This window comes from Symphalangus syndactylus, chromosome 11 (genome assembly GCF_028878055.3).
Source record: "Symphalangus syndactylus isolate Jambi chromosome 11, NHGRI_mSymSyn1-v2.1_pri, whole genome shotgun sequence".
Classification (NCBI taxonomy): domain Eukaryota; kingdom Metazoa; phylum Chordata; class Mammalia; order Primates; family Hylobatidae; genus Symphalangus; species Symphalangus syndactylus.
Window position 1 is genome coordinate 48,991,659 of NC_072433.2, and position 72,089 is coordinate 49,063,747.

The window sequence follows — 72,089 nt, forward strand, 5'->3', positions numbered from 1 at the left end:
TAGAGGCATCCTTTGGGTTGATAGGTCAGGCCTTTGATGATTCTCCAATCCAGCAGCTGCACTGAAACACCTGCTGTTCATGTTCGTGAAGGCCCCTATCACTCTCCCTGTCTCCCATCTGCTTGACTGTTGCCAGTAATAAACACACATCTACGCAGTTTTCGTCCCCTGGAATACAAAACCTCTATTATAAAACCAGATTCTGTTGCTATCTGAAGTATTTTCTTTCAGGCCAATTCGCTAGCCCTTTACTTTTCAGCACAGTTAAATTAATTTTTATGTTAAATAATTAAATAATCGATCAGGGAGTACATGCCTTCTAAAAGTGAATGTCCATATTATGGATGGAAATCCTGTTTTTGTCCCAGCCCTGAGTATAAGAGAGGCAAGATTGGACTCAGAATAAAGGACAAGAAAAATAGTTTTTCAGGCTTTATTTTAAATGACAGCAGGTTTGAAGTCAAGAGGACAATAGATAATGGGCACTTTGCTACAGTTAAAGAAAAAAAGGAAGATGAAAGGCATTTTATTCTAAATGATTATTTACAAACACATTAAGAAACTAAAATTATTTTCCGTAATGTCAGTGGAGTTTTCTTTTTCTTTCTTTCTTTCTTTTTTCTGGGGGGCGGGGGTGGGTGGGGAATGGAGTCTGACTTTGTTGCCCAGGCTGGAGTGCAGTGGCACAATCTCAACTCACTGCAACGTCTGCTGTCCAGGTTCAAGAGATTCTCGTGTCTCAGCCTCCAGAGTAGCTGGGACTATAGGCACCCACTGCCACATCCAGATAATTTTTGTATTTTTAGTAGAGACGGAGTTTCACCATGTTGGCAAGGCTGGTCTCCACCTCCTAACTTCAAATGATCTGCCCACCTTGGCCTCCCAAAGTGCTGGGATTACAGGCATGAGCCACTGTGCCCAGCCCAGTGGAGTTCTCTAGAAATACTTCTGCCAGACATAATGAGAAACTTGATCAGCAACAGAGTTGTGTCTAAGGCTGAGCAATGGGCTGCCGACGGGGGCCTGGTCCTAGGAAGACGGGCAACTGGGTATCTTCTGGCTTGGCCAGCGCTCAGCTCTGCCTGTCGCACCACAGAGCCTGGCCAGTGGTTTTTAAACCGCCCATTTCTCTTTCCAGATTTTCTGCTCACCCAATTAATTTTGGGATCAGAGAATGATGAAGAGAGACTGAAGATATCAATTTCTCCAATTAATAAGGACTCTGGGTGATCAAACACATGACAGAATTCATGGAGAAACGTTAGAACTGGAATAAAAATGTCCCAAATTGTTTCTTCAGTCATTGCTAGAGATTCAGAGAGACAATGCCAGAGAGATGTAGGCTAGGAAACAATCGTGGAACGCTATCTGCAAACTCAGCAATGTCCAGTGAGAAATAGAGAAGCAGTACAAATACAGATGGTTTAAAACCTGGTGCTAAATGGCCACCAGGGCAAAAGAAGGGCCATGAAACCTGGAATCACAGATGCAGGAAATTAGTCCCTCCCAGTCTCCTCGTTAATTCACGAATTCAAATAAATATTATAGATATTACAGATTTGATTCAGATCCTCTCATTTTCATAAGGCAGAATAAGTGAGAGATACACTCTATTAGTTTCTCTGCAAAGAAAGAGAAAACTGAAACACATATCAAACACCCCAACCTCTCCACTGTACTCTAAAGGTCTGGCTTCTCTCCCACTCTCTCAAGGCAATAGCATGACTTGACACTTTCTAATTTTGTTGGAGTCACTAAGAATAAAGACAGGAGTTTGGACTGGCACAAAGGTTTAGAAGCCCACACAATTTCATTTATAATAGCACTCAAAAATAAAATTCTTAGAAATAAATTTATGATTGCCATTCAAACTGCTGTGAGATGATATCTCACTGTGGTTTTGATTTGCATTTCTCTAATGACCAGTGATGATGAGCTTTTTTTCATATGTTTGTTGGACCCATAAATGTCTTCTTTTGAGAAGTGTCTGTTTATATCATTTGCCCACTTTTTGATAGGGCTTGTTTTTTTCTTGTAAATTTGTTTTAAGTTCCTTGTAGATTCTAGATATTAGATCTTTGTTAGATGGATAGATTGCAAAAATTTTCTTTCATTCTGTAGGTTGCCTGTTCACTCTGATGATAATTTATTTTGCTGTGCAGAAGCTCTTTAATCATTCTACTATAAAGACGCATACATATGTCTTTGCAGCACTATTTACAATAACAAAAACTTGGAATCTACCCAACTACTCATCAATGATTGACTAGATAAAGAAAATGTGGCACACATGTACCATGCTACTCTGCAGGCATAAAAAAGAGTGAGTCCATGTCCTTTGCAGGGACATGAATGAAGCTGGAAACCATCATTCTCAGCAAACTAACTCGAGAATAGAAAACCAAACACTGCATGTTCTCACTCATAAGTGGGAGCTGAACAATGAGAACACATGGAAACAGGGAGGGGCATATCACACACTGGCACCTGTCTGGGGGAGTGGATGGGGGAAAGGGGAAGGAGAACATTAGGACAAATACTAATGAAGGTGGGGCTTAAAATCTAGATGATGGGTTGATAGGTGCAGCAAACCACCATGGCAAGTGTATACCTATGTAACAGACCTTCACGTTCTGCAAGTGTATCCCGGAACCTAAAGTAAAATTTTAAAAAATGCAGATGTTAGTTGCTAAAAATAATAATAATAATAAAGAAATAAGAAACAGTTTAAAAAAATTGAACCGAAGTCTTCCTGAAAAGACAAGGTTCCATAGGGTTTGCCGCTCCCCTACCTACAACTAGAACCAGCCAGCCACCTCTCTTTCCTCCCTATGCCAAGAACCTCTCTTCAGGGCTCTTGGCAAACCCCTCTTCCCTGCTGCCTCCCCACCGCGCTACACTTGCCAAGAATGCCGGAGATCTGGTACCTGAGCATTTTGCACAGCAGGCGGGGGAGCAAGCAGGACAACGGCTGCAGTGAGTCCTGTACAAGGGGGAGCATTCACGGGCCCAGGCTGCAGACAAGATCGGCTGGCAGCAGATGGCAACTGTGTGCCCCCTGCCAGGCCACTCCGCCTCCTGGAGCAGCAGCTCCTGCTGCCGCCTCCCTTTCTTGAGCACAGAATGTATGAATGCCGGTTAGGGGACAAAGGGTGGGGACGATGGCGACCTCTGGTACCTCTGACCATCTGGTCTAGGCAGCAGCCAGCGCTGTCCGCGTCGCCGCCAGCGGCCCCATGAGCCTGGCGTTTCTGTTGCCCCTTCTCCCAGCAGCTCGCCTCCTTGTTTTCACAATCGGGCGCCCAGCTCCGCAGAGACGCGGGACCAGCTCAGATCTCGGGTCCTGCACCTGCCGGGGGAGCAAGGAAGGAGGCCGGGAGAAGTTGTCTGTCGCTCTAGAAGGAACAGGACCTCCGCACTCTAGGAAGGAGTCAGGCACCCAGTGGGGACTGCAGGCGCAGAGGACCGCAGCAAGGGCAGCAGCAGCAGCAGGAAGAGGAGGCACCCCAGAGTGGCGGTGTCCTGCCGGGCGCTCGAGGCCATGAGCGGTGTCTCTTGGGCGGGGGCGCCCTCGGAGACTCCCGAGCCGGCGCTTCAGCTGCTCCAACCCGCACTGCTCGGTGTGCTCCATATCGCAGCAGTGGCCTCTCTGGAGGTGGCACTGTCTGCCCCCTTGAGCGTTCCCCAACGCAGTCATGATTCAAAATCCCTGCTCACCACGGGTGCACAGTCACAGTTGAAAACTGTAGTTATCTAGGAGGATTCTTCCCTAATAGTACATCTATGTTTTATGTAGGAGTTTATTGGTTAATGTTTCTCTCATTCTTGTTTTGCAATTTAGTATTACTGTGTTTCTTTTTTAGGACAGATTCCTTGACACTCGTGTATTGTGTTTGGTTTTACCTACGTATTGTGATTTTGGATATAAATCTGCATCTCTATGTGCACACGTTAAGTCAATGCGGGGTTTAATTAAAATACGAATCAGCCATATCTATCACCAGTAAAAGCAGGTATGTTTGTTTGTCTCTATAAATATATTCCATTTCTTCACAACTTATCTTGCATATTTCTTTTCTGGCTGGTGTGGAAAGTTGTTTTATCTTGTTCAGGAGAGTAGTCATGTAAATACTCTTAATTCACCCATGTATTTATTGATGAATCCATATTATGTTTATGTGAGGAAAATACTTTTGTAATTTGAAGGTAATATTCTCAAAAGTTTATAAGTCTGTATCTCTTTTGTGTTTCACTTTACCATATTTTTAATTGTAATAAAAACACATAACACAATTTATGATTCTATACCTTTGTAATTGCATAATTTAGTAGTATTACATATATCCGCATTGTTATGCAACAGGCTTCCAGAGCTTTTCCACTGCAAAACTAAAACTTAATACCCATTAAACAACAACTGCCCATTTTGCCTTCTCCTAAGCCCCAGACAAACACCTTCTACTTTCTGTTTCTATGATTGGACTACTTAAGATATCTCGTAGGTGGAATCATACACTCACTGTCACTTTGTTTCCTGGCATATTTCACTTAACATCATGTCCTAAACATTTATTGTTATTGTAGCATGTGATAAGATTTCCTTTTTAAATAATTTTTCATTGTATACCATATGATAAAATATGTATTATATGATAAAATATGTATCATAAAATGCATATATCATATTTTCTTTACTTATTTGTCTATCAGGGGACATTTAAGTAGCTTCTACCTTTTGTATTTTGAGAGTAGTTCTGTTATACACATGGTTGTGCAAATGTTTCTTTCAGGTCCTGCTTTGCACATTTAGTTAGATATCCAGAAATTCTGAGAAACCTCTGTACTATTTTTTATAATGTCTGCATTATTACTATTTTTTTTTTACCATCAGTGCACAAGTGTCCCAATTTTTCTACATCCTTGAAAACATTTGTTATTTTTTCTGGTTTGACAGTGGCCATCCTAATGAGTGTGAGGTAATAGCTCATTAAGATTTTGCTTTTATTTCTCTAAAGATTCGTAATTTTGAGCATCTCTTCAAATTCTTCTTGGGAATTTGTATATGCGGTTTCTAGGAACATCTATTGAGAGTTTTGCCCATTTTTAAATTGGGTTATTCACTTTTTTGTTGAGTTTAAAAGCTGTTTATACATTCTGGATATTAACTTCTTTCAAATATATTATTTGCAATATTTTTTCTCATTTCTTAGGTGGCTTTTTTTTTCTTTTTTAAAGTTTAAAAGTCACTTGGAATTTCTTTTAATTAAAAGACCAAGGGACAGAAGCTCCTTTGTTAACAGTACATTACGTATGGCTCTTATATAGAATAAAATAGATATCAAAATCAAATGTTTCTACCAGCACCAAACTCTTACTTGTAGCAAGTGAATAGTGAAGCAAGATTTCTTTTACTGGCTTTGCAATTGTAATGCATCTTTTACATGTAATATGTTCTTCGGTAGACTTAATCATTCGGCGGAATTATAGGATTTGCAAAGATAAAAACGTAATGTAAAATTTGAGCATAGTACTTCTCACCATAAGCTATTTATACAAGCTTCAGAAAAAGTGTCAATCATAGTAAGATTTTTAAATACTTCTTACAAACTTGCCAATTAGCTTCTGTGTATTCAGAAAACACAAAACCAGTGAAATACACTGTAGTAAATAATTAGTTTTTAAAATATCTTCCATGATGTTTCTGGTAATTGGGCTAATCTGAAGGGCATGGAATTCTTTGAACCCCTGTATGGCTACTTCCTCCCCTTCATCTTCCCCCAAGCACATCCATAAGGCCTCTAATTTTGGATCAACTTGCTAATACCTGTTAAGTATGTAAATAATGACAGCAACAATTTTCAACTACTACTACACAATAATATCTTCAACACTTTGCCTTTTACTATATGAAGAATATGGAAGCTGAAAAGTGATCAAGGTAAATCAATTACTGCAAAAAAGAAAAACCTAGAATGGAGAAAGGGTATCAGATAATTTTGATCTGTCATGACTTCAAGGCCCAGTGGTTTGAAAACTGATGTTTCTCTGCACAGTGAGCACAGAGTGTATTTCTAAATGGTTTTATTTTAATATCACCTGATGCCAAAATTTGTAACAGCATTTGCCTTTTAATAGAAACTTATTCTCACTGTGGATCCAGGATTGAGGTATTTTAATATTCTTTGGATACTTAAAAGATTAGTGCCATAATCATGTAATTACATATGGAGTTATTTCACTTAAGCCACCTGCACTGCTACAGTTCTAAACTCATCCTAGAGAGATTTAAAATAAATAAAGTGAGTGAACTTTCTCTCATAGATGGGTTCTAGATTCGGAAGACTTTCTACTCATAGAGCTGCCAGTGTAATGAAGAGTGTGTAGCAATGATGCCCCTGATCTTACAATCCTTTATACCACAGTTTGGACAGGAGTGACACATTGTGCAGGAGAGTTGGCTGTCTCTGAGGATGAGATTGATCTGTTAAAATCACTCTCTGTAGTTCCTCTACTTTTTTCTGAAGCTCTGCTCGTTTAGCAAAAAGTTCTTTTTATCTGTCGTGAATAGGTTCCTGTGGTTTCGTCCGTGGATTCCGCCTTATGTAATATCCCACCCAGAGCTCTAGGTGGCAAATGCTGGCTATTGGATAAAGGTCATGATTGGAATAGCTCCCATAGAGAGGATTAGTGAAGTCTTCCAGTTGGCTATTTATGTAAGACCACAGCGACACAGTCCCTTTTGGAAGATTCTCTTTTCCTCTTTGTTGTTCACTGTTACAGAGGAATGTTCTGAATAAGCACCTGTGGAGGTGATCCAAAATGGTAATGAGAAAATACTCATTGAATTTAAATGTGGTGGGAAACTGTCTTGTCAACTGCCAGACAGAGTCAATAAATTGAAGAAAAACAGGTGATCTGTCTGCATCTGCATCGTTCTTATCTCCATGGCCAACTCTTACTTGAAATCCATGTCCAAAGCTTAGCCATTCTTTCTCCACAAGGACTTCTTTAAATCCTCGGATGGTTCGATAGTATCCACCCAACATGAGCATGGTAAGGGAAGTGAGCTGAGTTGTGCGATCCCAGCCATCACTGCAATGCACTACCACAGACATCTTCCCTGACTCTACCTTGTCAGCAATCCTAAGAGCCCCTGCAAGCATAAGCCTAATATGTTCTAGCCAATGAGTAGATTCCGTGTTAGACAACCAGTGAGTTTCCCCAATGTTGGCGTACACAATCGCCTTAAGTTTTTGTAATGATTCTCTCATAACACGAATATCGTGGATATCCAGAAAAACTAGTTCAGCATTTTGATAGGCATCTTCACTTTCATAACCTCCACCCTCTGCCTTATTGGCAACAGCGTTAACACTTGGCTGGGCATCAAATATAAAGACTTTATGAGATTGGGCATTGGAATCCATGATAGCTTGAAGGTATTTTTCATCTTTGTTTCGCTTTCCACTCACTCTAACCGTGGGCTGGCTACACCGAGTGACTGTGGCTTGACTTTCAGGATGACTCCGTGATAAAATTGGGATATGTCCTTTTGATCTGAAGAATGCCACTCTCTTTAATTCTTCATCAGGAATATTTGCTGGCACAACCAGGAGGGCAGGGTATGTATCACAAAGTTCATATCGTTCATTTATCTTTGTTATTCTCCACCTTTCATTTGGAATTCCCTGCCTTCTATACTCCAAAATAGTATATATATAGCTTCCACCCATTTTCAGGAATACGTCTTTGTATTCAAAAGCAAAAAGAGGCAGGTTATTAGAGACAGGAGATGCATATTTCATTAGATTCTCAAATATGGATATTCTTGTTTGCCCCTCAGGTTTATGAGCATATCATACATTCCTAATATCCTTACACACAGTTTCTAGTCCATAAAAATTTTCACCTCGACTAGAAGCACCACAAATTTTTTCTACTCTACTTATCACACCAAGAGAAGCATCTAAAAAAATTGGGGGATCCCGTCCCATGGTTTTGAAGTATAACCTATGATTTGTGTCAGTCAGAATTCCTCGTGCAACACCAGTGAATGGACATATACAAGTTACATCTTTGGCCATGTCTTTAATATTTTCTCCTTGAAGCAAGAGTGGTTCTACCATTTCTGCTAACTTGTTAGGCCCCCTCAGGACCCTAAAATCAGGAGAAAAGTTGTTGGCAGAAGTTGAAATGGAATCTGATGATACAACAGAAGCTGATTTTGTATGCACTGAATTCTCTGAATGAGAAGTGGAGGCAATTACAATTTTTGAGATGTTTTATCTTCCCTTCTGATGATCTTCAAATGTCAATGGCTCTTAACATAATGCTTTCTGGTCATCTGTATCCAGGTTATCTCCTTCCCTTGGGCATAATCCAAGCTTTACTGGTTCAGGTGATAGCCTCCTGGAATTACTTCTTCATAATACAGTTGACCCTGGACAAAGAGTCCATAGTGGGCGGCCAAGCCGCCACCTGCTGGGAGCCAAGACTCTGGCAGCTTGGGCTCTTCTCCATGGCACAGCAGGGGCAGCAGAGGTAAAGGCTGAAGCGGTCTTCGAGGCTGCAGGGTGGGAGAAGTGGAGGGCAGAGTGCTCCGGCAGAGGCCACAGCCCTTCTTTTTTTTTTTATTTTTTTATCTTTGAAACCAAGTTTTGCTCTTGTTGCCTAGGCTGGAGTGCAACGGCAACAGCTCAGCTCACTGCAATCTCTGCCTCCTGGGTTCAAGCGACTTTCCTGCCTCAGCCTCCCATGTAGCTGTGATTACAGGCATCCACCACCACGCTCAGCTACTTTTTGTATTTTTGGTAGAAACGGGGTTTCACCATGATGGCCAGACTGGTCTTGAACTCCTGACCTCAGATGATCCACCCACCTTGGCCTCCCAAAGTTCTGGGATTACAGACGTGAGCCACCACGTCAGGCCCTTAGGTGGCATTTGATGTAGTCTCATTTCTCTTTTTTTTTCTTGTTACTTCTGCTTTTAATGTCATATTAAAAAAAAATTACAAAGACAAATGTCATGACTGTTTACCCTATATTTTATTTTAAGAGTTGTATAGCTATCTTACATAAATTTAAGTGTTTGATTTGTTGAAGATATTTTTGTATATGGTGCAAGTGAAAAGTCCAATTTCATTTTCGTCCATTTTGATATTCAGTTTTATAACACTATCTGTTAGAGTCTGTTCTTTCCCCGTTGCTCAGTCATGGCAACTTGATTGAAGTATTTGATGATATTCATGAGGGTTTATGTCTGGGTTCTCTATTCTGTTCCATGAGCTATTTGTCTTTCTGTTTGTATCTCCATAGCTTTGTAATCTGTTTTGCAATCAGGAAGTGTGATACCTCTAACTTTGTTCTTCTCTAAAGTGATTTTGGCTCCTCATTGTCCTTTGAGATTCCATATGAAATTTAGGACTTAAAATAACATTTCTGCAAAAATGTAACACTTGGATTTTGAAAGAAAATACTTTGAATTTGTGCTTCACTGTGAGTAGTATTGACATCTTAATAATATTAAATTTTCTGACCCTTGAACATGAGGTCAAGAGTGTGATGTTTTAAGTTTCATTTATTTCTTGATTTGCCTGTTTGCTTCTGCTTATGAATTGCACATGAGGTCTTATTACGTTGCCCAGGCTGGTCTCCAACTTTTGGCCTCAAACTATTCTCCCTCCTCATCCTCCCAATGTGTTTGGGTTGCATGGATGAGCCACTGCACCTGGGCTCTTTATTGTTTGTCTGACATTTTTATGAGTTGATGGTAATTTTTGAAAAGATTTATAAATACATATCTCTTTAGAAAGTTTTTCTTTTTTTATATAGTGAAAAACACATAAGATTTATATACTTAAATACTTTAAGTACATAGTTAAATAATATTACATATATTCCCATGGTTATGCAACATATATCTAGAATGTTTTTCTGTTGCAAAACTAAAACTCAATACCCATGAAACGACAACTACCCCTTTATCTCCTCCCCTAAGGCTCTGACTAATACTATTCTACTTTCTGTTTCTAGGAGTTTAACTACTTTAGATGTCTTATTTAACAGGAATCACACAGTGTCTGTCCTTCTGTGACTGGCTTATTTTACTTACATAATGTCCTCAAGATTTATCCTTAGTGTAAAAATTATCAGATCATCTGCTTTTAAAAAACTGGATAGTATTTCATTATTTGTATATTCCAAATTGTCTTTATCCACTCACTCATTGAGGGAGGTATGGGTTGCTTCCACCTATCCACTTTTGTGAATAATTCTGCAATGCATATGGATATACAAATAACTCTTCACTTAGCCATATATTTGAGAGCTTTTTTTTGTGCTCTATTCTGTTCCATTGGTCTGTCTGTCTTGCCTTTATGCCGGTTCCAATCAGTTTGGCTACCATAGTTTTACCCTGTATTATCATAGTATTACCATAGTGATACATTATGAAGTCCAGGAGTGGGATGACTCCAGTATTATTTCTATTTTTGAAGGTTGTTTGGCCCTTTATAGTCCCTTTAGATTCCATATAAGTTTTAGAATTTTTTTTTTGCATTTCCACAAAATAAAATGACAGTTAAAATTTGATTTAGATCACTTTGGGTAATGTGGATGTCTTCACAATATTATCTTCCAAACCTTGAACAGGAGCATGCTCAAGAGTGTGTTGTTGGCTGGGCGCAGTGGCTCATGCCTGTAATCCCAGCACTTTGGGAGGCTGAGGTAGGCAGAACACCTGAGGTCAGGAGTTCAAGACCAGCCTCGCAAACATGGAGAAATCTTTTCTCTACTAAAAAATACAAAAATTAGCCGATTGTGGCCGGGTGCGGTGGCTCATGCCTGTAATCCCAGCACTTTGGGAGGCCGAGGTGGGCAGATCATGAGGTCAGGAGTTCAAGACCATCCTGGCTAACACAGTGAAACCCTGTCTCTACTAAAAATACAAAAAATTAGCCGGGCATGGTGGCAGGCACTTGTAATCCCAGCTACTTGGGAGGCTGAGGCAGCAGAATCTCATGTACCTGGGAGGCAGAGGTTACAGTGAGCCAAGATCACGCCACTGCACTCCAGCCTGGGCAACAGAGTGGGACTCCATTTCAAAAAAAAAAAAAATCAGCCAGTCATGGTGGCGGGCACCTCTAGTCCCAGCTACTTGGGAGGCTGAGGCAAGAGAATCACTTAAAAACAGGAGGCAGATGTTACAGTGAGCTGAGATTGCACCACTGCACTCCAGCCTGGGTAACACAGCAAGACTCTGTCTCAAAGAAAAAAAAAAAAAAAACCACAAGAGTGTGTTGTTTAATTTCTGAATATTTGTAGATTTTCCAGTATTTCTTCCACTATTAATTTCTAATTTTATTCCCTTTTAATAAAAATGATAGTTTGTAATATTTTAATCATTTTTTTTTGAGACAGAGTTTTGCTCTGTTGCTCAGGCTGGAGCACAGCAGCTCAATCATGGCTAACCACAGCCTGGATCTCCCAGGCTCAAGCAATCTTCCCACCTGAGCCTCCTGAGTAGCTGGAAGCACAAGTATGTGCCATCATGCCCAGCTAATTTTTTTTTTATTTTGTAGAGACACGGTCTCCTTATGCTGCCCAGGCAGGACTTGAACTCCTAAACTCACTCAATCCTCCCACCTCAGCCTCCTAAAATGCTGAAATTATAGGGATGAGCCACCATTCCAGCCCATATTTTAATATTTTAAACTTTAGTAAAATTGTTTTGTGTCCTAGTAGGTCATCTACCCAGGAGAAGGTTTCATGACCTATTGAAAAGATGGTGTATTCTGATGTTGTTGTGTGGAGTGTCTTTTTTTTTCTTTTTCTTTTTCACTTCTGTTCACTGTGAGTAGTGTTTTCTATGTCTTTTAGGTTTACACAGTTTGCAGTGTTATTCAAATCCTCTGTTCTCATGTTAATATTCTGTCTGATTTCATTATTCATTACTGATAGTAGGGTAATTGTGACTCTTAGTATTTTTGCATATCTATTTCTTTTTACATTTGTGTCAAGGCTAGCTTTATATGCTTGGGAACCCTGAGGTGAAGTGTGTATATATTATTAATACAATTTCCCCAGTAAATCGACACTTTTATCATTATATAATATCCTTCTTTGTCTCTTATTTCAGTTTTGGCTTAATGTGTACTTTGCATAATTCTGACCAGTCTTGCTGTCATTTGATTGCAATTTTCCTAGAAGGTATTTTTCATACTGCCACATTTTACTTCTATTACTTGTATTGCACATTGCTACAACGCAGGATTGCCTATTTTAAAAGTTTAGGCTGCGTCAAAAGTCAAGAGGCCAGAAAGATCGTAAAATCTAAAATTTAAAAATAATTCTCATTGGCCAAGCCCTTGCTGACTCATGCCTGTAATCCCAGGACTTTGGGAGGCCGAGGCGGGTGGATCACTTGAGCCCCAGAGTTTGAAACCAACCTGGCCAACATGGAGAATCTCCATCTCTACTACAAATACAAAAATTAGCCCGGCACGGTGGTGCATGCCTGTAATCTCAGCTACTTGGAAGCCTGAGGCAGAAGAATCGCTTGAACCTGGGAGGCAGAGGTTGCAGTGAGCCCAGGTTGCACCACTGTAATCCAGCCTGGGTGACAGAGTGAGACCCTCTCTCAAAAAATAAATATAAAATGGCCGGGTGCGGTGGCTCATGTCTGTAATCCCAGCACTTTGGGAGGCCGAGGTGGGCGGATCACGAGGTCAGGAGTTCCAGACCAGCCTGGTCCACATGGTAAAACCCCATCTCTACTAAAAATACAAAAAATTAGCTGGGTGTGGTGGAGCGCACCTGTAGTCCCAGCTACTCAGGAGGCTAAGGCAGAAGAATCACTTGAACCCGGGAGGCGAAGGTTACAGTCAGCCGAGATTATGCCACTGCACTCCAGCCTGGGTGACAGAGCTAGACTTCGTCTCAAAAAATAAAAAAATAAATAAAATAATTGTCATTATATTGTTTTCACTTTGAATAATACACACACACACACACACCCACACACACACCCCACACACACACACACAAAGTGAGGGAGACAGAGAAAGAGAAAGAGGATCTTGCTCTGTCACCCAAGCTGCAGTACAGTGGCCTAGCTGGGACCACAGACAAGTGTGATCACGCCTGGCTAATATTTTCTCTCTTTTTTTTTTGTAGAAAAGGCAGGGGCGGTGCGCCCACACTATCTTGTCCAGACTGGTCTCAAACTCCTGGTTTCAAGAGTTCCTCTCGCCTCAGCCTGTCAAAGTGCTGGGATTACAGGTGAGATCCACCATGCCTGGCCACATGTATGTAATTTCTAAATAAAAATAACCTTATATGCAAGGTTAAATGCAAACGTCCCACAGTGAGGGCCGGGCTTCAGCAGAAGGAGGAAGTCCTGCCTCACAGGTGCTGCAGCTTGGAACTTTCCACTCTGTCCTCACCTGGCCACGAGTTGGCGCACATCTTCTGTCACTCAGGACCTGAAGGGGCGGAGCCTGAAACCCTATTATCCAATCACTGGTGCTGGGGTGAAAACTGTCATCAGGTGATGAACTGCAGAGGTGGGGGCGGTCTTCCTCGCCTGGCTGGTCCTTTGTTTCCTGAGTTTGCGCTCCTGGCTCCGGGTCCCCTCTGGTCTCCATTGCTTTGTCTCCTTCGCGCCTAGATGCCCTAAATGGCTGTGCAGTAGCCTCTGTGGCTCAGTGACCTGCACGAACTGAGAAATTTATGAGGAGGACGCCAGGACATGGTGAGTGTGGGCAGCCTGGCTTTCCAAGGGGTTGGGCGGTTGGTTGGTCCCGGCTGGAACCGGCTGAGGCAGGACCGGGCCTCCTCCCTTGGGGTCAGCTCCAGGGTCTGGGACCCGAGTCCCCTCCAGCGCTGCTCGGGCCTCTGTCCCCTCTGGCTGCGGCGTGCGGCGGGGCCGGCATCCTGGCTCGTTCCTGCCCGGCGACTTTGGCCCCATCAGGACCCCTCTCTGGGCAACTCTGCCCCCGCAGCCCCGCCTCTGCCCGGGTTGTGCGGGGACCGCGGGAGGTTCATCGGGGGAATCCCCACTTGGGGTGCGGGGTTCCTGCATGGCGGGAGCTGTGGCCCGGAGGGTCCCCAGTCTCTCCCTTCTCCTGTTGAAAATTAAACTGAGGCACCATTCAAATATTAGTTTAATCGAGCAAACAGACAAATGAATTGGGAGGCCTCCAGCCCTGGTTTGCGGTTTGGGATTCCCCGGGAGGGGTTTGAGTAAGAGGCTTTTGTAAGGTTCTTGAGAAGTAAAACACATGCAGTAATTCATTGGGTGTAGTAATGTAGCTGCCTTATTTGGACCTACCCAGGTAGAAATTTTCTCGTTCTGTGATCAGAGCCATTTGTGGTTGATTAAGCCTGAATTTCCTTTCCTTTCTAAGTTAGTAATTTGCAATAAATATATTTAGCTACATTTTAATTTCCCTAGATAGGAAGTCGGAGCTATAGCCACCTCAGTCTAATTTTCTCCTATTTGATTATTTCAACACTCCACGGGGGAACTGGTTTTTCTCTGCATTTCCCAAATGTATGTCAAGCAGGGTCTCAAATCCACCAGTATTTTCCTCCAGTCTAACTATTCTAGGGCTTGCGGCAAAATACTACATCTCCAGTTAATTCCCCAACTTCCCAAATGTCAACTTTCTTTCTCCACCTCACATTACAAACTATTTGTCCTTTCTTGTACATTTCAAAGAGATGTAAGCATTTTAATTGTCTATTTTCACAGAGCTGTGGATGACTTTTTAAAATATTTATGTTTTTGAACACTTCACATGAAGAAAAACAGAATAATCCCAACACTTTGATGTAAGAGATCTTTGTGCCTCTCCTCCTTTTACCTTCCCTAGGCATTGACACCTTCTCAGGATATCTATGGGTTGTGGTTCCCCTTTGAAAACTCTTTAGGGTGATATGTCCTCAGCCACTCTCCTGTCTTTGCCTGTTTCTGGGCTTCAGAACTGTCTGGGGATGATCCCAGATTTCCACAGCAGGCATGTCTTTTGGAGTGTCTAGTGCATATCAGCTGTAGAGTCGTCTCATAGTGGACAGCCTGAGGTATAGGGGTGAAGCCTCTCAGGGAAGCAGCCAAATGCCTTGGTACCGAGAGAAATCTTTTGGTATACTCTTCATATAAAAAGCAAACCCCGGCTGGGTGCGGTGGCTCACGCCTGTAATCCCAGCCCTTTGGGAGGCCGAGGCGGGCGGATCACTAGGTCAGGAGATCGAGACCATCTTGGCTAACACGGTGAAACCCCGTCTCTACTAAAAACACAAAAAATTAGCCAGGCATGGTGGCGGGCGCCTGTAGCCCTAGCTACTCGGGAGGCTGAGGCAGGAGAATGGCGTGAACCCGGGAAGCGGAGCTTGCAGTGAGCTGAGATTGCGTCCCTGCACACCACAGCCTGGGCAACAGAGAGAGACTCCGTCTCAAAAAAAAAAAAAAAAAAAAAAAAGCAAACCCCTTGGGGTATGAAAATTTTCTTCCCTCAAGCCCAGTTTTCATTCCTTGGAAATAAAATTGGTGTGCAGTGAGTTGGATAGTGGTACTGAGGGGAAAGACAGACATAATTACTGCCTTCTGAATTTTCTTAGACTTTGAAGGCTGGTGGGGGGTGGGGGGTGGGGGGGGACGGGGTGGGTGACTATAATAAAGGACAAGGAAAACCTACCACAGTGAGGTGGTGGAAGAACGTGCTAAGCAAAATACATTGTGGTCACACAGCAGGCACAGTGCAGTGTCTCCTGGGAGGGTGGTCGTTGAGCACTTCAGTGAGCAGGAGGGGGATAGGAGGATGTGTCACATGATGAGATGAGCTGACTTGACCCTGGAGTCAGAAGTGTCTGTATTCCAGCCAGCACCACCCTCCCTGGGTTTGTCAACTTGAAAGGATTTGTTCTATTATTTGAGCCTCTATCTTTCATGAAATATAAAATGCATTTCATAAATGGAGTTTGAGAGATAAATGCAATATTTCCAAAGGAGCAAAAAATCAGTCAGTTTTCAAAAAATGGATTATTTTTCATTCGTTAAAAGTTCTTCACCTTTTTTCTTTCCCTGAGCATGTGTGATAGGTTTCTGACATCTGTTCTTTTCCTTTGGATGATTTTAAATGGAATTCTAGGGATTTTACTCAAGAATTCTAGCAGGGGAAGAAATTGTAGCTTCTATTATGGCTGTTGAAAATGAATACATTTCTGTTTGTTAAAAAGCATGATAAATTGATAAATTAAATAGATTTGCTCAAATATTAGGGTGGAGAGTTTCCTTATCTGAACATGGCATATGAATACTAAATTCTGTTGGACTACCTTGTCAAGTACTCAAATATGATTATGTGTTTACTAAATAACTTGTTATCATAGAATAATAATTAAATGGCATTTTTGTTGTCTGAAAGGGATAGATAGGTACATCTTTTTATAATGGTACTAATTCCCTTCGATAATCTATAACACTCCCTAAGAGTGTTTTGTACATCTTGGCTATTCTTAGACATTTTTGTGCTCTCTGAGTTTTTAGAAGTAGGTTTTCTTTAGTTCACCAACAAACAAAACAAACTTGTTTGTGAATTTCATGAAACTTCATAAAAGAGAACTATTTGGGAGAGTTTAGACCATGGTGACGTTTAGTCTTTTTTTTTAAATACTTATGTTGTCTTTCCATTTATTTTATTATACATTGATGTCTTTTAATGTCTAGTTTTTCTGTTATAATAGTTTTAAACTATTTGTTACACATATTTCAGGACTTCAGGAAAATTAGTTTTAATAGGCATCTTCTATAAATTGACTTTCAATAGCTTGTTGCTAGCAATTCAAAATTTGCTGAGATTTGTGTATTGAGCTTCTATTCTGGACACTTCCTACAAATATTACATATGCAGTAAATGTAAAAAACAATTGCAGTCAACTGTACCACTGTGAAGGGAATGCTTGTGTAATGACAACCAGTCAGACTTGGAAGAAGCCTTCACTGGACACACTCACTTGAAATGATTCTGAGAGGCTGAATCCATCCATTTCTCTCCAAATTACACCAGTATTGTGAATTATATGATAATTTTTCTCTTCATAGTTTTAGAACCTGTGTATGTATCCCTATGTTAGTACATTTTATTTTATGTTCTATGAAAATGTCATTATTCTGTATGTGATGTTTTCTCTTTTCATAATTATGAGTCTTCCATGGATTTCTAATTTATTTGCTTTTTTATTTGATAGACAATTTTTCAATGCAGTTTTAGGTTTACAGAAAAATTTAGTAGATGTCATAGTAAGTTCCCATGTACTCCTTCTCCGCAGCTCATAGTTTCCCCTGTTTTTAAGTTTTTGCATTTATGAAGTATATTTAATACAGTTGATGAGCCAGTGTATTATGTTTGGTGGTGAAGAGAACTGATAAAGAAAAACATTAATATTTACTAACATCTCTACTTTATGTTAGCATTCACTCTTTGTATTTTACAGTTGTGTGTCATGCATTCCCTATCACAATATTATACCGAAGAATTTCACTGTCCTGAAAATCCTGTGCTTCATCTGTGCATCAATCTTCCGCACCTCTTAATTTCTCTTTCTCTCCATTGATTCTTTTTACTTTCTTTATAGTTTTGCCTTTTCCAGGATGTTATTTACTTGGAATCATATGCTATGTGGCCATTTCTGCATAGCATTTTATTGTATGAATATCCTAGAGTCTACCCAACCACGTATTGAAAGGCACATTATGGTTGCTTCTAGTTTTTGGCAATTATGAATAAGGCTGCTACAAATGTTCTTGTGAAGACTTTTATGTAGATATCACTTTTGAACTCATCTGGGTAAATGTTCAGGAGTGTAATTGCTGAATGGTATGGTAAGACCTTGTTTAAATTTGTGAGAACATACCAGACTGTCTTCCAAATGGCTGAGATTTTTTCATTAAATATTTCTTATTACACAGTGAAGAAGAGTTCAGATTGCTTCATACTTTCACCAGCATTTAGCGGTATCAGGGTTTTATGTTTTACCTTAGTTATAGGGTGGAACTTCATTTTTGTCTTAATTTGGAATTCCCTAGAAACACATAATGTTGAATATTTTGTCATATGCTTATTTGCTGTGTATCTTTGGTGAGGCGTCTTTCCAATTTTTTGTTCATTTTTTTAATTGTTTTTTTCATAAAGAGTTTTTAAATGTGTTTTGAACTCTATTTCTTTATCAAATTTGTATTTTGTAAATATTCTGTTCTAGTCTGTCTTCTCATTCACTTAACAATATCTTTCATAAAACAGAATAAATTTCAATAAAATCCAATCTATCCATTTTCTCATTCACAGGTTATACATTTGGTATCGTATTTGAATTCTCATTGCCAAAGCCAATGATGTCTAGAATTTCTCCTGTGTTATATTCCAAAAATTCTAAATTTTGCATTTTACATTTAGGTTTATGATCCATTTTGAGTGAATTTTTTGAAAAGTTGCAGGGCCTATGCCTTATTTATTTCTTTTCAAATAAATATCCAGGTGTTCTGGAAACATGTATTAAGAAGACTACTTTTTTAACTGAACTTTGCTTATTTGTTAAAGATCACTTAACTGTGTGGATATTTATTTCTGAGTTTTCTTTTCCTTTTTGTTTTTTCACTGCTATACCATGATTGCTATTTCTGGTTTTTCCATTCTGTTCTCCTAATGTATTTGTTTACTCTTTTCCAAATATCACATTATCTTGATTACTGTAGCTTTATGGAAAGTCTTAATATGAGGTAGTGCCGATATTAATTCTTTTTTTGTGTTGACCATTCTGTCTTTTGGCTTTTCATATAACTCTTATAATTAATTTTCTGTTAGCAACACCATGACTTGTTAGAATTTTAGTTGGGCTTGTGCTGAATCTATAACTCAAATTGGGGAGAAATTACATCTTGACAATATTGAGGTTTTATGTTCATGGACATTAAATGTCTTTCTATTTATTAAGATCTTTTGTGATCTTTTGTGGTTCTTTCATTAGAAATTTGTAGTTTTCATTGCATATAGATCTATGTGTCACAAAGGTCTATATGACAAAACTGAGACAAAGACAAACTGACGGATTCTTCCAGCTTTCGTGGATGGCTCTAGGCTGGAGCATTCCTTTAACACATAGGCAGACTGTTGAAAACTCTGCTTCAGTCTTCACTTTCTGCTGAGCTGAGCCTGAAGTTCAGCCAGAGCTGAAAAAGAGGGTCTTCTTGGGTCTTTAAGAAAATGTGTTTTTCGTGGTTATGCACAGAGTGCTTTGTCAATTTGCCAGTATACCTGGGTGCTTTTCAATAGCCTAATTTGTAAAACAAAAAAAAACTCACGCTGGCTTTTTATTCTTGGCTTTATGTGACCTATTGTATGTGTCATCTGTAATCTATTCTCCAGGAGGCTTCTGGCTTTCAGTTTCCTTAAAATACTCCCAAGTGACTCCTGCCAATTTTTTAAACTGATTTTTTTCTGACTTAGAGGAAAAAGAGGGCCTTGTTTCAGACCTTTGGATAGCCCTAATACAGATTTTAATGTAACAACACAATACTTTGCAAGTAAGACCTCCTCTTTTCCCTCTGGAACCACTGAGCAGAGGCCCATACTGGCAACTCAGGATGTTGTTTTTAAGACTGGCATCAAGTAAGGGAAGGATTTGGGCAAGGACACGTAAAAAGTCCACAAGGCTTTTCTCCTGTTCTTCATTGTTTTTCTTGATTTTGTATTTACACGGTTGCTGTAAAACTCGATGGTTTTCAACAAGTTTTACAACATTGTTTCTGACAGTTCTGCTTGTTTTTCCCTGTTTCTGTGGAGGAGCAGGTGTTTGGAGCTGTACATTCTTGCCATTTTGCTGATTTTACTCTTTCTGGGCTCTCAGTTGTATTTCATTGATCTAAATGACTTTCCTTGTGTCGTTACTACACCATCTTGATTAATGTTGCTTTGAGGCAAATTTTGAAATTGTAATTTGTGAGTCCTCTTATTTGGCATGTTTTCAAAGATTTTTGAATATTCTTAGTCCCTTTTAATTTTATATGAATTTCAGCATCAATGCTTCAGTTTTTACATGGTAGTCACCTTGAATTCTAATTGTACTGAATCTAATTGTACTAGATGTAGACTGTTTGGGGAGTTATTGTCATCATAATATATTAAACCTACTGATTCATTAACATAGAATGGTTTCTCATTTATTTAGATCTTCAACCTCTTTCAGTAAGGTTTGTAGTTTTCAGATTGCAAGTTTCATTCACATTTTTAAAAATTAATTTCTACGTATTTATTATTTAATTGCCATTGTAAATGGATTTGTTTTTGCCTCAACTGCATTATTAGATATTTCATTGCAAGTGTATAGAAGTAGAATTGATTTTTGTATAATAATTTTGTACCTCTGACCTTAGTGAATACATGATCTTGGTTGCTTCCAAGTTGTGAAAACTACAATTAATACTGCTGTAAACTTTTTTGTGCAGGTTTTTGTGTGGACTTACATTTTCAATTCATTTGAGTAAGCTAACCTTTAGGAATTTGTTTGGAGTTCAGAAGACACCACCCTGCCACATAGGATCGAGTTAAGAAAAACTCATTTTGGCCGGGCGCGGTGGCTCACGCTTGTAATCTCAGCACTTTGGGAGGCCGAGGCGGGCGGATCATGAGGTCAGGAGATCGAGACCACGGGGAAACCCCGTCTCTACTAAAAAAACCAAAAATTAGCCGGGCGTGGTGGCGGGCGCCTGTAGTCCCAGCTACTAGGGGAGGCTGAAGCAGGAGAATGGCATGAACCCGGGAGGCGGAGCTTGCAGTGAGCCAAGATCGCGCCACTGCACTCCATCCTGGGTGACAGAGCGAGACTCCGTCTCAAAAGAAAAAAAAAAAAAAAAAAAAAGAAAAACTCATTTTGTGCAAATCAAGTTTATGTGGGCTTATGATGAGGTTCATGGAATAGCACTGTCTATAGTTGTGTGAATTTGAGCCCAGTGATTTATTATGTATTAATCTTGCCCTGTGTAGCAGATGTTCCAGGAGGTGCTGTAGTGACTAAAACAAAACAAATAATTCTGCCCACTTGAAGCTGATATTCTAGGAAAGAATAAATATATAATACAGGTAAAATAAACAATGTGTAAGATAGTGGTTACTGCTAATGTGGGAGGAGAGTATGGTAAAGAGAGCAGAGGTCTAAACTGGGTGTCTCTCTGAGCATTTATTTGTGTCTTTCAGCTGCCAACTCTGACAGTTAGCAAGCTTGTGTGTCTTTGTCTGCGTGTATCCACCTTTATGTGCAGTGAAAAGTCTGCTTTTGTATTTATGCCTGGGTGCTATGTGGGTATTTGCTTTAAAATACTAATACTTTTATGTTCTTGCCTAATTTCCTATAGAAGTCGTGAGAACAGACATCTTTGTCTTATTTCTGATCTTAGGGAGAAAGCATTTTCTCTTTTAAAATGTTAGCTGTGGGGTTTTTATAGATGTCTTACAATATCTTTTCTATTTCCAGTTTATTTAATGTTTTTATCATGAAGAGTGTTGAAGTTTTTCAAACCTTTTTTCTTCATATTTTCCCTATATTAATACCTTGCCAGATGTATTATTAGAGTATTGTTATGGAGTATGTTCTGTTATTCAGAGTTGTCCTGTTACCCTATTGATAGTGTCCTCTGAGAGACAAATTCACTATTGATGAAGTCATGTATCTATTTTGTTGTTGACTGAGCTTGCGTCCTATGCAAGAAATTATTCCCACATCTAATGGTATGAATATTTTGCCCTATCTTTTCTTTTAATAGTTGTTCAGGTTTAAGTTTTTCTTTTAGGTTTTCGATGCATTTCGATTTCATTTTGTATACAGTGTAAGGTATAAGTCCAATTGTGTACTTCATTATGTGAATATCTACTTTTCCAAGCAATTTTTTTTTTTTCTGAAGACTTTCTTTTCCCACTGAATAACCCTGGCAACTTGTTAAACTATTTTATCATATATGTTAGGATACCTTTCTGGGCTCTATTTTATTTCATTTGTTTGTAGTCTCTATCCCAGTACCACACTGTTTTGAGTAACATGACTGTGAGTAACTTTTGATGTTAGGAAATTTCTCATTATGAAATTAGAGCTTTGAATATTTTTACCTCTTTTTTTTGCGATTGTTTTGACTATTCTTGGTTCCTTGAGATTTCACATGAATTTTAGAATGTTAGTTTCTGTTTCCATTTAAAAAAAGTTATTGGGCTTTTGACTGGGATTGCATTGCATTTTAGATAATTTCAGGAGAAATTGCCACATTAGTACTTTTAAGAGAGTTTCCAAGATGGCTTACTGGATGCAGCCAGGAAGTGCTGCTCCCAAAGAGAAAGACCACAATTTTGACTACATCAACACAGTTTGAATAGATATTTTGAGAGAAAATGCATAGTGTGGATGGAGAAAAGATGCATTTTCTAAGACTGAAGAGCAAGGAAGCTGGGGTGCCCTTATGGGATGCCTGAACGCTATGACTGCTTTTTGGCCCTGAGTGGCAGCTGGGGAAGAAGTGAGTAAAGGGACTGGGAGACTGCTCGCTCTCGCTGCAGACCATTGGGATCCTGGCTGCAGGAAGCTCCACACCCCCATGGACATGTCAGTTGGCAAGGAGATCTCCCTGGAGAGTAGATGGAGATGGAGCTGTAGCAGGCACAGAGCCAGGACTTTTTAGCATAGTCTAAAAGTAGCAGGTCTGGTGGAGCTCAACCATAAAGTCCCACCTCCGGGGCTGCCCATCCCTCTCAGAGGCTTTGGCCCCAGCTAAACTGCAGGGAGAAAGCAAGGCCTGCTTACCCGCAGGACTGGGACCTGTCTGTCCTGTAGGCATGCCTGTCCACCAGCCTCTTACATGGCCCCTGCCTGGCTTCGTGGGAGAAGCATGTATACATTGTAGTTTCTGCTACCCCACCTGGATGCTTTGCTCCACCTGAATGCATTCTGGCAGCCCAGAAATCCCTCAGATCCCTCACCACACCTGGAACCTGGCCATAAGCATCAGGAAGAGGGAGTCATGAGCAAGTCCTAGCACTCCAGTGCTGTGGCCTGTGGTTCAGGAGTGCCAAGCTGGGATCTGTGCTTGGCAGTTGAAAGGGGGAGGAGCCCACACTCTTCAGAAACTGAGAGGCCAGATTCACACAGGTTCACAGGCTGGTGTGGGCCCTAGGCACACCTCCTTCCACAGGGCTGTTATGGTAAAGGTATTTTTCCAGAAGACATCTCCCTGAGGAAGCCCCACAGCTTGAAACACCTAACAACAATGACAATAATGATAATGATAGTAATAATAATGGGCATAGTGCCAGTGATTGGAAGTGAGTCTCTCAAGACTCATGAGCAGACCTGTACCACAGAACATAGTTGCAAATATGAAGATACACAGAGGAACTGCATGGCAAAGAACCTATCTACATCCCACTGCTCTCAAGTGCTATCTACTGGGGCAGGGAAAAAGGTGGGAGAAGCCCCAGCAGGATTGAAGCTGCTTCTTTGAACTTGGAATGCAACATGAAAATCACCTGCGGGGGGGCGCGGGGGTGGAGCCAAGATGGCCGAATAGGAACAGCTCCGGTCTACAGCTCCCAGCGTGAGCAACACAGAAGACCGGAGATTTCTGCATTTCCATCTGAGGTACCGGGTTCATCTCACTAGGGAGTGCCAAACAGTGGGTGCAGGACAGTCGGTTTAGTGCACCGCGCACAAGCCGAGCCGAAGCAGGGCAAGGCATTAACTCACTCCGGAAGCACAAGGGGTCAGGGAGTTCCCTTTCCTAGTCAAAGAAATGGGTGACAGACGGCACCTGGAAAATCGGGTCACTCCCACCCTAATGCTGCGCTTTTCCAATGGGCTTGGAAAACAGCACACCAGGAAATTGTGTCCCACACCTGGCTTGGAGGGTCCTACGCCCACGGAGTCTCACTTATTGCTACCACAGCAGACAGATCAAACTGCAAGGAGGCAGTGAGGCTGGGGGAGGGGTGCCCGCCATTGCCCAGGCTTGCTTAAATAAACAAAGCAGCCAGGAAGCTCAAACTGGGTGGAGCCCACCACAGCTCAAGGAGGCCTGCCTGCCTCTGCAGGCTCCACCTCTGGGGGCAGGGCACAGACAAACAAAAAGTCAGCAGTAACCTCTGCAGACTTAAATGTCCCTGTCTGACAGCTGTGCAGAGAAGAGTGGTACTCCCAGCACACAGCTGGAGATCTGAGAACGGGCAGACTACCTCCTAAAGTGGGTCCCTGACCCCTGAGCAGCCTAACTGGGAGGCACCCCCCAGTAGGGACAGACTGACACCTCACTTGGCTGGGTACTCCTCTGAGACAAAACTTCCAGAGGAATGATCAGACAGCTGAATTTGCGGTTCACGAAAATCTGCTCTTCTGCAGCCACCGCTGCTGACACCCAGGCAGACAGGGTCTGGAGTGGACCTCTAGCAAACTCCAACAGACCTGCAGCTGAGGGTCCTGTCGGTTAGAAGGAAAACTAACAAACAGAAAGGACATCCACACCAAAAACCCATCTGTACATTACCATCATCAAAGACCAAAAGTAGAAAAAACTACAAAGATGGGGAGAAAACAGAGCAGAAAAACTGGAAACTCTAAAAAGCAGAGCGTCTCTCCTCCTCCAAAGGAACGCAGTTCCTCACCAGCAACGGAACAAAACTGGACAGAGAATGACTTTGACAAGTTGAGAGAAGAAGGTTTCAGAAGATCAAACTACTCTGAGCTACAAGAGGAAATTCAAACCAATGGCAAAGAAGTTAAAAACTTTGGAAAAAAGTTAGACAAAAGTATAACTAAAATAACCAATGCAGAGAAGTGCTTAAAGGAGCTGATGGAGCTGAAAGCCAAGTTTCGAGAACTACGTGAAGAATACAGAAGCCTCAGTAGCCGATGCGATCAACTGGAAGAAAGGGTATCAGCGATGGAAGATGAAATGAATGAAATGAAGCAAGAAGGGAAGTTTAGAGAAAAAAGAATAAAAAGAAATGAACAAATCCTCCAAGAAATATGGGACTATGTGAAAAGACCAAACCTACGTCTGTTTGGTGTATCTGAAAGTGACCAGGAGAATGGAACCAAGTTGGAAAACACTCTGCAAGATATTATCCAGGAAAGCTTTCCCAATTAGCAAGGCAAGCCAACATTCAGAGTCAGGAAATACAGAGAACACCACAAAGATACTCCTCGAGAAGAGCAACTCCAAGACACGTAATTGTCAGTTTCACCAAAGTTGAAATGAAGGAAAAAATATTAAGGGTGACTAGAGAGAAAGGTCGGGTTACCCACAAAGGGAAGCCCATCAGACTAACAGCTGATCTCTCAGCAGAAACTCTACAAGCAAGAAGAGAGTGGGGGCCAATATTCAACATTTTTAAAGAAAAGAATTTTCAACCCAGGATTTCATATCCAGGAAAACTAAGCTTCATAAGTGAAGGAGAAATAAAATCCTTTACAGACAAGCAAATGCTGAGAGACTTTGTCACCACCAGGCCTGCCGTAAAAGAGCTCCTGAAGGAAGCACTAAACATGGAAAGGAACAATCGGTACCAGCCACTGCAAAAACATGCCAAATTGTAAAGACCATCGAGGCTAGGAAGAAACTGCATCAACTAACGAGCAAAATAACCAGCTAACATCATAATGACAGGATCAAATTCACAGATAACAATATGAACTTTCAATGTAAATGGACTAAATGCTCCAATTAAAAGACACAGACTGGCAAATTGGATAAGGATTCAAGACCCATCAGTGTGCTGTATTCAGGAAGGCCATCTCACATGCAGAGACACACATAGACTCAAAATAAAGGGATGGAGGAAGATCTACCAAGCAATGGAAAACAAAAAAGGGCAGGGGTTGCAATCCTAGTCTCTGATAAATAGACTTTTAACCAACAAAGATCAAAAGAGACAAAGAAGGCCATTATATAATGGTAAAGGGATCAATTCAACAAGAAGAGCTAACTATCCTGAATATATATGCACCCAAAACAGGAGCACCCAGATTCATAAAGCAAGTCCTGAGTGACCTATGAAGAGACTTAGGCTCTCACACAATAATAATGGGAGATTTTAACACCCCACTGTCAACATTAGACAGATCAACGAGACAGAAAGTTAACAAGGACACCCAGGAATTGAACTCAGCTCTGCACCAAGCGGACCTAATAGACATCTACAGAACTCTCCACCCCAAATCAACAGAATATACATTTTTTTCAGCACCACGCCACACCTATTCCAAAATTGACCACATAGTTGGAAGTAAAGCTCCCCTCAGCAAATGTAAAAGAACAGAAATTATAACAAACTGTCTCTCAGACCACAGTGCAATCAACCTAGAACTCAGGATTAAGAAAGTCACTCAAAACAGCTCAACTACATGGAAACTGAACAACCTGCTCCTGAATGACTACTGGGTACATAACGAAATGAAGGCAGAAATAAAGATGTTCTTTAAAACCAATGAGAACAAAGACACAACATACCAGAATCTCTGGGACACATTCAAAGCAGTGTGTAGAGGGAAACGTATAGCACTAAATGCCCACAAGAGAAAGCAGGAAAGATCCAAAATTGACACTCTAACATCACAATTAAAAGAACTAGAAAAGCAAGAGCAAACACATTCAAAAGCTAGCAGACGGCGAGAAATAACTAAAATCAGAGCAGAACTGAAGGAAATAGAGACACAAAATCCCTTCAAAAAATTAGTGAATCCAGGAGCTGGTTTTTTGAAAATATCAACAAAATTGATAGACCGCTAGCAAGACTAATAAAGAATAAAAGAGAGAAGAATCAAATAGATGCAATAAAAAATGATAAAGGGGATATCACCACCGATCCCACAGAAATACAATCTACCATCAGAGAATACTACAAACACCTCTACGCAAATAAACTAGAAAATCTAGAAGAAATGGATAAATTCCTCGACAAATACACCCTCCCAAGACTAAACCAGGAAGAAGTTGAATAGCTGGATAGACCAATAACAGGCTCTGAAATTGTGGCAATAATCAATAGCTTACCATCCAAAAAGAGTCCAGGACCAGATGGATTCACAGCCAAATTCTAACAGAGGTACAAGGAGGAACTGGTACCATTCCTTCTGAAACTATTCCAATCGATAGAAAAAGTGGGAATCCTCCCTAACACATTTTATCAGGCCAGCATCATTCTGATACCAAATCCTGGCAGAGACACAATCAACAAAGAGAATTTCAGATCAATATCCTTGATGAACATTGATGCAAAAATCCTCAATAAAATACTGGCAAACCGGATCCAGCAGCACGTCAAAAAGCTTATCCACCATGATCAAGTGGGCTTCATCCCTGGGATGCAAGGCTGGTTCAACATACACAAATCAATAAATGTAATCCAGCGTATAAACAGAACCAAAGACAAAAACCACATGATTATCTCAATAGATGCAGAAAAGGCCTTTGACAAAATTCAACAACCCTTCATGCTAAAAACTCTCAATAAATTAGGTATTGATGGGACATATCTCAAAATAATAAGAGCTATCTATGACAAACCCACAGCCGATATCATACTGAATGGGCCAAAACTGGGAGCATTCCCTTTGAAAACTGGCACAAGGCAGGGATGCCCTCTCTCACCACTCCTATTCAACATAGTGTTGGAAGTTCTGGCCAGGACAATCAGGCAGGAGAAGGAAATAAAGGGTATTCAATTAGGAAAAGAGGAAGTCAAATTGTCCCTGTTTGCAGATGACATGATTGTATATCTAGAAAACCCCATTGTCTCAGCCCAAAATCTCCTTAAGCTGACTTAAGTGACATCAGTGACTGAGCCAATAGTGATACATTCTTATGGACAGAAGTCTAGGGTTAGCATCAAGGTTCACTCTGTGTTGTGCAGTCTATGGGTTTTGACAAACTGACCATGTCCTTTGTCACCCTGACGGAATAATTTCACATCCTAAACATGACCTGAGCTGCACCTACTAATTCCTCTCCTTTTCTGAGGATTTCTGAAAACCGTGGATGATTTTACTGCCTCTATAGCTTTCCTTTTCCAGAATTTTATAGAGTTGGAATCATAAAGTGTGTAGCTACTTATGACTAACTTATTTTACTTAGCAATATACATGTGAGATCTTTTGTATCGTTTTGAAGCTTAACAGCTTAATAATTCTTATCAGTGAACAGTAGCCCATTGGTTTCATGGAACAGTGTTAGTTGGTTCACTCACCTCCTGAAGACTATCTCAGCTGCTTCCAGTTTGGGTAATTATGAATAAAGCTGCCCATATTCTTGTGCAGATTTTAAGATGAACATAATTTTTAAATTTAGCGGGTAAATATGTAGAAATTTGATCACTTGCTGGTAAGACTATATTTTCCATTATTTTAGGCAGATTTCAGCATTACAATTATCTGGGCATGTTTTTTTAAAGTTATTACTTACTGATTAAATTCTATAATGATAGAGGCCTACTCAGATTATCTATCTCACCTTTGGGTGGTTATGGTAGTTTCTCCCTTTGAAGGCATTTGTCCATTTCATCTAAGCTAGGAAATTTGTGGGCATAGACACTTGAACCTCACAAGTTGCCTGCTTGGTTTTTGTCAAAGGCTACTTTGCTTCCTGTCATTCTTACTCTAAAACTTTTCAATAAACTTTCACTCCTGCACTTAAAGAATTGCAGGCATACATTTGTTGAAAGTATTCTTTATTATTTTCTTAATGTTCACGGGATCAGCAGGGATAATTCCTCTTCTATTCATATTATTTGTACATTGTTTCTTTTCTTTGTGATTAGCCTGGCTGGAGGTTTACCAATTCTATTGATCTTTTCTAAGAAGCAGCTTTTGGTTTTGTTGAGTTTCTTTATTATTTGTATTACATTGATTTCTGCAAATATTGTTATATTTTGGGGGAGGGGGATTGCCTGGTTTACAATTCACTACACTTTTTTTGTCTAGTTTCCTAAGGTGGAAAGTAAGACATCTGGATTTGGATTATGTTTAGTTTACTGCACAGAATTGTGAATGGCACTGATGCCCCTGAAGTGTGCACTTGATTATTAAAATAATAAATACGATGTATTTTGGCCACAGTATTGATTTTAAAGCCAATAAAATGGATGATAAGTGCAGGAGGAGCATATGTAGATCCAAGAAAGATAAATGACATTATAACATTTCAACAACAAAAAAAGGAAATTTGCCAGGCCTCAAAATGCACAAGGGGGTGATGGGACACTGTCATAAAATCAGCTGTGCATTTGTATGCTGCCCTGTGTGAACTCTGCCTGTTTTGCAGTGGTGAGGGTGGCTTAGCAGCAGAACCAGGCCCTAACATCTGTGGCTTTCCTGATGGTCTCATTTGCCTTCCCTCATCACCCAGGATGGTGTCCCAGTGGCAGCCAAGTTTCTGCCCTTAACCCACCTCCTTTACACATGTCAGCCCCCTGCCCCCAGCACCCAAGTTTGCCTAAGGGATTCCTTCAGTGGAACCAACATGCTGACAGTTACTCTGTGTTTCCTAGATCAAGATGAGGACCTGGCACAGGAAACTTCATCTAAGGATGTCCCAGGTGTTCACATGGTAAGTTCTTTATGTTTCTAAGATGGAAATTTTGTTGCTCTTGGTTCTTTTTTATTTTATTTGAGTTGAGATATGAAAATCTTACCATGTACATTATAGATGACTTACAGAATTTTTTGGTGGGAAAATGTGAGGGTTCATTACCAGGTAAGAAATGATCTCAGATGACATTCTTAGATGACACCTTCAGTTACGAACTGTATGGCAGAAAGAATTTTTTTAGGGGAAAAGCTTTCTTCTTATAACATTGTGACTATACAACCGAAACAATCTTGGAAGTCTTGCATAAAAACCTCGTGCCTTTCCAGAAATGTCTTCTAGGCTTTATTTTGGGACCATTGCCTCAACCACTTTCTCCATCTGCTTTTCTAACGTCACCAAGTAAAGATATGTATGGTGAAACCCCATCTCTACTAACAATATAAAAATCAGGTGGGCATGCTGACAGGCAACTGTGATCTCAGCTACTAGGGAGGCAGAGGGAGCAGGATCACTTGAGCCTAGGAGGCGGATGTTGCAGTAAGCCAAGATCGTGACTCTGTGACAGAGCGAGATTCCAGCAAAGAAAGAGAGAGAGAGAGAGAGAGAAAGAAACCTGTGCACACAGGACACAGCATGGTCTGACTCTTACAGTGTTTTGTTTTTCTCTAAATGCAGGTAGACAAAGCCACAGAGACAAACAGTATGTATTCTGGGATCACCCCTATGCTGAGGAAAAATTCTAGTGTTGACAAAGGTGACACTTTCTTGCCTCATTTTTTCTGGAAAGCCACTCTGGTTTGAACTTCCTGCCAGAAATGTGGTTCAAGCACTTTTGCCTTGAAAAGTGAAGAACCCAGTCAAGAAATGTGACTCTTGACTCTAGTGCCTGGAAGGAACAGTGTCATTTGGATAGAAGAGGGTCCTGTGCATCAGGGTTGGGAGGTATGGAGGAATGAGTCAATGTGGAGTGATTGTGAATGTCTCTGCGAGTTTGTGTGCTTTTTGCCAGAAAATATGTTCCCATATGCAAAGCACAACACAAAGATTGATATTCTAAAAACAACATTTCATCACCACTGCGTTTTCCAAATATCAACCCATTCATTCCTCACCACAGCTGTAGCTGAAGGTTAAGTTTGATATGCCCAGTCCTCACATGGAGATGAGGTAGAGATGAATTTTTCAGGCTTTTGTTCTCCTAAGTGGAAATGGCATAGATGAACTCAGGAATGGGTGGAAGGGTGATGCTGTGGGCTACTAGTCTGAAGTTATCACATGGCCCTGGTGTAACTTGTCACCATGTCAAAGAGTCCTTAGCGTCTCTGTGTATTTGTGGAAGTATGTTGGCCTATAAAGATCTCCAGCACTGTATACCACAATAGAATGGTCTCAATGGTCAGCTGACCCAGAGTTTGAGTAGGTTCATTGTACAGTGGACTTTGGTGTGGTCATTAATATGAAACACACAGAGGGAGCTGCCAGGCCTTTGGTTTTAAGTGATGGGGTATTCGTCAGCCCCTGGTCAAGGGCAGAGAACATTCAGAGATATATTCTATTGTATTTAATGAGATCGTCACCACAAACGTTAGAAATGCTCCAATTCAGTAGCACACATACCCGAGACACGGCACCCAACAAGATCTCAAGGAGCCAATTGGCTCTTAGCCTGGTGCCCATCTCCTCTGCTGGAATCTTCTGCACAGCTGGGTAACAGAGGGTCAGCGCCCCCACCTGCTGCCACCCATGAAGGGCTGTCCCAGTCCTGGAGCCAGTGTGAGTATGAGCAACAGCGGGCCCCATGACACACACACACTGTGTTAAAAGAAAGAGCAGAAGGACAAACATCACAGGCCAAGTAGGGGTCGTCTTTAAATGGTAGGATAATTGAGTATTTTCAAGTCTTGGTTTAGTCTTCTTTAAAACAGAAGGTTAATGAATACATAGAATATTTTGGCTAGAATTAAATCTCCTCTTTGAAGAAAGGTAGCTTTTTGTATCGTACAAGTTGTGGCCAGGCACGGTGGTTCACGCCTGTAATCCCAGCACTTTGGGAGGCCAAGGAGGGCAGATCACCTGAGGTCAGGAGTTCAAGACCAGCCTGACCAACATGGAGAAACCCAGTCTCTATTAAAAATACAAAATTATCTAGGTGTGGGGGCACATGCCTGTAATCCCAGCTACTCAAGAGGCTGAGGCAAGGGAATTGCTTGAATCTGGGAAGTGGAGGTTGCGATGAGCCGAGATCACACCATTACACTCCAGCCTGGGCAAGAAGAGCAAAACTCTATCTCAAAAAAAAAAAAAAAAAAGTTCTAGGAGAAACGAAAAACATAGCAGCAGGACATGTGGATCCTGGGGAGGAAATGACCTCAAGGGGATCAAGAAGGGAGAGCAAGTTAGCTCAAGTCAGATTAGGAAGGAGGAACCATGAGATGCTACAGGGAAACCCTGTGTGGTGTGCCCTGTTTGAGACGGGTTATTTCATGTAAAAGAGGTTGCCTTAGCTACAGGACCAAGACTCTGTCTTCTGTGGCCTTCCTGATGCCTTCCTTCACCATTTGCCTTCCCTCAGCACCATGGAGGGTGGACCGGCAGCAGCTGAGTCTGTGCTGTGAACACACCTTTCCACACACCTATCCACACAAGCCAGCCCCATGTCCACAGCTCCAAGGTCACCTGAGGGATTCACTCGGTGGAGCTCATGTGCTTATAATGACTCCGTTTCCTAGGTGACCTGGGAGACCGGGAGGAGGCTATGCCAGGACAAACATCCTCTGAGGAAGCCACAAGTGTTCACATGGTAAAGTCATGTTTTTTCCTCTGAAATGGAAATTTTATTTCTCTTGGTTTCTCTCTGTTACAATTGAATTAAGATGTATACATCTTACCATGTACACTATAGGTGACTGACAGAATTTCTTGGTGGGCAAATGTCAGATTTCATTATCAACTAAAAAATTGTTTCAGATGGCATCCACATTTACAGACCATGTGTCAGCAGGCATTTTCCTCAAGATAAATGCCTTCTTATGAGAAGTATTTGGAATTGTCAAACAAAGACAATTGAAAATCCTGCACAAAACTCTTATGCCTTTCCAGGAATGTGTTCTAGATATCAGGGCCATTGTCTCAACCACTATTTACCATCTGTTTTTAACATCAACAAGTGAACAAAAGACCTGTGCACACAGGACACAGCCTGGTCTGACCCTCATAGTGTTTTGTTTTGTTTTGTTTTTTTTCTCTAGATACACGGGGACCCAGCCACACTGGAAAAGAGTAAGTATTCTGGGATCATCTCTTTGTTTAGGTTCAAAATCTTAGTGTTGCAAAGATGACACTGTTTTGCCTGCTTTTGCTCAAGAGCCACTCTAGTTTGAGCTTCCTCCCAGAAATGAGATTTGGGAAGTTTGGTTTAAAAAAATACTGAGTCCAGTAAACAACTCTAACCATGGTACTGTCATCCCTGGAAGCAACAGTGTCATGTAAGGTGGGGTGGTACATCAGGGTTGGGAGGGACAGAGGAGAGAGTCTATATGGAATGATTGTGGGTGTCTTTGGGAGTGTGTGCGCATTTCCCCAGAAAACATACTCCCATGTTCAAAGCACAACATGAGGATCAATGTGCAAGAAAAATTCCATCACCACTGCACAATTTGCATAGATGGACCCATTCATCCTCCACCACAGCTGTACCTGAAGATAAGTTTAATATTCCCAGTCCTCAGATGGACACAGTGTAGAGATGAATTTTAAATGGAAGAGGCACATGTGACCTCACGAATGAGTAGAAGGTGAATGTCATGGGCTACTACCCTGAATTTGTCACAAAGCCCTAGTATAATTTTTGCTAGGCCAAGTTATTCCAGCACTTCTGTGTGCATGTGGAAGAATGAAAACCTATTCAGATCCCAAACACTATCATTATTGGATGGTCTCAATGGTCAGCTAACCCAGGGTTTGTTTGAGTAGGTACATTGCACAGTGGGCTTTAGTGTGATCATTAATGTAAAACACAAAGTCCTCAAGCTTTTGGTCTACAGTGGTGAAGTTATTCCTCAGCTCCTGTTCAAAAGCAGACAGTAATCAATGGCATATTCTGTTGTATTTAGTGAGATAATCACAGCAAGTCTTAGAAATTCTGTGGAACCCAATCCCTAGACATAGCATCCGGGAAAATCTCAAGGATCAACTTGGGTGTTAGCCTGGCACCCATTTTCCCTGCTGGAATCTCCTGCATACCTCAGCTGGAGAGGGCCAGTATCCACCCCCTGCCCCCACTCACTGCTCCCCATGCCAGACTGTCTCTGTGTTGGAGTCAGTGTGAGCATGAGGAGCAGTGAACTCCATGGTGCACACACATTGTGTTGAAAAGGAAAAGTGGAAGAATAAATATCACGTGCTAAGTAGGAGTCATCTTTAAATGGTAGGATAATTGAGTATTTTCAAATCTTGGTTTAATTTCCTTATAACAAAAAGTTTGTTAATGAAATCTTTTGGCAATAATTAAATCTCCTATTTTAAGAAAGGTTGCGGCCGGGCGCGGTGGCTCAAGCCTGTAATCCTAGCACTTTGGGAGGCCGAGGTGGGCGGATCACGAGGTCAGGAGTTCGAGACCATCCTGGCCAACATAGTGAAACCCTGTCTCTACTAAAAATACAAAAAAATTAGCAGGGCGTGGTGGCGGGCGCCTGTAGTCCCAGCTACTCGGGAGGCTGAGGCAGGAGAATGGTGTGAACCCGGGAGGCGGAGCTTGCAGTGAGCCGAGATGGTGCCACTGCACTCCAGCCTGGGGGACAGAGCCAGACTCTGACTCAAAAAAAAAAAAAAAAAAAAAAAAAAGAAAGGTTGCTTCTTATTCAGTACAAAATCTTCTAGAAGGGATGACATACAGAGCAGCAGTACCTATGGATTCTGAGGAGGAAATGACTTTGGTGGGGATCAATAAGAGGGCAAGTTAGATCAGGTCAGATTAGGACAGAGGAGCCCTAAGAGGCTGCCAGGGACACACAGCCTGCACTGCAGGAAGGGCCCTGTTTGAGATTGACTATTTCATGTTTATGAGTTGGCCTGGAGCTAGAAAGCCAAGGGCCCTGATTCCCTTTCTTCCCTGCATCTCTCCTGTGCCTGCTACCCTCCTCCCACACCCACCTCAAGCAATGTTACTGAATTGTTCAGGAGCACCAACACCAAGGTGCTGACAGTCACTCTGTATCCTCCTAGTTCTGACGAAGGATCTACTACAGGAGCTGTCTGGTTACAATGGAGAGGAGAAGGACCCAGAGGATGTGAAGGTCAGGCCACCTGGATTTGTCTGAGAAAAACTGTCGCTTTCTTAGCTTTATCTTATCTGGATTAAATTAAGATATGAGAATCTGACAATATATATCTTAGTTACACAATGTCCTTGGGGAGAATTGTAAGTGAGAGTCTGTCCCCACTGAGGCTTGATTTAAGACAGTGGGAGAAAATGACAGCATCAGTCACACATTGTGTGGCAGTGAGCCTTACCAATTTTGTTCTCTTTGGAGCAAAATCACTTATTTGCCAACCAACATGGACTTGAGAGGAAACACCCTCTGAGAAAAATTTGTTTCTTTAGTATGAGTCGATTTGTTCTGTTCTTTTGGGTTCCTTTGAACACGGGTTTCCATCTTGTTTTCTAATGTCACTAAGTGAAGAAAAGTTCTGTGCACACAGGACACAGCATGGTCTGATACTCATGGCAATTTCTTTTCTGTCATTACAGAAATCCTCAGGAGTTATACAAAAGGGTACATATTGGGGAACCCCTCTCATACTGATGAGTAATCCAGATGATGAGGAATGTGGCATTGTCTCACTGGCCTTCCTATAGACAGGCAGCCTGAGTGGAGCTTCCTCTCATGAATGAGGATGTAGGCTGTGATGGGAGAAATGGTTGTTCCAGATAAAGCATCATGGTCACATTCTGCAGTCCCTGGGAGCAACTGCATTCTCTGAAGGTGGGGTGAGGTTGTGCACATTGAGTTGCTGCATGTCTTTTTGAATTCATGTGGTAAGTGTCCAAAATACGTAATGTCAAGGTCATGTAGAGGCTCAGCCTCTATCACACAGCCTAGTTCTGGTTTCTGTCTTCTTTGCTCAGGAAACACAGCAACATGAAAAGATAACCAAAGGGTTTACCCTAGGGTGTTAGTGGCAGGGCAAGCACTTGCCTTCCTAGGAGGATAGAGGGTGACTCATGCATTATGAGGTGGAGAAAGACAAATGTGGCTGTTTTACAGCAGAGGCTCCATGAAGTTCCCATTGAACCTACTGTTGACAAAAGTTTTTGTTTGCTCCTGAAGGCCTTTGCAAAAAACAAGTCAAGGTGGTTGGCTTAAGGTTATGTGAAAATAAAATTAGCCAAATTCTGGATTGAGTTTCTTTTGGGAGCATGTGTTTGGTGGAAATATATTGTATATGAATTGAATTTGATTGCTCTGTAGGTGTCAATACTTATCCCACATTTTAAAACAATGAGGCTGATGTGATTTTAAAATGCCCGTTATTAACCTCAGAAACTATCTCCTCATAGGCCATTTCCCCCAGTCATCTTTAATCTCTAGAATACAGTTTTTTTGTGGTATTTGGGGCCCTCTGCTGTGTATGATTAAAGGCACAAATCAGCATTACCAGCTTTGGGGCTCTAAGAATTCACAGATAGCTGTCCAGTGGGCTCTATGAGAGAGAGAGCAGGCTACAGCCTTGGCCTGGGCCTGAAAAGAAACATGATTTGGAGGAGCAGAAGGAAGGCACGAGGGCAGCAAAGCCACAGGGGGAAGCCAAGGTGCAACATCAGCAGAGTCAGTTCTACATCATCACCTGGGCGTGGCCGGGATGTTCATATTACAACTGAGGGAGAATGAGTCGAGCTCCAACTTCATAGCTGGCTTTAGCACTGTCTGTCCATCTTCCTAAGAGCCTGAAGAGAGAAGCTACTTTCTTGTCTCTTGTCTTCTCTGTTTCCTGTATGTTGATGGCAATGGCACCATCAGAAATTAATGAGAGACAGAGAACAGAAGTGAGTTCCTGAAACATCCAATTTGGCCCAGAGAGGACATGACCATCAGGGATGGACTTCAGGGTCAAGCCAGATAGAAAGTATTTCCCAGGCCTAGTCTCTCTGGCTGGGACAGAGATCAGTTCTTATTTTTCATCTGCTTCTGGGAGTCACCTGACAGCTGGTCCTTGTGTAGTTGCTGTTGGCCAAGTGTGATTTGGCCCAGAGTCCTGTGTGACTGGAAGGAGTGTCAGCTTTCAGGCAGGATAGCTGCCCCACACCAGTTTCAAGGGAGGTGAGAAGGGATCCTGCTTCAGTGCAAGGTGAACTCAGCAAAGGGAAAGGGGCTGCTCCAGAGTCCAGGTGGTCCTTGCAACTCTCCCATGTGACCTATAAGACATCACTTTTCCTGTTTCTCGGAGATATCTTGGAATTATTAGTCTCAAACTCTGTTTTGTTTTACTTATGTGTTGATGAATCCTGGCCATGGCTGGCCACTGGGAGGGCAAGGACTATGTCCTCCTAATTCCTTGTCATCCCAGAGCTCAGCCCTTGGCAGCCCATCTTGGGCCCCAGTAATATTCCAATGCTTCCAACCCCTTTGCTGATTTCCAGCGCCAGTGTGAAAAGGCTTCCTGCTCATCTCCTTCAATCTGTTTTTTCTCATGGTAATCTAGAAACTTGAGTGAATTCTGATCCAGGGTCACAGGAGAATAGGGTGAACTCCTGAAGTCAATGAAGAGTCCCCCTCATCTCTACTCTGGCTACATTGGTTCAGCTTTTCTCCTTGCAGAAGATGCTCTTTTTCTGTTTATGAGTCCTCCTTTGCTGGACCAGGCATTTTTATTTTAGTTGTGGCATCCCTGCACTTCACAGGGGGCCTGGAGCTTGTTCCTGTGACCCTGAAGTACCCATCCATGAATGATCAGATCAGAGCAGCAAGCCACTCTGCCAGGAATCACCAGGGGGGAGAGTCACATCTTCCTCATCTTTGGGTTTAGACCTGCCTGTGCATTCCAATGTGGTCCTCAGTGGCATATGTGCCCATTCATATTTAAATAAATGAAAAAATTCAAAACCTCCTCACAAGAGCCATGCTAGAAGTTCCCAGTTGCCAAATGTCTACTCTTAAGAGAGCATCTCCATTCTCCCAGAATCACCTGGGAAGCAGCTTCTGTGAGTCTGGCCCAGGTTCTGTTCACTGCAACCACCTAACTCAGTGCATGTGCATCAAGGCTGGAATCTCAGGTTCTCAGATTGGAGGTAAGAGATGCTATGAGCCAGTGTCAGTGAACAGTTGAAAGGGATTATTTCAGGTCCTCTGTCTCACCTGAAGGCTCACAAGCAGTACCTTCATAAAGGCCCCTGAGTTCCAGGGAGAATCACAGTGGACAGAGCAGTCGTGCTGATGTTTGTGTCGCTCTACATGGGCTCCACCTCTGGATCCATCCAGGAGGAAATAGGCTGGTCAGGTAGGGACCAACACTCCAGGGTTGACCAGTGAGAGAGGATTCTTGGGGATTGCGTTACACTTATTTTGGAGCCTAGGATGGGATCAGTGAAGTGACTAAATATAAAAGGAAACAGGTATAGAAGTCTGACCTGGGTTTCTTTTTCTTTTTTTTTTCTTTCTTTTTTTTTTTTTTTTTTGTATCTTAATGAGAAAGTTGTAAGAGTTGTGTTCTCATGGCTTTTGTGCGAGTTGTGTTTGTCACCATCATTTCTTGCTGTGGTGTTTAAAGATTACATTTTGCAGAGGACCAGATCATTCTTGCCTTTGCCACAGCAAACACCAGAGCCCTGGGTTTTGATGAGGTAGCATTTTTTGTGAATAGAGATCACAAGATGAGTATGGAGGTGTAAAGTTGAGTGTGTGGTGGGACACAGCCCCTTACGAGTGCTACGTGATCCAGAAGACAAAGTCCTTCATACATGTGCCAGGAGGTGAAAGGAGCCCACTGTCTTTCTCTACACTCTCAGGACCTGCAACAGCACCTTCCTGTCCTGTCCTCACCATCTGCTCCTGCTCTAAGGGTGCACCCTGGGTTGGATGACATGGGGAATCCTTCCTGTGGGATTGCTGCGTGTGCCCCAGCATCCTGAAGTCCTGAGGGAAGAACACATGATTGAGCACATTTTTGGCCTCCACTCCTCACCCAGTCCCATCCAGTCCCAAATCCTTGGGCTTTGAATGAAACCTAAATCGGCTTTCGTTGGAGAGGCTCAAGTCCAGCTGTTGCTTAAGGCCCTCTGTGGCTGGCAGGAATCCTAGGGGATATATGTGGAGGGGCTGCTGTGTTGCTGTAGGCAGTGGCTCTCACCCTCCCTGTAGCCTGGTCCCTAGAATCCACTGGGCCCAGGGCAGAGCCTCTGGGCAGCTAGCACAGGGGTCATTTGTCTTGTCACACCCTCCTCTCTGGCACAGCAGCCTCGTACTTGTCCCCACACTCCAGTCAGGCCCAGCTTGTTCTCTGTGTCAGGACTGCCAGGTGCCCTCCCTCTTGGTCTTCCCACAGCTCAGGCAAACCCTGAGAGGGCCTCGTCATTTCTGTGCTGACAACTGCTGGCCTCACCTGCAGATTAAGGCAACTGGGACAAGGGGCTTTACCTTGAATTCTGTTCCATTGTTTCCAAATATTCAGAAGCTAGTGGGATTCTTTTGAGGGCTGAATATTTCCCAAGTCTCTAAGGTCATTCCAGGCATAGAACAGTCACTGTATCTGTGACATCGGCCATCATTGCCTCCCACAGGCCCCAACACAACTCCAGGCCTGTGGGAGGTGCTGCCGACACAGGGTGCGATCCGTGGGTTGGTTGGAGGCCCTGGCAGTGCAGCCTTGACCTTCTTTCCGATGTTTTTCTTTTGGAAAACAGTAGGACCAGTGGAGGTCCACAGAGAGAAAGGAAATGGGATTCATGAGGAAACAGAAGCAGGCCCTACAGGAGGAGGAGGGAGGGAATTCCACGTCATGCACAACGTTGTGAAAAGGGTGGCTGACTCTTGGAGGAACAGAAGACATGGCTTCCCCTCCCTTGGCTCAGTTATGGAATGTGAGGGCTGAGAAAGTATGTGGGAAGTCAGCGGTCCCTCCCTCATAGCACAGAAGAAATGATAAATGATACAGGCTGTGGAGAAGGCTCCAGAAATGAGCACATCAGAGGCTCTGGGGTGGCTCCACAGCCCTGGAACAGCAGGGTCTTAGTGGTTCTCTCGACTGTAACTCTCCCCTTTCCTTCTTATGGCCACCCCATCACTGCTGCTCCTCCGGACACTCTGATGCTTGCTTCACAGAATTGGAAGACTCCACCATTACAGGCAGCCACCAGCAGTAATTGATCTCCTCTTATATGCTCTCTCTTTTTTATCCTCTTTCTGACTCATGAGCTCCTTTTTTAGCTCTGGTCCTTTTCCTCTTTCCCTCTTTTGTGATTGTTCTCCTGAAGGACCTGGTCTCATCCCACAGTTGAGGTCCTCGGGTCTTCAGTGTCGATAAAATCCCTCTCCAGCCCTCCTGCCCACTGCCTTGTCATTGCCCTGTTTACTGGCCCCCAGGTTGCAGCTTTGAATCTTGCTGAACAACCCTTCAGGGTCCAGGGAGGGGGCTGGGCTGGGGCCAGAAGAGCTGGACCCCACCCCGCTGGAGAGACCCCCCGTGACATCTGGGTCTGCTCTGGGCACCCCCTTAACAGATAGGACTTTTCCTGCACTGGCATCTCTGGACATGCACAGTTGTTCTCTTTCTCACAGATGTCAGCAAGTCCTTCCTCTGCACCTGCGGAAGAAGCAACAGAAAAGACAAAAGTGGAAGAAGAAGTGTGAGTGTGCAGCGGGCAGAATGATGAGGGAAGCAGACACGTGCCCATGTTCTTCATGGCTACACTCACTTTCTTGTTGTCCCATCATGAAAACCAGGAAGCCTAGGAAGAATGCCCTGAACTGTTGGGACATTTTTAGTTTATTTTAGAGACCTCTGAAGGTAAGTGAACGATGCCCTGAGAACATCCTCCAGGAAACAGACACCCAATCCATAGCAGCCCCTGAGCCTGCTGGGCTGAACCCTCCACAGACTGCTTAGTGAGGGAGACACTGAGGTGCTGGGTAGACCACCATGTGCTGGATTCCAAGGGCTGTGCACTCTGTTATCTGTCTGCAGTGACACTTCAGCTCACCAACATCTCATTTGGGGGGACCTAGCTCCGTCCACCCAGCCTCTTGAGGCCAACAGGGAGCATCACTAGTTCATCCTGAGGAGACACTAGGGTTGACATGAATCCCCCCCAGTTCAGGCCTCCTGGGAAAGGTGTGAGAGGGATGGAGACACCCCTGGTTCCTTGTCACACAAGCAAGCAGCCCACTCGGCCCAGTATTGCAGGCCAGTGAGCACTCAGTCGGTCCTGGCATCAAGCAGAGGACATGGCAGGATCCAAGAAGCACAGAAATGTGTCCAGTCCCCGGGGTCCTTCAGCCTCTGTGGGGGTCTGGGGGCCTCCAGTCCCAGGGGTCCTTCAGCCTCTGTGGGGGTCTGGGATGGCCTCATGGCCCCATTTTTCAAGATGAGGTTGGAGGTTTCTGTATGTGGAGAGCACTGGCTTGGGCATCAGTGGTTCTGTATCTGTGCCAAATGCCAACAAAACAAACCCCTGAAGACATTTCAGGATGATGCTCACTTAGGAGGGGTTGAGGGCCTGATTTAGGGAGCCTCTGTTTTTTAAATATATTTTTCGATCTTGAAATAAGGTACACATATGAATGTGTGTGTGTGTGTGTGTACGTATACACTGTTTTTCACTCTTTCAAATGTATGTCTTCTGTAACCCTTTTATGCTAGAATATCTGAACATGAGAAATTTATATCTTACCAAAGCATAATTTGAAAAATTACAATGCAAAGACAGGTCCAGTGGGGATGCTAGAAAGACCAGGTCTTATTAGGCAATAACAATGACGTGCTCCAGGAAGCTATGCATATTCAACGTGCAGCTCTTCTGTCTGGAAGGCACAGAGGATCTGGGTGGCAAGGCAGGGTCACCACCCCCACCCTGTGTTATGAGCATGCGTGCTCCTCTTAGGGCCCAGGAGCATGGGACTCTGCCTGTTGATCCTGGAATCCTTGAAATTCCCCCATTTCTCTGTGTCTGTTTTGCTGTCCAGGGAACCAGCCCCCAGAAGGTGCCTGTGTGAGCACCCAGGTTCAGTTCTTCCTCCATGACACTTACAGACACTCTCTGTGGACAGATAACCCCTCAGCAAAGAGCAGCACACAGGGCTCAGTGCCTTGACATCTGAGTAGACCTGACTTTCAGGAGCTCAGGGGCCCAAGGTCACCTTCCAGGACCCAAGGACCTCTCCGAGACCTGCACGACCCCATGGAGCCCTTCCTCCCTCCACCTCTATGCCTCCCCAGTGACCCTTGCACCTCTGTCTGTGTTGCAGATTCCTCGAACACCAGGAAGGGCCCTGATGTGGGGATGTCAACATGGCTCAGATTGATGTGGATCGTGATCGTTTTGGGAACTGTGTTACTCCAAAAACTTTTATAATCTTTGCTTAATTTGTTTTTAAATATTTCCCTGGCTGGGCATGGTGGCTCATGCCTGTAATCCCAGCACTTTGGGAGGCAGAGGCCGGTGGATCACGTGAGGTCAGGAGTTGGAGACCAGCCTGGCCAACAAGGTGAAACCCCGTCTCTACTAAAACTACAAAAATTAGCTACGCATGGTGGCGCACGCTTGTAGTTTCAGGTACTCGGGAAGCTGAGGCAGGAGAATCGCTTGAACCTGGGAGGCAGAGGTTGCAGTGAGCCGAGATCGTGCCACTACACTCCAGCCTGGCGACAGAGTGAGACTTCATCTCAAAAAAAAAAATTTTTTTCCTGATTTTAACCTCTGTTTTTTAGAGGGCACAAATTGTTCTTGTGTTGTTTCTATTTTACATTTTTTTCCTGAAGTTGTTTTCCAATTGTTTTCATTCCTTCCAAAGTTTTGTTTACTCAGTTTTGAGTTTTTGTAATTTTAAAAGACTTCTTTCATGCTTTCATTTTCTTAATGACCTTTACCTCATTTTTAAAACAAATCCATAGTACGGTAAGTTACATCAAGATGGACTGTTTTTACGTTTTGTAGTGGTTTATATTCTGTATGTATTTTACATATATAAGTGTTAATGGCCTGGTGCAGTGGCTACTGCCTGTAATCTCAGCAGTTTGGAAGACAAAGGCAGGAGGATTGCTGGATCCCAGAAGTTTAAGACTAGCCTGGGCATATTTATTTGCAAAGGGAATGAATTAAAGTGCTTTGAATGGTAAATGGTGGTTATAGTTGAAGGGAGAAGCTATGGGGGTTTTCTACCTTCATTTTTTTTTTTTACATTTCTCTATTATTTGGAATTTTGTAATATGTAAGTGTTATTTTTTAAAATTAGAAGAATAGTGTGTTTAAGTACAAGCAAATTATAACATTCAAATTCTAGGGCTGACCTGGGTTTATTTTTCCATTAACTTTAAACTAATTATTTCTTCCTTTAATGAAGATTCTCTAGGGAGGTTGTAACTAACCAACTGCTATATTGGATTATCCTTTTAAGAAGTCTGAAACATCTAGCCGACTTGCCTCAAAATCTTTTCCAATTACTTTCCTCACTTGTGAAGGACCCTCCTTGTTCTATTGTAATGACAGCTTGACTCTTGGCCCCACTACTTGCCCACAGGCCTCTACCTCACCTTTACACCATTCTCCTATGAGGTGGTCAGAGGACAGCATCATACCCACGTGTTGAGGAAAACCAGGGCAAGTGTCAGCTGGGGATTAGGGAGCAGGAGAGGTGGTCACTGCTGTCATGGAGGAGCAGGATCTTGGAGTAGTGAGATGTTGATCTCTGTATAATCTTCACATCACTGCAAGTCCCTCTGACAGAACCTCAGCCATCTGACTTGATCTTCTTGTTTCTTCCCATCAGGTCTTCAAGAACCTCAGCTGTTTAACGATGAGACTCCACGTTTTCCTCACTGCTCTTTTTGCCATCTTCCAAGTACTACCCGGTAAATACCAACATCATGGCCCTTTCTTATTATCATTATTTTGCTTTTTCCTCTCCCTAAGTCAACAACAGCTGGAAGGTTAAGGATTCGGGGGCTACTCAGAGGTCATCTTTACACCCCAAAATAACTTACTGAAAAGGTAAAAGAAATTCCTCTGTAACTGTCTGCTGTGTCTTCATGATGTTAAAAGTCCTGTTAAGGGCCGGGCGCGGTGGCTTAGGCCTGTAATCCCAGCACTTTGGAAGGCCGAGGCGGGCGAATCACGAAGTCAGGAGCTCCAGACCATCCTGGCTAACTGGTGAAACCCCGTCGCTACTAAAAATACAAAAAAAATAGCTGGGCGTGGTGGCTGCCACCTGTAGTCCCAGCTGCTGGGGAGGCTGAGGCAGGAGAATGGCGTGAACCCAGGAGGCGGAGCTTGCAGTGAGCCGAGATGGCGCCACTGCACTCCAGCCTGGGTGACAGAGTGAGACTCCATCTCAGAAAAAAAAAAAAAAAAAAAAAAAAAAAAAAAAAAAAAAGTCCTGTTAGGTCACTATCTTCTACTCTGCTTTACCCCAATGAATTGGATGATTTGAGGACCAAACCTATTGACTCATGTGATCAGTATAAACTGGGGTGGGGACAAAGATCCTTTGTATTTGCCCTGACCAGAGACTTGGTGCCACTCATCACAGTGGTGACTTCACTTTGCCTGAACAGGGCTTCTGTCTTAATAGACTGTGAGAGTTGGGCCAGGTCATGTGGGGTAGGGGAGCAGGGGTGCCTGGAGAGATGGACCAGGCGATAGGTATTGATCCTACTGCACCCCTGACACAAGAGCCAACGCCTGTTTATTCCCGAGGGAGGAAAGATGATTTGGTCAGTAGTTATATCAACAACAACGGGAAATTATGGGAGATTGAGAGGGCGAAGGGAGGAGAAGCTGAGGCCTTGGAATCAAACCCACTTGCTGTTAGTGTTTAGCTGGGAAAGGTGGAGATTCCGTCTGCATGGTGAGCTCTCCTGCTTTCCTCCTCAGACTTTTGGCTTCATACAAACGTCTTTCCATTTTTCAGGCATCACTAGGGCCCTCCATTTTGAAAGACCTGAGATCTGTCTGAAGCGCGGAACACCGAATTGTGAGCCTTTCAGAGGACCCTGCAGGGCTTTCACCGTTTGCTGTAAAGTAAGGAGAAGCTGATGGACGAGCCCCGCAAAGAACACAGGCGTGGGATCTGAAGCATGGCTCCTTTAGTCCAAATGACAGCAAACATTACTCAAGTCCACATAATTGATTATTATCATTAGGACTGATTAAAGAAAGATATGTTTCTCATGAAGGGGTAGGCACTGGGTAGGAGAAAATTCTAATTAAACTTATATTATGTTTGAAAGTTTGCAAAGCATTTTACTCACATAACGTATTTAATCCTTAAGCCCATTTTGGTTTATAAACTCCGTTTCACAGATGTAGAAACTGAAACTCAGCTAGGTTAAATAACTTGCCCAAGATCACGCAGTCTAAGGTTTTTCTTTCAGTGCAAGGTACTCTGGAAATACTAAATAAATAAATAGCCTAAAATAAATAGCCAGATTTTGGAATATGTTGATCTGAGTTTCTGCCCCATGCCTGTTGGCCCTATTGGCTTTCATTAGCTAACACTGTCTTTCCTATCTTTATTTATATATTTCACAATATTCATTTATCTGTTAATTGACAAGTGAAAAATTGTGTGCGTTTATGGTGTACAACATAGTACTCTCTAAATGGAATAGTCAGTCAATCTCAGGGACCACCTTCCAGGGAAAACAGTGGCTCACACATATAACCGCAGCACTTTAGGAGGCCAAGGCAGGTGAATTGCTTGAACCGAAGGTTCGAGCCCAGCCTGGGCAATATGGCAAGTTTCCACCTCTACAAAAAATTAAAAAAATTTAAAAATTAACCGGGCCTTGTGGCATGCACCTGTAGTCCCACCTATTCGAGAGTCTGAGGTGGGAGAACTAGTGGGCTGCATTCCCAGGAGGTTAAGGCATTGTTATTCACAGGATGAGGTAGGAAATTGGCACAAGATAAGGTCATAAAGACCTTGCTGATAAAACAGGTTGCAGTAAAGAAGCCGGCTAAAACCCACCAAAACCAAGATGGTCATGAGAGTGACCTCTGGTCGTCCTCACTGCTACACTCCCACCAGCACCATGACAGTTTACAAATGCCGTGGCAACCTCAGGAAGTTACCCTATATGGTCTATAAAGAGGTGGCATAAATAATCTACCTCTTGTTTAGCATATAATCAAGAAATAACCATAAAAACGGGCAAGCAGCCCTGAGGGCTGCTCTGTCTATGGAATAGCCATTCCTTTATTTATTTATTTTCCTAATAAACTTGCTTAACTTGCTTTCACTTTACTCAATGGACTCACCTTGAATTTCCTTGCACGAGATCCAAAAATCCTCTTTTGGGGTATGAATCCAGACTCCTTTCCGGTAACATATGAATTCATAAGTAATTAGACTTCCCTATTATTTCAAGTTGGTTTCTTTCCCAAAGCTTTGTCAGTAACTAGAATTCCCATACATTTCTGGAATGCATGCATGAAACTCATTGTGCAATTCTTGCTGACATCAGGGCACCAAAACGTCTACAAATGTATTTATCATGACCTACATGACTAATGTGGTCCAAATTACCCTTAAGCTTCTGCCTTAAGTTCCATAAATACCCCTAAGGAAAATCCACTGCAGCACGCTCAGTCCTCTCTTGCTGAAGCACCCTGCTTCACTCTGCTGCAGCGTTATTTCTATCTAATACAACTTTCATTTTCAAACCTATTCTGATTATGTTAACCTTGATCCCCTGGCTGAGGTAGTGTGTCTCCTCCAGGGAACTTACTTACTCCACGCTGTACTCTTTGGAAGCAAGTCCCTAAGCTTAGGCCATGCTTAAGGTGTGGGGAATTAGACTCCACTTCCTCAAAGTGGTGTATCTACATAAGTTATTTGCAATTTTTCTGTATGGGAAATTTGTCTCTTCTCCTCATTTATTTATTGAATCACTTATTTGTATCGATAGAATCTTATGGATATTATTTTATACATCAGGTAATAATCCGAGACTATGATACTTTTTTTGTTGTTGCTCAAATATTCCAGCTTTGGCCATCAGGAACTCTTTCTGTTAACCTTTGTGTTACTTTGACCTACTACCCCAACATTTTGTTTTTGAGCACTTTGTGGTTTTTGGAATCTTAGAAAAATGCTTTCACAAAATGACTAATCTCTTGGTTAAGGTGGTGTCTGCTAGGATTTTTCTCTACATAGCTATTGTTTCTCTTTGAAAGTACTAAATAACTTGGGGGAGATACTTTGCAATTATGCAAATATCCTGCTTAAACTTTCACTGTTTAAGGATGGATCTTGCCTGTAGTAATTATTAGTGTGGTGTTTTACTGTTAATATTCTATTTCCTCATTGCCCCTTCCTTCATTAATCATTCATTAATGAAGAGCTGTCTCTTACTGATTTGGTTATTTGTTCATATCAAATATGACTCATGGCTATTTATTTCATCTTTTGGGTTATAACTCAAAACTTTATTTTTTATTAGGTTGGTTCAAGTTTGGCCATTGGGAGCTCTTTCAGGTTTCTTTTGCCTTTATGCTTTTTTTTTTGAGCATTTCCTTACTTTCTGACATTACAAGGTGTTCCATGTTTATCTTATATTTTCTCTGTTCCAGTACAGGAATGAATTGGTTCTTTAAGGATTCTGGATCCATTTACTTAAACATAGTACTTGGAAACCAAGACCCATGAATTGGTTCTTTAAGGGTTCTGGGTCCATTTACTGAAACATAGCACTTAGAAACAAGACCTGAGCCCCAGGTATACTCATTGCTACTGAGGTGTCACTGTTTCTTGTTTTCCTAAGAGGTTAGATTTAGGAAACATACATGTGAATATTAATTCATCCACTCATAGACACATTTGTTGTGTGTGTATATATATGTGTGTGTATGTGTGTGTGTGTGTATACATTTTTTAAAAACTACATGCTCCACATTAATATCTTCAACTGCAATCCAAAATCACAGTGTTCATTCTGCCTTTCCCATTTCCTTACTTATAACCTGTTTTCTAAACCTGCCTCTTATTATTTATAATTTTTTTTATTTGTTCAACATTAGGATATACATTGTTTTTAAATTGGTAACACAACTGCTGTTAGAAACAAATCTAACAATTGGAATGCAGTGCAGATGAAAGACAACATAAAGCCTGTTCATCTTTGTAGTACTCGATCAAAACAGTCTTTCAATGTTACTTAAGTCAATTCCTTTCTTCCCCTTCCACTTTAGTGTGTGTATTAGTCTGTTCTCACACTCGGGTATGAAGAAATACCTGAGACTGGGTAATTTATAAAGGAAAGAGGTTTAGTTGACTCACAGTTCTGTGTGGCTGGGGAGGCCTCAGGAAACTTACAATCATGGCAGAAGGCAAAAGGGAAGCAAGGCACCTTCTTCACAAGGTGTCAGGAAGGAGAAATGCCAAGCAAGGGGGGAAGAGTCCCTTATAAAACCATCAGCTCTCATGAGAACTCACTCACTATCATGAGAACAGCATGGGGGAAACCAGTCCCATGATTCAATTACCTCTACATAGTTGGACATGTGGGGATTATGGGGATTATAATTCAAGGTGAGATTTGGGTGGGGACAAAAAGCCTAACCATATCAGTGTGGTCATATCATTAATTTTTTTAATACTGTTAGATTTATTTGTCACAATCTGCATGCTATTTTTCTTCCCATCAGGTTACTTTATATATGGTAAAATTCAAAGTTTGTGGTGTTTAGTTCTGAGGGATTTGCATATGCAGAGCTCTGTGTTCATTGCCACACTTCTATATGGAACGTTGCTTTCATCCCCAGTTTCTTTGTAGTAGCCTATTTTCACACTGCTGATAAAGACATACCCGAGACTGGGCAATTTATAAAAGAAAGAGGTTTATTAGACTTACACTTCCACGTGGCTGAGGAAGCCTCAGAGTAATGGTGGAAGGCGAAAGGCATGTCTTACATCATGACAAACAAGAGAAGAGGGCTTGTGCAGGGAAACTCCCCTTTTTAAAGCCATCAGCTCTCATGAAACTTATTCACTATCAGGAGAACAGCATGGGAAAGACTTGCCCCCATGATTCAATTACCTCCTGCTGGGTCCCTCCCACAACACGTGGGAATTCAAGATGATATTTTGGTGGGGACACAGCTAAACCACATCACCATTTACAGACAAACCCTTCCTGTGACTCTGAAACCCCGACAGCCGCTGATCTGGTTTCTGAGCCTACAGTTTTGCCTTTAGTGTCATAAAAATGGAGTCATGCAATCTCTAGCCTTTATGTCTGGCTTCCTTAATTCAGCAACAGGCCTTTAAGATTCATCCAAGTTATTGTATGCATCAATCATTTATTCCTCTTTGTTGCTGAGTAGTGTTTCATTACATGATGTTCTACAGTGAATTCACTCATCAAAAGACAGATGTGTTGCTTACAATTTGGGACAATTATTGGTAGAACTGCTAAAAACATTTACATACATGTTTTCAGTTTGAACGTACATTTTCATTCCTCTATGATAAATACCCATGTGAGGGATTGTTGAGTCATTAGGTAAGTGTATATTTTACTTCACAAGGAACTGCCAAACTGTCTTCCAGAGTAGCCATACTATTTTGCATTCCCATCAGTGGTGTATGAGAATTCAATTTGGTACAATAAGGTAAGCTGCTAAGAGAAAAGATGTTTAAGAAATTGTTTTTGGACTGTTTCAAAATGGGAGACATTGAGTTACTGCTGAATTTGGACTTTCCAGTCTAATCAGCAGTCTTCCCCTGTAAAATTTGATCTTATCTATACTGAAAACCATTCCTTGGGTTCTAAGAAAATGGTTCTAAAGAAATCTTGATATTTGGAAAGATGCCTTTGGAGAGAAGAAAACAATCACTGTCTCTCTAAATCTTGATCCCCTGTAAATCAATGAGTTGATTTCAGTAATGTCTGAGTTCTGATTCTATGTGTTAATGCCTAAGTGCCAAGTTAAGTATTTCCGTAGAAGGCCAACTTATTTTCTTAGCTGTTTAATAATCAACTGGGATCCATCACTTGATACCCAAGAGCTGTTAAGGGGCAAGGATATAAACAAGTGAGAACAAAATCTCTGTGAGAGCTGGGTGTGGTAGCTCACTCTTGTAATCCCAGCACTTTGGATGGGAGAATCGCTTGAGGTCAGTCTGGCAACATAGAGAGATCCTGTCTCTACAAAAAATTTTTTTTAAATTAGCCAGGCGTGTTGGAGCATGCCTGTTGTCCCAGCTCCTAGGGAGGTTGAGGTAGGAGAATCACTTGAGCCCAGTAGTTTGAGGTTGCAGTGAGCCATGATTGCACCATTGCACTCCAGCCTGGGAGACAAAGTGAGACCCTGTCTTAAAAACAAAAACAAAAATAAAACCTCTGGAACTTTTTAACTTATAGCCAACACACACATACCCACACACACAGCCTTCATCCAAAAATCCATAGATTCACAGACGTATAAACAGCATACAGGTGTCTTAGAGAATAACCCATTTCAGTGGTTAGAGGTGAAGAAACTGAAATCTAGGAAAAGAAAGGCCTTATCCAAAATCAATCAGGGAGTTAGTGGTGTCACCAAACCCAGATTCTACATTCTCCCGCCTCTGGTCCAATGTCCTAAAAGTTAAACATGTTCTCAGAAAGAGGGTCCACATGAGTGGTGATGCCTTTATTAAGCAGAAGTCAGGGGCTGTGGTTCTCCTGGGCTACCCTGAGGCCCCTCCAGCTGTTGCAGCTACAGCCTACAGCAGTGTTTGTACTGGCTTTTGCACTGTGCAGGAAGGATAGAGCAGCCGTGGGTTTTTTGGCACCTGCAGACACCACCCATGTGTTCACATTCATGGAATCTATCCTTTCTCTCATATCCTTTAAGGGAAGAAGGCGGAAAGAAACAAAAAAGTAAAATCCTCTTTTAAAAAAGTTACTAGAATTCATCTTGTTTAGCACACGATAGTCCACAGGCAAAACTGGCTCTGCTTCTTTTGGCATGACGCGTGAACTTAGGACAGTTTTCACATCTTTAAATTATTTTTAAAAATTCAAAACCAAATTTTTGGTGATACATGAAAATTATATGAAACTCAAATTTCAGTGTCCATAAATAAAGTTCTAGAGGACGACAGCCACGCTCAAGTATTTACACATTATCTATGGCTGCTTTCATCGTACACAGGCAGAGGTGAGTTGTTATGACAGAGATCACATCGTGCACAAAGTCCAAAGAATTCATTACCTAGTCCTTTACAGGAAAAGCTCACTGACTGCTGTAATAGTCTCTTCTGACTGTGCCAGAATATATAGGTATATAAAATTCACTTCCCTCCACATGCTCTCCATAAAAGCTTTCTAAAGTACCCTGCTTCTTCTTGACAGGGCAAAACTTTACAAGTATTGAGTAGAAATTAGTCAATAAGTACTTAATGAATAGATAACTACAGTGATGTCCTGAGTATTCTGATTCCTGAATACAGTGCCTTCCATATCCTGTGAAGTGTGAGTTCTTTCATAATTTGTGATCCTTTCAGTGCCAAAGCCAAGGCATGGAGTACGAACCTTCCTTCCTATGCTCAGTGAGCTAGGCTGGAAAGAGAATGACATGACATGCAGGAGGTTGACCTTAGTCCTACAGAGAGCAGGTCTAGAGAGCCAGAGAGAGAATGACCAATAACCATAAGAAAACAGAGTATGAAGGATTTCCATTAGAGTTTACGTCTCTTAAAGCCATGGCCTTGTGATGGAAGGCATACTTAACTAGGATTAGGAAATTTGGTTTCTAATTCATGCTCCATCCACCACAACTATAGTTATTGGCAACAGGTTTTCCTATGTGAGCTATGTTAGTCACAGATGCTCCTAATGTCTCATAAGAAGGATACATATATAGATACAGGTATATGTCCATATCTGTATCTACATCCATATCTATAGCTATGTATCTGTCTATCATCTATGTAATCTATCCTCTATCATCTATATTCTATTAACCATCTGTCTATCTATCTATCTATCTATCTATCTATCTATCTATCATCATCTATCTATCTATCTATTATCATCTATCTACGTCATCTATCATCAGTCGTCTATCTTTCACAATCAGGCAATAGTCAAGGTAGTGGCCGCTCTACCAGTGGGGGCTGAGCAACCACAGTGAGCAGTGCAGCCCTGTGGCCATGATGCATTTGCAACAGAAGTGGGAATTAAATCTTTGCTCTTTTAGGATACCAAGATTTGAATGTTGTTTTCACCACATCGTAACCTGGCCCATGCTAACATATGCAGAAGGTTGCCAGGAAAATGTGAGACCTCTAGTTAAATTTGAACATCAGATAAACAATGAATAATCTTGTAGTATAAGCTTGTCCCAAGTGTTGCATGGGACATACACATATTTAAAACTGTTCCTTTTTGTATACAACTTAATAAGTAAATCTGTTTTCAGGTATTGCTGAGTATTTGCTAAGAGCGTAATCTTGGGAATGAAACCAACTTTAAGCTTGAATCTAGGCTTCACCACATACAATCCTTGTGACTTTGGGCAAGTGATGCCATTTCTTAGTCTCATATGTAAGACAGGGCTAAAAATACCTGCCCCAGAAATATTGTTCTGAGGAGTACATGGGAGATAATATGTTGAAACACAACACATCTTTGCTGTGATGTCTGGTAAAGAGAAAGTGGTCAGCATTATTTGTTATTAGTATTAGTGTTGTCGTTGCCATTCTTTGGTTCACATGGAATTGCTTTGTAAGTTGTGATGCCTACTATTAATGTTGCCTATCACAATTATTGGTTATGTCTGGTATCTATTGCGACAACTAGAAGAAGGTAATCTTGGGAAAAAATTTTAAATTTCTTTAAGCTTCTCTCTCCTGATTTGTAAAATGAAATTTGTTGTGCATGCTGTGCTTTTTCTCAGCTATGTGGCTGTTCAGTTATTCCATATTTCAGTGCATCCTTGACTGATGAATCAATTTGGCCTACGTCAGCTCCAAGGGCATCCACCTCATCATCCTCCAGGTGGACTAGTAGCTTACCTGAGGCTGTTCGTATCAGACATCCAAGAAGGAGAAAGAGAAGGAACAGCAGTCTCATGATGGGAAATGAGTGGTCAGGATTATACGACAACCGTACAGCCTGAAGGTGGCCCTTTCTTCAGTGTACATCAATTTAGGAGGACAAGTGATCTGGGAATGAGTTTGAATTCAGCTGGGAAACTAACACAGGAATAGAAAACCAAATATTGCATGTTCTCACTTATAAATAAGAGCTAAGCATTGAGCAGACATGGACATAAATATGAGAATTATAGACACTGTAAACTACTAGAGGGTGGAGGGAGGAGTTGGGTTAAAAAATTACCTATTTGGTACTATGTTCAGTACCAGGGTAATGAGATACATACTCCAAACCACAGCATAATACAATATTCCCATGTAACAAATCTGTGCATGTACCTACTGTATCTGAAGTAAGTTGAAATTTTAAAAAATGAACATACATAGAGTAAATGGATCTTTTTTGAAATAATTTTGGGTAACTAATACTTAAATCCAGAAGCAGCATTTTATTGCACTTTTGTTTCATTTTAGCCAATTTCTGCATGTATGTGGCTAAGCACACAAAGGCGTGATGCAAAAATGACAAAAGAGATTGCTGAGCTACCTGCAAATGCCTTTCAGAAATAAAATAAAGCATCCTTTAGTGGTGATGCTTCTTCTCAAGAGCAAATGACTCCACTTAATCACTGCAAAATCTAAAAAGAAGAAGAAGAAGAACAACAACAACAACAACAATTCAACTAGAAAGAAAAAGCTTGCATTCCTGATTCAAATGTTCAAATTATGGCATGGGTGTAACCTGAGAATGTTCCATCTATGGACTCATGATTACAGATCCAAGTCTCCTCCTGTTCAAATAGAAAGGCTTCACAGTAATTTTGCATTTTCTGGTGGATTTTCATTTCTGCTTATGGCTCTGAGGTTTGGTGCCTTTTTTTCCCCCAGAATAAATTATTATAAAATAGTGATTTTGAGGATTCATCCATTTATTCATTTATCCTCATTCATTTCATGTCCCTGCATCTCTCAACTTTCCCTTTGGAAATAAAAAGGAAACCACCCTTTAAAATTTTTTTATTTCTTCCATTCTATAAAAAAGTTTATTTTTAATGCCAGACCATGTAAGGGCAGCTATTTTAAAATTGCATTGTGATTAAAATTGCATTTTGACTTCATGCAAGCTTACTTTCTATCAACTGCCTGTTTCCACACATCTATGGATTAAATAAACCAATATTTAATACCACTGACATTACATTATTTCCAGATCTGAAAGTGCTTCATGAATCATTAAGGAGAGGTTAAATTCTTTCTCTTCTCTTCAAATTTCAGTAGCTTTTGGGGTACAGATAGTTTTTTGTTACACGGATGAATTATATAATGGTGAATTCTGAGATTTTAGTACACCTGTCACCTGAGTAGAGTACATTGTACCTAACGTGTAGTTTCGTATCCCTAGCCCTGCCGCCTTCTGAGTCTCTAAAATCCATCATATCACTCTGTATGCCTTTTTGTACTCATAGCCTAGCTCCCACTTATAAATGAGAACATATGGTTTTTTTGGAAAACCACCCATTTTAGAAGTTAAAAAAGGAGAAGAAATTCTGTAAATGGAAATTACCTTTTTTCCTTCGTCAAGTTCAATTTTTGATTTTTTTTTTTTTTTTTTTTTTTTTTTGGCTACCTGGTTAAAAGCGATAATTCTAGGCAGGCTCTTACCATGTCAAAGTTTTGCATAGATTACAACTAGGTGACACATCGGGGCCAAAGAATTTCTTAATCCATGTAGTGCAATGCATTCTTATGGTAAAGGAATTAAACAGCAGAATGTATACAAGGTAAAACACTGAAATTCCTGCTTGTCTCTTTCCCCTCCACATCTGTGTTGCTTTATATTGTTTCTACATCTCTCTCCTTCTCTACACTGTGAGCTTCTAAAGTAACAGGCACTGTGTGATTACCTTACTTCCTTAGTCCCGGAGCAGTACCAAGCAGAGATGAGGTACTCACGTATTTGTTTAAACAAATGAAATTTGAATGAAAGAATCAATACATGAATGAATAAATTGATGGAGGGAGGAAGGAGTTAAGGAAGTGCTGTGGCCTAAATGTTTGAATATTTGTGTCTCCCCATTCATCTGTTGAAATGCCAACCCCTGTGCTGGTGATGATATTACAAGGTGCGGCTTTGGGGAGGTGATTAAGTCATGGAGCTGAAGCCCTTGTGATGGGATTGCTGCCCTTATAAAAAGAGACCTGAAGGAGCTTGTTTGTACCTTTCACTACGTGACGACACAGAGAAGGAAGAGAGCTCTCTCCAGACACATATGCTGGTGTCTTGACCTTGGACTTCCAGCCTCAAGAAGTGTGAGAGGTAAACTTCTGTTCTTTATAAGCCACGCTGTTTATATTACTTTTTAATAGCATCCCATATGGACTAAGGCAGGAAGGAAGGAAGAAGAGAAGGAAGGAAGGCAGGGAGGAAACTCAGGGATGCATACCTTTTAACCTCTCTAACAGTGGTCACCCTACATTAATAATCAGTATGTGTTGAGAAGCCAAAAGGTAGATTGTTGCTGAGATGTAGACATCAGATAAATCAGCCAAGCTCTGATGTAAGCTGTGGTCTTTGCAAAAATAGAGACAATTTTTTTTTTTTTTTGTACCTAAGGATAAAAGAGCTCTAAAGTCAGATAACCCTGGTTTCAAAGCTTTTGCTCTGCCATTCATTAACTGAGTGATCTTGTGCAAATAATTCAACGTTTCAAAGCTCCCGTGTCTCCTGTTTATTTGGTGATGGCTGTAGTGTCAACCTCCTAGTCCTTGTCTCAGAAAAAAGAAAAAATCTTAGGACGAGTCGATTGCTACCCAATACCTACCCACACAGAGAGTTGTGTTTTAACTAGGATCACTACAAGAGTTTCAACCCCACCAAAAAGTGGGCAAAGGATGTGAACAGACATTTCTTAAAAAAGGACATTTTTGCAGCCAACAAACATATGAAAAAAAGCTCATCATCACTGGTCGTTAGAGAAATGCAAATGAACCTAACCTGTAAGAAGAACTTTTAAGTCAACTTCTGGATACCTGAAATCACACAAGATACTACTTTCCTCCATAAGGCCTGGAATGTCTCAAAAACATCCCTAAAATTTAAAACTTAATAAGGACAAGTGTGCCAATTAGGGCCCACGGAATTAGAGGCTGGTAGGGAAACTTTGGCCATTTTGGGTGTGGGAGAAAGATGGTCTTAGATAAGACCTAAAATTGTAGGAACACACTGAATTTCACTTATTCAGTGTTGGCATAACTTAAGTTTACATAATTTAATAAAATAATATTGAAACTCCTCTGTCACTCCGGTAAGAATGAACATTCTTGGACACCTATCACGCACCATGAATCTTGAAAGTGGTATCTTAGTTGACATAACTTTTACCTGAGATAGGCATTTTCTCTGAGCAAGTCAATGCAGATTATACAACTAGTGATTGAGCTGGGATTTGAACTCTATCCACAGTTAAAACTTTGGCTTATTTTACAGTCTTTTTTGCTAAAAAAGAAAGATAATACTTTTTGAATAAAGGAACACATCTCTAGTGAGATAAACTAGTTCTGTGTTTGACAGCAAAAGAGCTTGAGGTTTAGAGAATGAACGGGGTCTTGCATAAAAGGTTGTCTGAATTGCACTTTCCTAACAAAGGGGGAAAACCTGCATCAGGTGTGTCATGGTGGGTCAAGTGGGTAAAGGTCAGTGCTCCCTAAGCAAGCTCACAAGATAACTTATAACCCAAACAGAAATACTTAGGGGCCTATTATTGATGGTTACACTGGAACAACAGACATAAACTGGGACTGCCCCCAGACAATCTGGGTGTATTTCTACCCTGTCCCTAAGGAAACTCCTTTGTTAGTAACCACAAATTTATCTGCTGCGGGCTTAGTTAAAGCCTTGGGGTTGATCACTGTCTCTCCATTGTCCTCCCCATCACCACCCTGGAAACTGTCAACAACACATTGACCAATCACAGGGGTCTCCTAGGACACCGAGATCATTGCTGGCACCGGCTTATCTTTCTAGCTCATCCCAGTTTTCTCTCTCAGCCCAAAGATTATGGTAGGAAAAGACTTGAGAAAGACTACCACCTTCTTCCACTAGGAAGTCATGTCAGCAACTCAATAAGTATGTATTTCTGATTTTACACTAAGGTTGAACACACTTTTACTCCTAATTACATACCATCCACAATCGCATCCTAAAAGAGACAGCATTGTCACTGGTAAGCATTCTTCTGGGAGGAGATACTGAGAGGGTTTTCCTGCTTACCCATTCTTGGGGGGTGTAAAAATTCATCTATCTGTTAGAAAATCCTCATCACACAAGGATAATGCCAAATTAGTTTTGGAACAAAGTTAGGGTATCAGTGAACAATTTCTTTAATATTTTAGCCCATGTATCACCTCCTGGGTTGGGAGGGGGTCTGGTAAGGATGCTCTAATCTGCCTATCCTCAGTGTCTCTGTGCATAAGCAGCCTCCTCCAGCCCTCTCCTCAGCCTGAGATCAAGTCTTCATTCTTGCTCCTCATTTACCTCTGTCCTTAGACAACTCGGTGAAACTCTCAGTAAATGAACTAAGTATGTTTCTGACGTTTTCCCTTGGTCCAGGGGAAACGTAGAGATTAAATGTTTCCACTTTGAAACTTTCAATCAGTATTTGAATCTTTTACCACATAGATATCTATTTTTGTTTATTGATCCTGACCTAGAATGAAAGTAATGTTTCTGGTAAAATATTTTAAATAAGTCACACAATTTAACACAGAGCCTGTGAGGGTTTTGCTCCCTTGGCCTCAGCAATAGTACTTTTGTGATAGTAATGATGATGATGACGAATATGTCTTAAGTCTATTTGTGATGCTATGACAAAATACCTTAGAATGAGTTATTTATAAACAGTAGAAATGCATCACTTACAGAGACTGGAAAGTCCCAGATCAAGACCCTGGCAGATTCGTTGTCTGGTGAGAGCCCATTCCTTACAGAGGGTGGCTTCTAACTGGACCCTCACAAGGTAGAAAGTGCAAGGGAGCTCTCTAGGACCTCTTTTATAAGGGTCTTAACTATTTGTGAGGGCTCTGCCCTCATGACCTACTCACTTCCCAAACATTCCACTTCTTAATGCTATTGCATTGGGGATTAGATTTCAGCATGAATTCTGGGGGAGAGACACAAACACGCAAACCACAGCAAATAATGATGGTGATGATAATAATAATAATAATAATAATACCACTAGAAAGTAAAGTGGAGGCTGAAATCTGTTGTCTACATTCCTGTCTCCTACACTTACACCCTGAAAGCAATCCTCTTTATTGCCTCCTACCCCTTCTTTAACCCCAGTTGGCCCCAATGGAAACCCACCTTGCAGTGGGTTCCTCCACGCTCCACAGGCTGTGTGCTGCATGTGCCTTTAGGCAAGGTCACCTGAGGGCAGCTTCCAGTGACCACATAATTAGGGGTCAGATCAATGGGCAGAGGCAGGGCTGAGTGAGGTCATGCAGAAGGCATTGTGACCCTATTGACAGAAGTCAGGTTTGAGTGGCAGTGAAGGAAAGAAGGGTGGTAGGATGTGGGGACTGTGTAGGCACCCCTTTCATAGGGTTTCCCTGAAAAGCTGGGCAAACGCAAAAGATGACAGTTCTTGTGTGTCCAATAAGTGTTTTTCTTTTAGTTAGTGTAGATGCAGTAGAAGGGAATAAGAGATAGCGCAGGTGAGAGAAAGAATTGCTGGAGTCCTGATGTGGTTTGGCTCTGTGTCTCCACCCAAATCTCATCTCCAATTGTAATCCCCACATGTCAAGGGAGGGATCTGGTGGGAGATGATTAGATCATGGAGGAGGTTTCTCCCATGCTGTTCTTGTGATAGTGAGTGAGTTCTCATGAAATCTGATGGTTTAAAAATGGTGCTTCCCTCTTCTCTCTCTCTGCTGCTGCCATGTAAGATGTGCCTGCTTCCTCTTTGCCTTCTGCCATGATTGTAAGTTTCCTCAGGCCTCCCCAACCCTGCAGAACTGTGAGTCAATTAAACCTACCTTTTTTTAAAACAAATTACTCAGTTCCTTATAGCAGTGTGAAATGGACTAATACAAGTCCTGTCTATGAGTAAGCAAGGAAATGCGATCTATGACCCTTTCTCTCTTCTTCCATTTTTACCCTTCTCTCCTTTGTTCCCTCCTTTCTTCTCTCCTTCCTTCCCTCCCTTTTCTTTATTCCTCCCACCCTGCTTTCCTCCCTCTCCTTTCCCCCTTCCTTTCCTTCTTCCTTTTTCCACCCCTTATGTCTTTTCTTACCATTTTTTATCTCTCTCTCTCTCTTTCAGTTCCCTGTCTTTTTTTTCTAACTTCTCTTTCAATACATGCCAGGACAAAATAAAGGAATAGCAAAGCTAAAGTCATCTGAAAGCCAAAGGTTGTGATGGAGAACAGTGAAGAGACCACATGGGGCACTTACGGCAGGGGTTCACCGTATAAAGTGCCCTGAGCTTCTCTAGGTGCCCCAAAACTCTTCCATTTAATTATAAAAGGATATACGTATAAAGAGATAGCCAGAATTTCTATCCTTGAAATAAAAGTAATCCTTTCACTTGTATTTAAATAGGCACTTATCCCTTAAACATAGGCACCCCAGTCTTGTCAAAAAAAGTGATGGGATCATCACAGGTTATTTCGGTCTGTTAAGTTGGGCCATGAAAACATAAAACTCTGAAACCTCCTCTAAAGTTATATGTACCTTCATCGTTAAAGGGAAGGTGCTTAGTTTTAACAAACAGTTCAAATAGTCTATTTTGTCTAGAGAAAGAATGAGTAATAAACTACAGTCTACCCTCAATTTACGTCAGCCCTCTTGTTTCTCAGCTCCCTCTTACCTGGAGCAGGCAACAAGGATAAAAATGGCAAAGTGAAGAGCAGGTAACCAACATTCATAGCTGGTGGCTGACCAGCCAAGTGACCAGCCACGATTGCTACCTTCTTAAGAGTCTGACACTTTCTATGCAAATGCAGATTCTAAGAACGTACGTTTTTGACCTCAGGTTATTATGGATTATGATCTTTCACATCTGGAACTCAGATGACATTTGAAGGCATTGAAGGCAGCTTGATGTTTTGCAAGGCAGCAATTTGCTGGTTTTTTTTTTGCTTTTTTTTTTTTAAGAATAGCACTTTGGAGGTGTGTGATTGATTAATAAAGAATTAGACCTTGAACCATAAGAATAAATCTCTGACAGTATATATTTACTCTTTGCCAATTCTATGGAGGAAGTGCTTTTGGTGTAGGAATATCCCGGAGATATGAAATCACAGAACGGTGACATATGCCCTCCACCCTCATCCGAGACTGAATCTGTTCGCAATAAATTCCAAGCTACAGATCTGAAACAAATGGTCTGTTCATGTTATACTGAGCTCAGAGTACCTTCGGAGGGAGGGAGAGTTATCATAAGAGCCTTGGTCATTTCTATGAAAAAACATATAAACTTCAGTAACTTTTTGCGAGTTTTTCATCATTTTTTCTCCATTAAACAAATGTAGGCTTAGGTCTTTTGTGTTACTAATTTTATGCTCGATTCTTGATTTGAAACTAGGATATAGTTGACCATCTGTGTTTATGGGTTCAACATCTGAAAATGTTCAGAAAAAAAATGTGTCTGGTCTGAACATATAAAGGCTTTTTTTGGTCATTGTTCCCTAAACAAGATAAGATAACACCCATTTACTTAGCATTTACATTGAGTTAGGTTTTACAGGTAATCTAGAGATGATTTAAAGTACATAGGAGGAAAATCAAAGGTTATATGATGGTACCCATGCCATTTTGCCTCAGGGACTTCAGCATCTGAGGAATTTCGTATCCACAGAGGGCCTGAAACCAGTCCCCCCCAGATACCAAGGGGGCAACTGTATTTGTTAATTGCTGCTGAAATACTAAATTGTCATTAACCTTAGTGGCTTTAAACAACACTAATTAATTATCTTACAGTTTGGGGGAATAAAATGTCCAAAATCAAGGTGTCAGCAGGACTATGTTCCTTTCTAGAGTCTCTAAGTGAGAATCTTTGTTTGCTTTTTTGTTTTGTTTTGCATTTTCAAGCTTTAGAAGCTGCCCACATTCCTTGGCTTGAGGCTTCTTCATCTCAAAGCCAGTATTGCCTGTCAAGTCATTCTCACATCACATCCTGAAGACACTGACTGTTCTGTCTCTCTTTCCAAATGTAATGATCCTTTTGATTACATTGGTCTCATTCACCTAATCTAAGATAACCTCCCTATTTGAAAGTCAACCTTAATTCTATCTGCTGATATTAATTCTTATCTGCTACGTAAAGAAGCATAATCATAGGTTCTAGAAATTAGGACATGGACTTTTTTGAGAGGCCATTATTATGCCTACTACACCTAGTAAAATAAAACTCAGTAGTGTAGCAAATGAATACTTTGGCCACAAAAATTGTCTTTAAGTAGAAAAATGTCTGTGAATAACTTTTTAGTATGTGGACATTGCAAATACCATGGGGGGAAATATAACGTAAACTCTACCTAAACTTCCAGGCACCAGAAGAGCAACGAATTCATTCAAATTAAAAATGTCACACATTATAAAAATTAAATGATTAAATAAATAACACTATTGGACAGGCCTGGGATCAAGGTGAGGTGAGTAAATTTGAGTTGGACAATAGCAGGATTAGATTCTGTCCTTATTTAAAACTTAAATATTTTGTTGATCATGGATACTTTTGAATCAATTATTTTTTACAAAAAAACACATGCATTATAAGATCACCTATCTTGAGTGTAAAATTTTTTGATCCCCAAATTTTGCACCTGCATCCAGTGCCTCCCTCACCTCTTGGCCCTGTTAAAGGATCTACATAAAATCTCTAGGTCTGATTTTTTTTTCCAATCTTGATACTTTAGGACATCTGATGGATTATTTTAGATGAAAATGCATTTAGCCAGAGGTTGATGGTATGCACATTAAGAGAAAAGTTAATATCAAGAAGCAGAGAGCTTCATAGACTTGCAGGGTATACCGGCAGAGTTCACGATTTAACTATCAAATGAGTTAAACTGCCTAACGAGAGAGGGCAGGGCTAGGCAGCTGTCTTGATGCTTCCCCTTAGAGTCTATGTTGTCTTTCTTCTTGATGCTTGCTCTCCTCTCATTGCGTTCTGTGCTATATTGCCCTCATTTAACTGTACCTTCAAAAAGGACCTGTTTTTAAGAGCTTTTACATGAATCAAAATTATGTCTAGATGTGAGGAAATGCTTTGCGCAACTCAACTTTGCCATTAAATGTATAATAATTTATGAAGTAACGCCTCTTCCTCAATGACCAGTGCATACATGAATAAGAGAAAGTCCATACCTGTAGAGAGCTCATAGACTAATGGAGAAGTAAAAATTTATCCACATGAGCAGGAAGCACAATTGCATAAGCAGCCTAAACCAGAAGGAGGGAGTGCCTGTGAAGAACAGGATGACAGGGCGTTCCCTCCTTAGTGGATCACCCTGATTCCAGGAGATAAGAGGTCTTTGAGTTGGGACAATAACGAGGCACAGTCTTCAGGGAAGATGTGGGGTAGGTGAGGGCATGCAAGGAGAGGAAGTAGGAGGAGCAAAGCACAGGTTATAGGAAAACAATGGGAATAATTGGGGAAGGTCAAGTGACCTAAAGGGAACAGATGTTGCTAAGCCTCCCCCAAATCACAGCAGTGCCAGTCTCCTTGGCAGAAACTTATGACTCATAATCATTCACTCACATCTCATGGTCATGATGGAAAAGCTCAGGTTTTCCATCCTGAAAAGAAACTCACCGTGGATTTATTCAAAATAATACTGACACAGACTTTGTGTCTTTCTGACATGGGGTTTTGAATTCTAACATCCTATTGCTCCTGTTGGTTTTGGGTTACTGGAGGAGCAACCCAAAAAACTCCTCCTGTGCCATCCCTGACCCCTGGTCTGGAGAGCTGGGAAGGACATTCCAAGGACGTCAGAGATTGGCTTATCCGAACCCAACATTACACAATCACAACTACAATTACTAGGATCAAGATTCCATGTCTTCGAACACTGTAGCTTAATTTGGTTTACATGTCGCATGTCTCTGCTGAGTGAGCCCTTTCTGAGTTCACATTAGTCACAGAAGCTTCTTGGACTCCTCATTACCTTTTGCAGCATTTTATTCTGTCATGGCCATAGGTGCCAATCTGTTTCAAGCTTGTAGAGCAAATATTCAGAACACACACACCTTTGTTCCTGTGTCAGCTAGCAGGATTTCTTATATCTTTAGAAAAACCTAAAGAAACAAACAAACAAAAAAAAACAGAAGCAATAAGCAATAAGCAAACCAAGTAGGAGTGATAGGCTGTTACAACTCAAAACCCCATGTCAGAAAGGCACAAAGCCTGTGTCAGTATTGTCTTGAGTAAATCTGCGGTGAGTTTCTTTTCCAAGCCTGGGCTTTTCCATCATGATCATGAGACATAAGTGAATGATTATGTGAACCTAAGTTTCTTAAAAGGAGGCTGGCCCTGCTGTGGTTTGGGGATGCTTAGTTCCTGGAACTAGAATGTGAAAGACTGATCTCTGCTAAGTGACCGGGGCCCCCAGATGGGCTCAGGTAGGAGCTCAACAAGGATTTCTTGAGAATTCAACTCCACCACAGAAAAATAACCTCAAAGCTACCCCACCTCCATTTACACACATAGGCCAGTAACCTCTGCTTTCCAAATCATGAAGTCCATTAAGTATTTGAACCGAGCTGAAGAAAAAGATGTGGCTCAAAGGGTAGAAATTGTGTAATGTGAATTTAATATGAAAGTATCTTAAGGCCGGGCCCAGTGGCTCACGCCTCTAATCCCAGTATTTTGGGAGGCCGAGGTGGGTGGATCACCTGAGGTCAGGAGTTTGAGACCAGCCGGGCCAACCTGGTGAAACCCTGTCTCTACTAAAAATACAAAAATTAGCTGGGCATGGTGGGAGGCACCTGTAATCCCAGCTACTCAGGAAGCTGAGGCAGGAGAATCACTTGAACCTGGGAGGCAGAGATTGCGGTGAGCCGAGATCATGCCACTGCACCCCAGCTTGGGTGACAGAGCGAGACTCCATCTCAAAAAAAAAAAAAAAAAAAAAAAAAAGGAGGGGCAGCTAGGGCCCAAGGGAGAGGGGCTGGGAATTAAAAAAAAAGAAAAAAAAAAACCAGAAAGTAGCCTACAATAAAAACAATAATTAACAGTAGAAGTAAACCTTTGTAATCAATTGTTTCTAATCTCTAAATTCTGTTCTCAATCTCGGCCTTCCATTTGTCCTCCCTCCTTCCCCTCCTCCCTCCTTCCCATTTGTCTCTTCCTTCCTACTGTCCTAAGTGGTGGAATATCGCCAAGTGTCTGGTGTCTCCAAGAATCCTGCTGCTCCTCTGTAACCCAAAGCCCATAAACAATATGGATAAAATCAGTAAAATGAGGCTTTTTCAATGTAATTTCTATCCGATTAGCTATCTCAGGTCTTAGTGTCAAATTATCTTTCTGTCTCTCTCCTTTCCACTCTCTTTTTCTTTCTTCACCCTTTTATTTTATTCTTACAATATCAAAGAGAAAATAAAATTAGGCATTCCATGTTAAAAGTGGCTTTCAATAGGCTCTTTTGTTCTGTGAACCTAAAGCAGCCACAGAGGGCAAGTGTTCTCTAGGGCCTTTGATCTGAAAAGACGAAGGGCAGTGTCCCAAACACAACTTCCCAAAGTACAGGCTGTGCCTTACCATTCCCCAAAATTCTCTAGGTCACTCAAATCTACACTTTAAATATAAAAATTTAGAAAATGACATTCTGTACTTACTTCTTTAGATAAAATCAAAATTTCTCACTTTTATTGAAAAAGAAAAGTCACCTGACAGGTTTCAACCATAGTCTTAGCAGTCATAGAGTGAAGATCAGGGAGGAGATGAGATTTACAAGCTACTGGGCCCCTCTGGCTTAGAAGAGGGAGTGAGGCGGCCATGAGGCTCTTAAACTGCTTCCATATTGAAGGAAATGGAGTTTGGTTCAATAAAGCAAGGCATGCAACCTACTCAGTCTAGAAGTGAGCGTAGAAGAAAGGGAGAAAGGGAGTCGAGCTGTAGGGGAGACAGGGAGAGAGGGAGTGCCCTGACACTGACAGAAATACAAGAGGCAGAGAAAGAAGAAAGAGAGACAAAGGAGAGATATAGACATAAGAGAGACTGTCTATGGCCATACCACCTTGAACACGTTTGATCTCCTGTGATCTTGGAAGCTAAGCAGGGGTGGGCCTAATTAATACTTGGATGAGAGAGAAATTGGTGAGAGAGAGGCAAGAGAGTGCCTCTACCCCATTTTTCCACTTGCCCAAGACTCCTATTTCCCTGACCCATCTCATGTGGAAGAGGAACGAGAAGAGAAGATATTAGACTCTCAGAGGTGATGGCTGGGAGCTTCACCATGAGCTGAGTCTGGGGAGGACGCTGAGCCTTCCACCTAAACAGGTCTTGGCCCCTGGTCACTGGGCAGAATTCAGAACAGGTATTACCTGCCATGTTAGTAATTACAGTGATTGAAACTGACCACCTTCCTGGGGGCATCAGAGGAATGGCCCTCTGAGAGCCAAGTACACCCAGGAGCTCTTACGCAAATTTGGACATGAGAAACCCCAGAACATCCCCTTGTTCTGCTCATAGGACCAGGGCTTCTTTCTGTCTTGTGCCATTTGGGACCTGGGGTGTGAATAGAGTGAGAGGCTAGGCCTTTCTTACAGGGGAACAGACTCAGGGCCTGTGAACTGGAGATCACCTGCCTGCTCTGCGGGACGTCTTGTTTTTCCTGAATATCTAGGGACAGTCTCAGGCCAAACTGGGAGCCAGTTCCATATAATTCTATCCATTGTTGGAACATTCAGCTCCTGAGGATGAACAGGGCTGGCTCAAACCCAGGGACCCTGGAGGGGCTCACGGCTCCTGGCCGTGTGTGCATAGCCATTCCTCTGAGAAGGAGAATGGGAGGGTGGGATTGTGACTACATGTGTCCCCTCAGAGTCCACCTAGGTCCAGGCCAGGATGTGGCCTATGGCCCGCACCTCAGTTCCCTCCGTTCACACCGTCACTCTGGGAACGTCAGCTCCACAGGACTTTAGGGCTTTGCGAGCCCAGGGCTTTCCCTGCTTTCCACAGACGTCAGCGCAAAGGGAGCTCACTGCCGTTGGGATTTGGTGGAGAAGCATGGAGTGGGGCTGCAAGGCCTCCACGTGGTCTCCCTGTTGCTGATGGGACCCACTTCTGCAGGAGCCCTGAGTTTTCAGAGCTGTGCAAGGTCTCTGGGGACTCTCAGGACCCTATCCTCCCTCCATAACACAGAGTAGCAATGGCTGGCCACAGGCAATGGGCAGAACCCCTGGTGGCAGATGCTCGGGGTGAGGTTTTCACGGGAAAATAAGTGGCATTCATCCTTGTTCCTCCCTCTTTGGATCAAAGGGAAGTTTGAGAGACAAGCAGGCCCCAGTGTCAGTGTCTGTGCTGTCACAGAGGTGTAGCGGGAACAGCCATGGGGACAATGAGCCTTGAGCCATGGTCTACATTTAAAATGCCACACATTAAGAACTCACAGTTTGAGGCAGGCCAGAGGTGCTTTTAAAGAAAGCTGCGATGGATTGTATGAACAAGATCTTTAATGTCTTTCTTATCATGAAAAGAAGTTTCTGATTGGGTATGCAAAGAGAGGCCTGGGTTGGGTGCCCTCAGAACTGCTAAAGGAATCTGCAACCAGGGCTGCAGCTGGGTCAGCAGGGAGTCACTCCCTTTGTCATAACTTTGTTTTTCTCTGTGCCGATCAGGCTGGAATTGAGGGGCAGACTCATTCATTTCCTGACACTAAAACTATTCCTGGCCAAGGAAGCCAAATAGAAAAACTGAATGAAAAAAGAAAGCATATATGTGCTCCGTCTAAATTAATAAATAATTTTAAAAATATACTTCCTATGTCGCTGTCACCTTTTGAAAGTAACGGGGAAATGTCGTAACACTTCACCCTAATTATCTCAGCATGGATCTCTTATAAATAAGAAAAAAATTCCCGCATCTATCACAATACCATTTACACACATTAACAAGAAAAGTTCCCTGGCCTGAACATTGGGACAGCAGCCGTAGGTGCTCAGGAAGCAAATTGTCAGTAAATTATTGCAAAACAAAAGTGTGTGCATAGGCCTTGAAATTGTTCCAAGAATAGCTTTGTGGCTGTTGAGTTTTCTGGGTACATGTTAAATCCAGATTCACACATCGAATTAGGTTGTCACGCCTCTTTCTTTGTTGAGTAAATATTCTTAAGGAAATGCCATGGTTCTTGGCAAGGGGCCTTACTGGACTTATTACATAACTCTTACATGTAAATAAGAGTTTGAGTTAAGAGAGTGGTTCCCATCTTTTTCATGTGTGGCATCACTCCTGATCGATACGTTCTTAATGACTGCTATACTTAACGTGATTATTATAAAAGTAATACACTTGCATTTAAAAACCCACCCATAGAAGAATGTGAATTTCTCCTATAATCCCATTGCAATACCCAGAACCACTGATAGCATTGTGGTTTATACTTGTCCTCTCTAGCTCTCAGTACATTTGTGAGGCCTTGTTAGAGAAGGCGGTGACATTGCTCTGAAATAGGAAAGTCACTGTGAAATGCAGCACCTCTGTGTCCCTGGGGAAGAAGGCACCAAGGCTTAGGTAACATGAGCCTGGTTGCTCAAGGACAGCTGGACTGACTGTTCCCGTGAAGATTCCTATGGTTGCAGCTGCTTCTTTTTTCCTGGCACAGCCCAGTGTGACTCCTTCAGAGCAGTGTTCATCCTGCTGAAAAAGTGTGTTTGATAAAGATCAAGGGAGGAGCACTTTTGTCTTAAAGGTAGGGTTATTATCTTGCTTCAGCAAGGAAGATTATCCACCAGCACAGATATGAGGTTTTTCCCAAACCAGAGGCTGTTATCTGTGGCAAGGTGGTTCAGTTCCCTAGGCAAGAGTGGGCATCCTTTAGATAGGCTCCCAGAAAGCAAAGTCTCTCATATCTCTAATTTTAAAAAGCAAAGTTTCTCTGCACTGTGTCCTCAATGGTAAATAACAGAAGCAGTTTTACTGGCTCTCAATTCTGGAGGCAGGGCCAGCTTCATGGGCTTGAGGACTGGGCAGTGACCCAGGGACCTGCCCTCAGAAGGGCCAGTGCCTGGTATCAGGCTCTGCCGACACCCTCTTGACCTTCTTAGTTTTTTTCTTTGAACTTGGTTTTGTAAGTGAAGCCCACTGATACAAGGGAGCATGCACATGGGCAGAGTGGCTCTGAGGGGGTACGAGGTGGGCAGGCTCAATCCCAGTGACATGAAGGCCACATGCTGGAGCTTGCTGCCCTGAGCATGGGCACCTTGGAGTGGCCCAGGCACGTCTGGACTGGGAAGGAAGACGGCAATGGACCGGGATAGGAAGTAGCAACAGCAGCAACAGGTGTCCTCAGCCCTGGGGTGAAAGGAGGGTCTCTGTGTGGAGGCAGCACCGACACCTCTGTGCCTGTGCATTCTCAGAGTCATCCTTGGAGCTTCTGCATGAATATTTACCCCCTGATCTGAGCACCGGGACAGGAACCATAGGTGCTCAGAGAGCAAATTGGGGGGAGAGAATCACAAAACAAAAGTGTGCCCACGGACATGAGAAAGAGTATGACAGGGAGTTCTTGAAATTCCTCAGAGAGTTTAGAGTTCTTCAAGGAGTTATCCAAGGCTCAGAAATATAAATTAAATATATAATGATAGTCACAAAACTTCTGATGGGACGGGCATGGTGGGTCACACCTGTTATCCCAGCACATTGTGAAGCGCAGGTTAGAGGACTGTTTGAAGCCAGGTGTTGGAGAGCACCATGGGCAGTATAGTGGGCAGTATAGTGGGCAGTATAGTGGGCAGTATAGCTAGACCCCAACATTTAAAAAAAAAAAAAGGATTAGCTGAGCACAGTGGCACATGCCCGTAGTCCTAGCTACTTGGGAAGCTGAGGTAGGAGGATCACACGAGTTCAGGAGTTTGAGGCTGCAGTGAGCCATGACCATGTCTGGTCAACATATGGAGACCCTGTCTCAAAAAAGAAAAGAAAAGAAAAGAAAAGAAAAGAACACTTCTGATCGATCAATTATTAACAAGTAGAGCAATTTTAAAAATTAAGTTTTTCTTGTTGTTAAAGATACAACAATAGATTTCAAAAACAGGAGTTTTGAATAAGTTACAAATCATGACGCCACATGTGGTCTGCTGTGGGCCTCTGCAACTCACAGAACATGTCAGAAGACGCATCAAAATTCCATTGGAGAAATTTACACTTAAAATTAAATTCAAACTTCCATAAAACTGATTTGCTTAAACAGCTAAATCCTTTGAAAAAAATAGCTCCACAAGAACCACCAGCTCCAGATATACTAAAATTTGTGTCAAAATAATTTATCCCAATGTTGTCAGAGCTTAGATTATATTCCAGAAACAGTTGCTTCAGCAGATTCTTTTCAGAAGAAAAAAATGAAGTTGCTCAAGGTATAAAGTTTGATGACCTAATAAATTAATTGACAGAAAAGTGGGCCAGAAAAATTGTTTGATTCATCTAGATCCAATTAATGAAGTATTATTGTTTATTCTATTAAAACTGTGACACCGATTTCTGGTGGGGATTTATATGATTCTGTTCTTACTCTTCGATAAGTATTATCCCTATTAAATTTTTCAAATGATAAAAAATATTGGCTTGAGAAAGTTGAATATCCTCCCGCCTTTCGTGACACTTTCTTCTGCTGCTCTTTGAACAAGGCGCCCTGCATTTCCATTTTGCACCGAGCCTTGGGAATTTTGCAGCCAGCCCTGCCGTGGCCATTTTTATACAAGTTATCTCATTTAATCCTCAGAAGCAAACATGCCAGGGGGGTATTACCCAAGTTTACAGAGGCAGGTCCTGGGGCCTAGAAAGGTTAGAGGATATGTTCAAAGTCACCTGGCTACTAAGTGACAGAGATGCTATTTGAAATAAAATCCCCCTCTCTTCAAAGCGCATGTTCCTAACTACCGCCACACAATCACCATAGTTTCCTGACAACCTTACCTCTTCATCCTCCTACAACCCCAAAGCTATAGTAATGCTCTGCCTAAGGCCAGAGTCCATGGAGCTACTGTCACCCTCTCCCATCTCCTGAGCTCAGTGGTGAGTCCAGAGCCTGGCCTGGCCTTGCAGGAGGTGACGGAATGAGCGCGCAGTTACTGCCACCTCCTGGCAGCTCTGCTACATGACCCTAAAACGCAGATCTAATCTGTTTCCTGCCTGCCTGAAGCCTGGGTATGCACCTGAGACTGCTAGTAATTTCCTTTTTCCCCTTAAGGAGTCTACTGAGAGTTCTCACAACTTTATGCATTCTCTCAAGCAATTTGCTTTCATTTATTTATTTTTAATGTTCTCTTTTGTGTCCACATTCTTTTTTATTCACTCGTTTTCCTATTTACTTTCAGCTTAATTTGTTCTTTTTTCCCCCAGGTTTTTACAATGGAATATTAGATTGTCTATTTCTGAGCTTTCGACTTCCCATTATAATAGCAGTTAGTGTTATAAATTTCCCTCCAAGCACTGCTTTAGTTTTATTGCCACAAATTTTGGTATGTTATGTTTCCATTTGCTGTCATGTGAAAATATTTTTAATTTTCTCCTTTGACTCATTAGAAATATGTTGAGTAATGTCCAAATACGTGGGGAATTTTCCAGCTATTTTCCTTTAGTCACAGCTTCATACATTCCACTGTGGAGAGACATTATGCTTCATATGATTTTAAATTGTTTTGATTTTTTGTTTCTCAGTCCAATATGAGCTCTCTTGGATAATATATTAATGCGTTTTACAGTTATTGGGAGGAGTGTCCTGTAAAGCTTAAATAGATCATAATGGATGATACTGTTGTTCAAGTCCTCTCTATCTCTATTTATACTTTGCTGCTAAAAAAACCATTTGAAAGAAAAAAGTGTTGAAATATTCAATGGTAATTATTAATTTTTAAATTTCTTCTCTTAGTTCTATCAATTTCTTTTTAAAAAGTTTGAGATTCTCTTATTAGGTGCATACTAATTTAATCATAATGATATCTGTTCTTGGTGATTTAACAACTTTATCACTGGAAAACATAGGCTCTTTATCAGTAATAATACACCTTGCTGTAAAATCTACTTTGATTTATAGTCAATTAGCCGATACAGCTAATTCTGTTTTCATTAGATTGTTTCCATACTCTAACTCTTTCCTTCCCTTTACTATCAACGTATCTTTTTCCTTATATTTGGTAAAGACATTGGGTTTTTATAGACAGCGTGTATTTGGGTCTTTTTTTATACTACAAGTGTGCTAGTGAGGAATTCTCTTAGTTTTTGTTGTTGTCATGAGAAAATACCTTTACGCGGTGGCTCACGCCTGTAATCCCAGCACTTTGGGAGGCCGAGGTGGGTGGATCACGAGGTCAGGAGATCCAGACCATACTGGCTAATACGGTGAAACCACATCTGTACTAAAAATGCAAAAAAATTAACCGGACGTGGTGGCAGGCGCCTGTAGTCCCAGCTACTCAGGAGGCTGAGGCAGGAGAATGGCGTGAAACCAGGAGGTGAAGCTTGCAGTGAGCCGAGATCGCACCATTGCACTCCAGCCTGAGCTACAGAGCAAGACTTCGTCTCAAAAAATAAAGAAAAAAAGAAAAAGAAATTGCCTTTACTTATTATTGGAATATGTGTTTAGCATTAATCTAGAAATGTATTTTTGCTTGTCAGGGTCCTATGTTGACATATTTTTCTTCTTTCGGTACTTAAATATGTCACCTTATTTTTTATACTTCTGTAAGCAGTGTCTTCTCTCAGCATGCTTTTAAGATTTTCACATTATTTTTGATTCAAAAAATTTGATTATTGGTATGGTTTTGCTCTGTGTCCCTACCCAAATCTCATCTGGAATTATAATCCCATAATCCTCAGTGTGGGCGCGGGGGCAGGACCTGGTGGGAGTTGATTGGATCATGGGGAGGTGATTGCTGCCTTGCTGTTCTCATGATAGTGAGTGAATTCTCAAGAGATGTGATGGTTTTATAAATGGCAGTTTCCTTCTGTGCTTGCTCTTGT

General features: G+C 41.8%; 2 protein-coding genes across 8 annotated transcripts; one reads left to right on the forward strand and one right to left on the reverse strand.

Annotated features, from left to right (window-relative positions):
* Window positions 1–6,333: 6,333 nt before the first annotated feature.
* Window positions 6,334–8,520, reverse strand: LOC129492962 (myotubularin-related protein 2-like). Its single transcript, XM_055298526.2, is given in 3 exon segments — window positions 6,334–6,488; window positions 6,491–8,262; window positions 8,441–8,520. Coding segments are annotated over 3 exon segments (1,929 nt in total). The 3' UTR covers window positions 6,334–6,411.
* A 5,018-nt stretch (window positions 8,521–13,538) lies between these two features.
* On the forward strand, window positions 13,539–46,065 carry LOC129493420 (protein FAM153B-like). Of its 7 annotated transcripts, XM_063612759.1 has the most exons (12): window positions 13,550–13,750; window positions 29,571–29,629; window positions 30,287–30,311; window positions 32,341–32,411; window positions 32,860–32,890; window positions 34,835–34,905; window positions 35,361–35,385; window positions 39,928–39,964; window positions 40,384–40,612; window positions 42,070–42,719; window positions 43,591–43,672; window positions 44,731–46,065. In XM_063612759.1, exons 1-9 carry the CDS (start codon window positions 13,729–13,731, stop codon window positions 40,598–40,600), a joined length of 558 nt encoding a protein of 185 aa, XP_063468829.1. In that variant the 5' UTR covers window positions 13,550–13,728; the 3' UTR covers window positions 40,601–40,612; window positions 42,070–42,719; window positions 43,591–43,672; window positions 44,731–46,065. The 7 variants fall into 7 exon arrangements, with proteins under 7 accessions (XP_063468831.1, XP_063468829.1, XP_063468827.1 ...); XM_063612761.1 differs by lacking the exon at window positions 39,928–39,964 and having other exon boundaries at window positions 13,539–13,750; XM_063612757.1 differs by having other exon boundaries at window positions 13,565–13,750; window positions 40,384–42,719.
* The last annotated feature ends 26,024 nt before the right edge of the window (window positions 46,066–72,089 follow it).

What these genes read in the sequence shown, in the direction of transcription:
- LOC129493420 (XM_063612759.1), top strand. Translation starts at nt 13,729, where the DNA reads ATGAGGAGGACGCCAGGACATG. An exon ending in CAAAGCCACAGAGACAAACA is followed by an intron (nt 30,312 to 32,340) that starts GTATGTATTCTG and finishes TCCGTTTCCTAG; the next exon opens with GTGACCTGGGAGACCGGGAG. An exon ending in CTCAGGAGTTATACAAAAGG is followed by an intron (nt 35,386 to 39,927) that starts GTACATATTGGG and finishes CTTGCTTCACAG; the next exon opens with AATTGGAAGACTCCACCATT.